This window comes from Euleptes europaea, chromosome 12 (genome assembly GCF_029931775.1).
Source record: "Euleptes europaea isolate rEulEur1 chromosome 12, rEulEur1.hap1, whole genome shotgun sequence".
Lineage (NCBI taxonomy): Eukaryota > Metazoa > Chordata > Lepidosauria > Squamata > Sphaerodactylidae > Euleptes > Euleptes europaea.
The window spans coordinates 20567793-20631816 of NC_079323.1; the positions used below are offsets into that span (position 1 = coordinate 20567793).

Consider the following 64024-nt stretch of genomic DNA (forward strand, 5'->3'; position numbering starts at 1 on the left):
GACGAATACAAGTTCCCTCTCAATTACATCTTCAAATGAGGTTTTAAACAACATGGAGCTCTAACATAATGAAATCCATCAGGTAGTATATACAGGTAGCATTTTGCAAAGCCACAAAACACAGAAGTATTGTTGTTATCTCAGTCCAGAGTAAAAAAAATCCTCTTAAAACATAATGTGGGAAGATTAAGTCATGAAGGAAAACCCAGAAGTCCTCCCCATGTTATGTAAATGCAATGAAGCAAGAAACCCTTACAGACACCATCTATATTTCTCAGTTCTATAGGCTACAGGGACATCAGCTTTTGCTTTTAGTGGCAGAGGTCCCTGGTTCATTCCCTAGTGTGTATTCTACAAAGATTACCTTTGGCAGCTGCCACACAGAGCAAGACTTCCAGACACAACAAGGCAGTGATTAACCAGCAAAGGTCCCACCAAGATTATCTGGTTCTTTACAGAAATCTTTCAAAACCTAGTGTTACAGTGGTTGCCAGTAAGAATCCCTTTGTTGCAGGGCAAGAAGGAGAAAGTTTGACTTAAGACACACACACACAATTTATAACCTGTGCCAATATTCATGCAGCTTGGTGATCATCAACGTACAGAAGAAAATCTGTTCATGGAATGGAATGTCTACATGTCCCCCAACCACAAAAGCCACTTGGGGTGAAGAAGTATGTGTATGAACACTTTCCTTATGCTGTCACAGAGTATCACTGGCAGCCAGTGCTTACTTCCTGCTGGGGAGGGGGCCTAAATACATGTGATACTAAGAGATCTGTGAATGGTACTCTTAGCATTTAATTTTCTTCAGAAATCATGTGCAGGGGCCCCAAATTCCAATCACGACTGCAAAGCCAGGGGAGGAGTGGATCTAACCTTTCCTCTGTTGTTTTCCCAATCAGAGCCCGGGGAGCTGCTGTTTGCCCACTGGAGCAACAACGGCCCAAACAGTGATTCCCCAGAGGCATTTCACATTGGGGAAATGGTACATGGGGAAAGCTTAGATCTTCCCTCATGGCCTTGATTGGAATAACTCCTCCCCCAAGTTATTTTTAAAGGAAAATAAATGTTGGGAGATACTGTTCACAGAATTCCCAGCATCACATGCAGTTGAGCCCTCAGTCGACACAAAGAGCTTCTATAAGACTGTGGAAAGCCCATTGCCGGACCTGACAGTCCCTTCACCTCTGAAGTAACTACAAGGGAAAGAGAGATGGAAAGAATTTGGCTCAGAAACAATGTGCTACTTTAAGCAAGTTGCCTCTGAGGCAGCTTCCCTCCCCTCAATGATTGTTTTGAGAATTAAAGTACCACTGACAGGAGGAATTAGACTCAGGCTTTTTCTGAGCCCATCCCGAACTACTACTAATGATTGATTCATTACTGGGAAAACAGAAGGGGAAGGAAAGGAATAAAAAAGAGCCCTTCTCCCAATCACCTGGGAGTTCCCACTTGTATGGACTATTTTTGACTTGTGTTAATTTTCTGGGGTATGCATTGCAAGATAAAGCAGCAGCAAAATCTTTGTAAACTTCAGCATATTTTTAGATTGTTGCTATTCATGTGGTGTTGACATCAGACTAAGCACCTCAAGATTTAATTCAGCCTTTTAAAAATCATGCTTTAATATTTATTTCTGATCCCATCCATGTTCATTCAGACATTAGTCCCACATCTTAATGAGACCTTACTTCCAAGTAAGCATGTTTAGGATTGCTGCCTAAGATACCACGGCAGCTATCAAATTAACTCCAGCCAAATTTAAGATTAAAGTTCCTTGCAGAATCGGGCAATTGTGACATTTGTAAGGTTTATGGCCAGTAAGACTACCCAATGTATGTTTTATTTTTATTTGTAATTTGCACTTTTAACCTGCTATATATTTGTTCTTGATTCCATAGTACGGAGTGTTTATATATATTTTATTCAGAATACTGATTATGTTGCTTGTGGCTTGTGGATGTCACAGCTGATACAAACTTTGTTATCAATGTCAGTATGGCAGTTGTAAATCATTGGTATTGCAAATGGGGTGATGTTCATGGAAGAAGACTTTCCTGCATCCCCCTTTCTGCTGTGCCCCTCTAGGACTCTCAAAATTCTGTACTGTAGGTACAGACCTTCTGACATCAGCTAAAGAGCTTTTTTTAAAATGTCAAAAACTCCTTTTAAAAGTAAGTTCTTGTCCTGGTTTTTAATCTTGTGTTAAATAACATTTAAATAACCATTTACTGTTCTAATGGTTCTTTCAATTTTTATTGCTATGTTTATATTTCATTACGCTGTAAAGAGCACTTTTCTTAAAGTGGCCAAAATAAAATAAAATCCCGTATGTATTAACCTGGTTTTTTAAAAAATTGTACATACAAACCAGAGCAATGCTAAGGAAGTCTACTCAGAATCCTACTCAGATTTATTCAATGGGCCTTACTCTCAGAAATTATTCTGAGGATTGCACCAATCCTTTATTCCTCTCTCCTTGTGAACACCCACAATCCAGCACAACAGTAAAGACTATGAAACTAAGCACACGTATTTGAAAGTAAGGTCCATTAATGTGCATTAAATATGCGTGTGTGCCGTCAAGCCACAGCTGATTTATGGCAGCCCCATAGGGCTTTCAAGGCAAGGGATGTTTGTTCAGAGGTGGTTTGCCATTGCCTGCCTACTCATGGGCTGAGAGAGTTCTGAGTGAACTGTGACTGGCCCAAGGTCATATTTGCTTTCAAATATATTTAGGATTATGATGACTATAGAAAAGGGTGTGTCGGTCTGCCCTGTCCACAGAATGATACATATAGACAAATTTAGCCCACAGGAACAACCAGTCATCTTTTTGTGCTTGAAAATAAAGGTCTGGGTTCAATTAATCAAAAAGCAAGATTATAAAAGGTATAGTGTTATCAGTACTCTATCAGTTCTAGACAAGTAGTTGTGGTAGTCTACTTCAGCCAAATAAAAGGATTTTCTGGCACCTTAAAAAAATAACAAATGTCTTTTGGCACAGGTTTTTGCGAGCTAGACTCCACTTTATCTGACGCATGAACGTATTAAATGCTGTTAACATTCAAGATAATGTAAATACCAAGAAGAAATCCAAGGGCTGGAAAATCTAAATCAGAACAGCTAGGGATACATAGTGGCTGCAGCACATTCTGTTTTCTAAAACACAGGATGTTACTTAAAATGCAAACCATTTTCGTTCCAGTGGTTCAAAGTATTTAAAGCTGCAATATAACCAGCTATATCCTTCATGTAGTTCTAATGAAATCTGTGCACCTGCCTTCAGGAAGTTTAAGGATGTACCTTTAAAACATTATTTAGAAACAAGTTTCTGATGATGTTCAGATGAAAATATATTAATTGTAATTAAACTACAACTGACTACAGCAGTACAGATCAACTGGCCTTTGGCAACTGCAATTTTCTTTTGTGTGTTGCATCACCCTTTCTTTCTGCACAATCCAGATATTTTGCCTGTGAAAAGGGTACACCCACTTGTATGCCATGCCTTATGGCAATTGCTCCTGTGGCTTAATGTTGATGTAAATCCTTCTCTTTTATTTCCTTTTTCAGCTTTGCCAAGAGTACCAGGCAGTTGTCTCGCCAGCGCCTTCTGGCATTCAAGTGCTCTGAATCAGCTGGAGTCTCTTCACACATTGCCTAAATCAATGGGGAGAAATTGTAAGTTGGAAAGCTATTATTAAAGGCATCCTGACAGCATATATCATTGAATCCCCTGTATCCGTCTGCTTTTGATGATGCTCTATTATATTCAGTGCAAGTACTGCAAAACAAATACTTGTTCACCAGGTTTGTCCCTAGGGGAACCTAAGGGTGTCACACATGAAGTTGCCTTATACTGAATCAGTATTCAGTATAAGGCATCAGTCCTTGGTCCATCAGTCAGTATTGTCTACTCAGACCGGCAGTGGCTCTCCGGGGTCTCAGGTTGAGGTCTTTCCCATCACCTACCTGCCTAGTCCTTTTAACTGGAGATGCCGGGGATTGAACCTGGGACCTTCTGCATGCCAAGCAGATGCTCTACCACTGAGCCACAGCCCCTCCCCTTTTCATCTATGTCTAAATTACTCTACTAGATTTAAAAAAACTGAAAGTTGGCTGCAGTTTGCATGCCATCATTGAAAATAAATGAATAGAAAACTCAAAATGTATACTTTATGTGCTGTGGAGGCTAAGGGCTTTTACAATCAGTTGACACAAAAGTATCCTTCCATTGGGGTTTATATTTATGGAGACGAAACATTGTCTCTTCATAGACATCACAAAGGTAAGAACAAGGAGACAGGCTGTTCTCAGGTTATACATGCAGGTAACAGAACAGTGACTGTCAAATGATCCTACAGTGGAAAGAATGAAGTGTTTTAAAATGACTGACTGAAGAGGGACAGCTTTTTTGGGGGGGGAGTCACACCAGATAAGTGTTTTTGCAATATACATGAGCAAATTTGCTCCATATGACAATCGAAACAGAAAAAAATCAAGCATTTCAACCACTTTGGATAATAAATATTGCCTGAATCTGAACACAGAATCAGGGTCTTTAAACATGTATCTTGGCACTTTCTGTATTTCCCTCTCTTCTAGACAAGCCATATTGCCTTGCCTTCAATGTGTGTATGCCAATATACTATAGCTGGTACATGGTGTAGTTGTTAAGAGCAGCGGATTCTAATCATGGAGAACTGGGTTCAATTCCCCACTCCTCCACACGAAGCCTGCTGGGTGACATTGGGCCTGTCACAGTTCTCTCTGAACTCTCTCAGCCCACAAGGAGCCTGGCAATGGCAAACCACCTCCGAACATCTCCTGCCTTGAAAACCCTATGTGGTCGCTGTAAGTCAGCTGTGACTTGTACTTTCCACCACCACCAGGACATATCCAGCAATAGTTCCGTATGTCACACAATGGACTTTCCACCCAATAGGAAGCAAAACACAAACAATATGGCTCCATAGGGCCATATAGTGTGCAGTGCAGCCAAAGTCAAGAATGCCTGAAGGGGCTCTGCTGCTCTCAATATTTATATTAAGATTTACTTATTGATCAGTAAAACTGCCAGTGAAGGACAAAGTTTGATGCGATAATTCTCATCCCAAGGACCACCTCCCTAAAACAACCAAGATGACGCTAAATGCAGCTAACAAGTATTGCCCACATGACTTCAATTTTCTCACACATACCACATTGATTTTCTCTTCTGTTGCTCCAGCAAAATCTGGTATTGGCCCAAAGCTTTTCAAGACACGTATTATACCTTCACGGTACCTCTCGCAATAATTGAGCATTCCTGAAACAGAACAGGAGAGGAAAAGATTTCTGAATAAGAGGATCTTGACAGATCCAGTCTTGACAGACTGTTTGTTAGTCTTCCTCAAGAACAAAACTTTACAAAAATGCTGCAAATACAACTGAAAAATATTTAATTTATTTATTCTCTTTAATACATTTTTATGGTGCCTTTCCAGCCAATCAGGGTCTCCAAAGCATCTGCCTTTCCCCACCCAATGCTGATGGCAGCACTGCCTACATGGTCTCAATTAATCTTGTGATAGACATAAAGAAGTTACCATTCTGTAAGAACTATTACAGATTACAAGTAATTTCATGGATGTCTTAAGGTTAATGTAATATCGGAGCTTTTACTTTTGGCAACATTTTACATCATCTGGAGTGAGGAAGCAGTTCTTATTCATGTCAGTAGTTTCAAAGGAGGCTACATCACTGGCTAAACATATGCTAATTAAAAGAAGCCATTAACAATATTTTCTGACAACACAGATTACCTATGATTGTTTGCAATTGCAATATGTTTAGTAATGAGGAATGCAATATTGTCAGTCTAATAGTACAAAAAAAAGAAAAGCCCTTTTAATTGCAATTTTTGTCCAGAGTTGTCAAATGGGATCTTAAAATCCCCCCAGGGCCTGACAGAGACATACAGGGGTGAGGAAGGCTATGATATCCTGAGCTGGCCAAGACATGGAGTCATCAGCATGCATGTTGCAATCACCTGGGACATCTAGCTGAAATCTGGATGTCTCCAGCACCAAAATGGGTCAGACAGCATACCCACTGAGGAACTAGGCATCCAGTAAATAATTAGAATGCCCAATCTATCTTTGGAATCTAACATAAGGAACAATCAATGCCAACTATAGTCTGCACAGCTTATGAAGATGACGGTCTCAATATAGTCAATCAAGACAAAGGAGGAGCAACTGAGGACTTCCGGTGGTGACGCTGGGGTGAGTGCCACGTTCCCCCAGAGCTCCTGGGGGGAATCCAAGTTTGCGTTAAATAGGGGTGATTTACTTCACCCCAACCCAACCCTTGCAAGTGGGTTGGGTAGCAGGAACTCCCTGCAGCCTCCTATGCGGTTCGACCTCCTAGATACTCTGAGGGAGCTTCTTTAAGTCCCCCGGAGATCTAGATGCCGGTCCCGTGGGCACCAAGGGAATACAATTGCCAAAACGCAACTTCGGCTGAAGACTCTACCCTCCACCATCTCACTCACAACATAAGGATAACATCAAGATAAGTACCTCACCTCCAGGCGCCCAAGTGAGTACATGAGAATTCTTCGTCTCCTTACTGGCATACCGAATAACAGAGGGGGTAGAAAAAATATTCCCAGTAGCCTTGGTCCTCCCCCAAGGTAACTAGATGAATTTGGATTAAAAGATCCACCAGCATAAACGGCAGGAACCTTATCAATCTGATCAGCTATAACCAAAACAACGAGCCGGATAGACTTGTGATGGAATGAACTCCTAACCAATAAGATGCATGTCTTTTAGAGGAAGGGGAGGGAGAATAACTTTTGGACTTCCTGGTTTAAAGAGTCCTCCAGCCATGTTGCAAAACGGGATATCCAAGACCGGAAGACGCTCTGTATTGTTTACTCCCTCTCTATCATCTGTGTAACATCAGAAACCAACCCGCAGGACCGGAAACACATCCCACTCGCGTCACATTGTTACATTTCCTGAAGGAAACAATCAGCGAGAAGAGGAGGTAGAAGGTCCGCGGAGTAAGGAACCTTCGGAGCACTTCCTGCTTTTGCCGACCTAGAGCGTCCGGAAACTCGTTGGTATTTTAAAATTTTAAAGGACTATTTCTACGTGGAAAACTGCTCTATTTGACCCGAAAATTTTTTAAATAAGCTGATCAGGGGCTTACCTTCTATTGACTGTTTGTTTGAATCCTGCCAAAGGCGATTTTTTTCCCCCAGCTTTAAACATATGTAAATGTCTGGCCGCCCTCGTTCTAGCTCATTACACAGTCCTGCCTTCACTAAACTTAAAGAAACCACTCAGAACACCATGGATAAGAAATTACAAGATATGTTAGCCAAACAATCAGAGGCTAATGCCAAGCAGTTTGAACAGATGTCCACCCAGATGACACAACTGACTTCTATGATGACTACGCTTAGTCAATCGACCCAAGCCATTAATCAGAAACTGGATGTTGTTACTGAAGATGTAAAAGATGTTAAGGCTCAAATGTCAACTATGAAGATGGATATGCAAGCTATGGATACATCAATTAAAAAGGTGATGGAAGAACATAAAGATACAAAGAAAAAAATAGAATTCCAAGAAAAACAGATTGAAGCAATGCAAGGCAATCAGGTTGTTGCAAAGGACCAAATTGCCATGATGGAGATGAAGGTCAGAGAAACCAACCTTCGTCTACGCAATCTACCAGAGGCGATGGGTGAGAATAAAGAGACTCTCCTTCCCAATTTGGCTTACTTATTTAATATGGAAGAAGAAGTATTAGGCCAAGCAATAAATAGAGCCTATAGAGTACCATTGCCGGCAAGAATGAAGAGATCTAAGCCAAGGGATCTTATGATAGTCTTCTATGACACCAGATTCATTCTATGACACCAGAATCTTCCATGAAGATTCATTATGACAATCCAGTGTCAGTAGGAGACACCTCTTTGATACTCCTTAAGGACATACCAAGACATTTGCTTTCTCAGAGGAGTAATTACAAAGAATTTGTATCTGTTTTGAAAGCTAATGGTATCAAATACCGATGGATAATGCCACAGGGCTTGGCCTTTACTTACAAAGTAATAAAGACAACAATCACATCGCCAACAGATGTTGGGAAATTTCTGAGAAAATATAAGAGAGAACTTAGGGGTTTAACTTCGGAACAAAAAGAAGAGGATGAAGAAGAGGAAGAGGATCTAAAGGGAGCAGAAGATGGTGCTGATCAATACATTTAACATTTTGTTTTGTATAATATTACAGTATGGCAAAAGTAATTTCATGGAATGTGAATGGACTGAATGAAAAAATTAAGAGGGCCAGAATTTTTAAACATTTACAGAAATATAAATACTCCCTAATTTGCCTACAAGAGACTCATATAGCAACAAGAAATAGAAAATATTTGGATAGACAAGTGCTTGGACAAGCATTTGTCATTTCAGCCAAAACAAAAACAAAGGGAGTAGTGATATATGCACATCCTAGTCTGAGCCCTGAACTATTGTACAAAGATGATGAAGGAAGAATTGTAATTATTAAAACAAAAATATTGGGGCAAAAGACAATTGTGGAAGGAATATATGCACCTAACGAAGGGAAAGCAAAGTTCTATGAACAATTACATGAAGTAATCTCTCAATATGCAAATGAACAGATTCTCTTGATGGGAGACTTTAATGGCGTTGTCTCACCGACTACGGATAAAAAATCGGAAGCAAAAGACAAAAATGAGGGATGTTTACCTAAAACCTTCTTCTCCATGGCTTCTGAAATGGAACTACAGGACATCTGGAGAACTATGAATACTACAGCCAAAGAATTTACTTTTTATTCAGCAAGACACGACTCACACTCCAGGATAGATATGATATGGACCAGCAAATCAATTTTTACGCAATTACGTAAAATTCAAATTGTGCCTAGAACTTTCTCTGATCATAATCCAGTTACATTTGAGTGGAACAGCAAGCAGGCATTTAGATGGCGATTGAATGATAAACTTTTAAAAGATGTAAAGATTCAAAAGCAACTACAGGATTTAATTACAGACTTTTTTGAACTAAATCTCAATGGAGAAACATCTTTAAATACAGTCTGGGATGCATTCAAGGCAGTATTAAGAGGATTTATGATACAGAAAAATGTGGCATGGAAGAAAACTCAATTACAACTTACCAACAATATTCTTTGGGATTTACAAAAATTGGAACAGAAACTCCTTATAGCAACACAAGATGATGAAAAGAAAGATATTTTAATGAAGATATCTGCATCAAAACCTCAAGGTAACTGTGATTCAAATTGAGAAGAACCATGTTGGCATAAAATCTCCTGAAATGTACTAGATTTATGCTGGTGAAGCTGTTTGAGTGTTTGAAGAAAATACCTAAAACAGTTTTGCCATGTTTTGGATAAGATTTTTTTTATTAGCTTAAAGCAATGCAGACAGCCTGAAGAGTATAATCTTACTTTTAAATTTCAAAAGATTAGCTGCACACATACAGGAGGTGCTTTGTACTAAGAATACAGTGATAATTAAATGAGAAAATGGGTTTAGAAGTACTATTTTTCTGGCTTTTTTAAACTAAAAAGATCTGATAGCATTTCTTTTTTAGTGGTGCTATGCCAAATTTTTAAATCTCCAGCTCTGGGATAAGAGCTGACTGGACCTGAAATCAATATTCACTATTACCATATTATGTCAATTAGATATCCTTATAGTACTTTCCTTGTTAAAAAATGCTGAGGGCTTCCTTTCTGTCTGTCAGCATTCAGTTCTCATGTTGCTCTCTCTTCTTTCTCGCTGACTTGCTGTTGGCATTTGTTCCATAATTGCAAGGGTTCTGGCACCATGCCATGTGTTCAGCTCTCTTCCTGTCTAAGAAGGGTTGAAATGGCAGTGCAGAGGCTCTTAAGCAGCATCCCTTGGCTAGCTCACATGTGTCAAGCGTGCGCATGGAATAAAAAACAACCCAGAGGCTCTTTATGGTGCTTGCACGTTTGCAAACATTTCTGCGTTGAATTAAATGAGGAGGGGGCACCTGCATTCATCCTCCAAACACTGAAGATAATGCAACTGCACATACACAGACAGTTTTAGGTCAGGAAATGTAAGGCCTTTGAAAGCCATTTAGCATCCCTGGCTGTTAAAAAATATTTCCTTTCTGATGCACTTCCACCAGAAACAAAAGTACACCTGCTTCATGAAGACACATTTAAGTAGTCTTCAAAAACACTAGGGTTCCTCCCATCCAGATTCATCCCAAAGGATACATACAATTCAGCAGAATGTTCACATGCAATATCACTACAGGGTTGAGAAACAACACCATGGCTGGCTCCAGCAGTTCCAGTGAACATGCAATAATTTTGTTTTCATAGCCAAGCCACTTGGGATGTTTTTCTTTAGCTTAAAAGCACCACTTGGGGTTGGGGTAGGGCACACACAAGGCTGTAGCCTCCAAGGCTGAAGTTAAGAGAAGAAGGAGTGCTTTGGAGACTGTCCATGAGAGTTGCCTCTTCTGCTCAGTCTATACTCCCTTCTCTGTGATCAGGCAGCCTCATAGAGCAGAGTATCTTGAACCACTGTTGGATGATTCAGAGATAATGCCAAACCAGGATTTGCCCAGAGTGATTTGCAATTTAGCTTCAAACTACTGTATGAGGTTATGGCTTGGTTCAGACATAATGTTAAAACATAGTTTATTTTAACCGTGATTAGCTTGTGAAAACCAGGATTCACTTGCAGATGATCTCTTAAACCTGTTTGTTTTCTTTTTGTTGTTGTTTTAATGTATGCCTACGTCTATGTATTGAAATAACAATTCTAAAACTTGCATCTAGAAGTGCTTTACCCTTTCTCCAGGCTCACCTACAGAGACCTGGCTGGCATCCCTTCCAGTTTTGTGGTGTCTGACTAAGGGATAAGCCTCAGCACTTCACCAACTCCCTTACTTTTGGCTGACATTACCTCTGAGGACCACATTTCTGTGGCCCCTTCCTCAGGCCCTCACTAAGGAGGCTGCTTGACTATTCAAGTTAACCCTTTCCTCACACCAAAACTAAGGAATCTAACCCTATTGCCAATTTAACTGCACCCCCAACCTATCTTAAACACTCAAGGTCCAACAGACAGCTTCCCTTGCTCCAGCATTTCATTACCAGCAATCTTGTTCCACCCAAACATGCTGCTTCTGCTCCTTACCAGAGTACATTCTTGCTGCAGACACTGCATACCTCAACCCCAACCACATCCTAGGTTTCTCATACTCCACAGTTGTTCTTTCTTTCTCCCTGCAAACACACAAATCTGGGAGTATTTTCACAAACAAAATCTCAACAGGTGACCAACACCAACTGTAAATAGGCTGTTTGTGTGAACAATTATGTTGTAGGAGCACACATGGTTCAACAAACAAATTCTTTGGCACCATTTTATGTTCCCTAAATGTAAAGAAGTGTGCCAGTGTTCTGGGGCCTTTAGGAAGGTTGGAGAATAGTCCAGGTAGCTACTAGGCAGACTAGCAACATAAGGCATGAACAGAGAGAATGCTAGTGAGAGGTGAGGAAAGGCAAGAGAGGTTTTGATTTTGAACAATTCTTGCCAGATGTCTCTGCTGTCCAGGCTGTAGTGCTGGGGAACAAGCCAGGATTAAACCTGGATCTTCATATTTGTTCATCATGTGAAACCATAGTTAAACTGTGGTTTAATAAACCAATGTCAGATCCTAGTTTGCAGTAGCCTAACTAACTAATTATTGAGACAGTTCATGTTCAGAAAATAAATTAACCATTATTAGTTAAATTAAACTATGGTATTCCATGGCGTCTGAACTGAGCCCAAGGGGCCTTAGGGTGTCTCCACGAGTAGGTTTGTGCATGACAAGCACTCTACATTGCAGCATTGACCAACCACAAACCATTAAAGGGTAAGATGAACTATTTTCCAGTCTGTTTCAGATGGAATGCCAGGATTAGCGTGCATAGGAACAAAACTGCTATTATGGCAAAGCAACCCAGGAAGATCTGAACTCTGTGCAGCAATACGTGCCTTTTTAATGAACCATTTCTTATTACCAGTTGCTCTCATTCAACAAAGGGATATGTAGAATAAAAATCCTCAGAAACAAACAAGTACTGAAGCTGTCAGTATAAAAAAAAAGTACAGTAGGTAGGTCTCATTCAATATTAATAGGCAAACCGTACTGTTAAGCTGATATTCCTTGAATAGGTATAATACTTATATTATAATTCCCTTGGAAATTCTAATATTTACATCTTACTGGTAAAGATTACATACCTTCTGCATTCAGATGCATAGTTTCCAGAGGTCCCATAAAAGCATATCGCATCCCCAAACCATCAGACATCACAAGATCTAGATCCCCAGGAGAGATTATTCCATCCTGCATGAAAAGGATATTGACTGTGACTTTTAAGAACTGCACATATTCTGTTTTCCTTTGTTGGATGCCACACAAAATTTCCAGATAGAAGGGAGTGATTTCCGCCGATTGCCCCCCTCTTGTCATGCATGTGGATCTTCCCCCCAAGCTGTTCCTGGGGGTCCTCATGCCCAAAGAGCAGCATTTTGGGCTGCAGTGAGAGGGGCAAGCAAGGAAGTCACTGAAAGGAAGTCCCATCCCCTTCCTTGCTCTATAATTCCTTTAGAGTCAGAATGTATTTTGGAAATACAGATATAAAAATCATGTTGTTACTACCTTTCTTTACTATTAACAAACCATGTATACTAATGATCTAACAATGCAATCCTACACAGAGTTAAACCCTTCTCATTTAAGTCAATGGTCTTAGAAGGGTATAACTCTGCTTTGTACTGCAGTGCTAGAGGGTTTTTTCTGCATGCCGAACTGCATCTTCATCAAATTGTATGCTTTTGATTATTAGAACAAATGACTATTTTACTCAACATCAGCAACCGTTATGAAAAGAACAATCATTCTTTTTTAAAAGGCTTAGCAATTAAAAATCATTGTGCAACTATTCTGAACATTAAATTTAATTGCTAGCTTTCTGCAAGTCCAATATTACCTTAGCAACATAGGCTACTATAATCACCCAGACATTTATTGGGCAAAGAAGATTACTGCAGTCTTTGATACAACCTAATAAAATATATGCTGAACAGTACAGCAGCAGCATTTGTGTGGGGGAATTTTTAGTGGTTTTGCTCCACTTTCACTTCTTGCAGAACAAATTATGGCTTTTATGTTGGCAGATTCCTTTGGATGATCTCATCATTTCTCATTTTTTAAATAAGTAGTGCATGTATTTCTGGGGTATGTTTGTACCTATCCAATTACCAGTTCCAGGGTATGTCTGGAACAAGATGGTTAAATACAACAACGCAGCTGGCATCCAGTGCGTTAAAAACTGATTGCATCATGTAAGCAATTTCCATGGTCTCAACATGCCTATGATCTCTAGTCCATTACTAGGCAACTCCCAAATCTGCCACGTGACAGCTTATAGTGTGCTGTTCAAAGCTCAGTTACACCCACAGGGTATGCTTCCAAGCAAACCAGCACACCTGAATACAGGTTGGGACAAGTGTATCACCTTGTATGCGTTACAGGATGTAAAGCTCTTCGTAACAGTATAAATGCAAAGCTCTTTTTCCCACTTATTTCATCAGGTCGGTTTCTGTAGTATGACAAAAAGGAGTCACAGAAAGAGGACAAATTCCTGGGAATTTCAGAAGTTGGAATTCTACATTCAGGATAAACCTGAATTAACAAGTGCAGTTACTAGATTGCAAATGGTTATAAACACTGCATGCCAGCCAGATGAGCTGTTTCTTCTGTGATCAACTAACCTAACAACACACATGAAAGTTGCCCCCCTACATTACCAGTCAAATTAGAAAATAATCCTGCATTTAGCTGACTGTGTAGAACTGCTCATCCACCAAAGATCTATAGCCACACTCTGGAGTCAATGAAGACACTGCCCATAGCTGAATTTACATGCAGCAATTAAAGTCCTTCCTCAAAAATTTATCCCAGGAAAAGAATTACACAGATTATCAATTTGACAGTAAATAAGTAATGAAGTCCCAATGATAGAAATATATGGATTAATGGGAACTAGAGGTTAATTCAACTGCAGTGCTACTTTGTTGTAAGTTTACAAGAATAAAATAAAATAAATGAAGTGCTAATAGACAAAATAGGGTAGAATGTCCCTTTCCTAATTCTATTGTTCATAGCTTTTATACCTTTTCTAAACAGTAGTTTTAACATGTTTTTGTTCCTGAAGGACCAGGCCAAAAATGCTCAGAAACCTCCAAATGGCCTTCTACCTAACTTTGGGACAGCTATCTTCACGTTCAAATTTCACATTCCTCTAGAAAGCCAGTTCTGATATTTCACCAACACACAAAGGAGAACTTTTCCCTTGTTGCCAGAAGGGTGTTCTTTACGGGCTAACCTTTGTTCCAAGTGCTTTTATCAGTTCTCTACAGATTTACAACATACAAATAAAAACCCTGTGATTTAGGGAATAATCCTGCTCTCATCTGAGACAGTGAAACAGCAGAAGGGAAAACAGCTGCTATCCAGAGGAGCCTTCCAAAGGTTTTTTTGAGGACAAACAAGAAAAGGAAGGAGGAAAAAGAAACGCCAGTAATGCCAGACCAGTTCACGTGTAACAAAGTAGTACTGAGTGCAGAATCATAAGTAACATGGGAAATGGGACTCATGGATATCCCTCACTGAAAGACAGCTCTTAGGGGGAGGGGTCACAGATCTCACCACATGAACTGAGCTGAAACTGCTTCTCTTGTTTGAATCTTGTGGCCAATATCAGTTCAGCACTTCCAAAAGCTAAAGTATGATTGGACTGCAAGACCAACTGCAGATTGGACCATCACTAATCCATAAACCAAACAGTTTATATCTTATTCAAAGCAATGTCGTCAGTTTGACCATAAAACCAAACAATTAGTAATACTTTATTTTGTGTGTGTGTGTGTGTGCCATCAAGTCCCAGCTGATTTATAATGACTCCCGTAGGGTTTTCAAGGCAAGAGATGTTCAGAGGTGGTTTGCCATTGCCTGCATGGGCTGAGAGAGTTCTGAGAGAACTGTGAATGGCCCAAGGTCACCCAACAGGCTTCATGTGGAGGAGTGGGGAATTGAACCCGGTTCTCCAGATTAGAATCCGCCGCTCTTAACCACCACACCATATTAGCTCTCATTACTTACTGCCTAGAATAAAATGTCAATTTCTTCCTTGAAATGGATTTCTCATCTATGATTCCACAACTTCTTCTCTGAGGCAATTCGAATGAACCCCATTAAAAGAAAAAGAAGCATGCTGCCGAGTCACAACTGCCTCATGGTGGTAATATCTGCACAATTTACTTCCATGTCACCAGAACAGAGAAACAATAGAGCAATAATGAGTCAGAGCCACAAGACAAAGACACTGTTCCTTGTTAATAATAAAAATGTGGAAATTGGGAGTAGAAAAGATGAAATCAGTGAGTTTGCAGTAAGATCATAAACACCTTCTTCCCAAATTAAGGGTACAAAGGTTAGCAGGCTCAGCCTCAACCAAGCCCATTGCTACACTGGGGCTGAAATCCTAGGAACACTGTACTGGTAGTAAGTCCCACTGAATAAAATGAGACTAACCCTCTGATTAGGATTACTGTGCATAATTCTAGTCCATCCGTTCTTGAAAATTCATGGTGCCTTACAATATATATAAACCAAAACTCTAACAATGTAATATACACAATCCAGATTAAAATGAAACAGCCACCTCGGAAACTCGTCAGTATTCACTCACATTTCCAAAAGGAGATACCCCACAAGCTAAATTGCTCATGTGAATTACCCTAACCCATAACAGGTTCCATGTGACCGTGATCTAAAAGCAGGCTATTACTGACAAAGCGAGATTCCAAAAGTGCAAATTAGTTTTCATATGCCTAATTCCCTATCAGAGATTTGCCACAGGTGGCCAACCTAACTTCTTTATGTTTAAGAACAAAATAAAACATGCATACTTGTTGTAAGGCACTGAGCAGTTGCTAATCCCAACTAATTTGTAAAGGTTCCCCCCCCTTATCTATGAAAAGTAGGGCACTTTTTTGATATTTGCATGTAGATTTCCTGATGTTGCTTATTTTTAAGTCAGGGAACTAGAAATTCACTTATTAAGATTAAAGATCAATAACATTTAACGACGTGTGTGTCAAGGCATGAGAGGTTTAGAGGTGGTTTGCCATTGCTTGCCTCTGCATGCCACTATTGCTGTAAAACCTGTGTAGTTTTGGAGTCATTTCAAAGACTGACCAAATTGACTTTATTTATTTAAAAGATGTTTATACCATTTTCAATAAAATATTTTACAAACTGATGGTGGAATACCAAAAAGTTAATAAATATTATTTGTTACAAAGGGTGGCGCTTGGAGAAGAGGTCTCATTTTATTCAGTGGGACTTACTACCAGTACAGTGTTCCTAGGATTTCAGCCCCAGTGTAGCAATGGGCTTGGTTGAGGCTGAGCCTGCTAACCTTTGTACCCTTAATTTGGGAAGGTGTTTATGAACTTACTGTGGGATGCTGCAGGGTACAATCCTCTCTCCCATGTTGTTTAACCTCTTGCCCAGCTTGTGAGGAGTTTCGGGCTGGGGTGTCATCAGTACGCTGATGACACCCAGCTTTATCTACTAATGGAGGGCCATTATTTACTAATGCACTTGCCGTCAGGAATCTGGATGTGATCCTGGATGCCTCTTTATCTATGGAGGCCCAGGTCACAGCTGTGGTCAAGGTGGCATTTTTCCATCTCCGCCGGGCCCAGCAGCTGGTGCCTTACCTCTCCCGCCCTGACCTAGCCACGGTGATCCATGTGATGGTCACTTCTAGGCTAGATTACTGTAACTCACTCTACATAGGGCTGCCCTTGAGACTGACCCAGCTGGGCTCCAGCTGGGGCAGAATGTGGCAGTGAGGTTCCTTACTGGGGCCTCCCACCAACAACAAATACGTCCAGTAGTTTATTAACTACACTGGCTCCAGCTGGAGTATCGGATCAGGTTCAAGGTGCTGGTTTTAACTTTTTAAGCATTACACAGTCTGGGACCCTCATATCTTCAGGACCGCCTCTTCTGGTATACCGCCTGAAGGACATTCAGATTGTCCGATGACAATCTACTGGTGCTCCCTGGCCCTAAGAATGTACATCTGTCCTCAACAGGAGCCAGGGCTTTCTTGGCCCTTGCTCCGGCCTGGTGGATCTGATAAAGTGAGCTACGGCTCATGAAAGCTCATACCCTGCCAGAAATTTTGTTAGTCTTTAAGGCGCTACTGGACTCTTGCTCTTTTCTATTGTTATTGACAGACTAACATGGCTACCTATCATGATCTATCTCCAGGAAAGCGTGTTAGTGTGTCGTCTTGACCAATAGATCAGGGAATGGCAAGTCTCCTGGTTTTTCTTGGCTACAGGATTGGTTCCCTTGGGAAAAAAGGGGGGGGGACAAAGCTGGAAGGAAGAAGGCCCTGCTGTGCACCAAAACTGGTCAAACCAACAACCGCCACCCTATTTACACTCCCCCCCCCTGCTTTCACCCTAAGGGTACTCTTTCATTGTCCCACCAAGCTATGGTACCAGCTTACTCTGTCTGGATGATGGTGGCATGGAGGGAAGCTCCCAGGGATGTAGGGCAATGCAGCAGGAATAGCAAGGCCCTGAACCATGTCCATCTGACCCAAGTCTAGGTGGAATGAGGGCCCCTTCACCTGGTCTCATTGCTTAGACTGGCCGGAGGATTAATGGGTGTCTCTGCTGCAGCCACCAATGCTTGGAGGAAGCGGCGGAGGAAGTTCCTTAAGCACAGAGCCCCCGTAACATCCCTCCCTGGGACAGAACCTTGGATTGGGGTGGTGCCTAAAAAGACAACCCAACCCCAGCTCCTGTAGCAACAGGAAGATAAAGCCCCTCAAGGAAGGCAGAGAGGGGGGTCGTTAGAAAAACAAAGAAGGCTGTGGAGTTAATGACCACCCATCTACATGCCAGACAGGGCCAAAACTGGGAGAATGAGGGAAAAGCATCTCCCACTAGGACTCAGAAAAGGATTAACAACCTTGACTGCCTCCAAGGAGGAGCTTCCTCCTGTTGGTTGTGACTGCCCCACCCTGGACCACTGGAGAACATTAACATTCAGGGAGAAACGGGGAAGACAATCAGTTGGGATGACAAATCGCTTTGGAGATAAAAAATTCAATTATTCTATCTTTTTGTGACTTGCAAATTTAATATGGAAGGGCAGAGAAGTAATGTTGATTTTCTCTTTCAATCTGCTTACAGCGAACTGGGAACTTTTTTTATGCTAGAAGGTCAAGGTCAGTGCCAGAGAACAGAAGATATGAGCTAAAAGTCCAAAAGTGGAGGAGGAGAAATTTGTCTTTAGACCTTTGTTTTAAATAATTCTCAAAGGCTGAGAGATGAGATTCTTGAAAGCTAAACTTACTCCTGTTCAAAGTATTAGTTTCACCATCGTTTCATTGAGCTCAAATGTTGTAAGCAGCAGTGTAGAATTGAGAGAGCAACAGGAAATGAAGAGAAGCAACATGAAAATCAGTATTTCACTTGTTGACCTTTTCACCTTGTTTCTCCGGTTAGAATGAAAATGTTATTGTTTTGGAGGGTTTCCTCATATTACCCGCTGCACAGTTCAGCTTCCACCTCTTTTCTTTTTCTAATAGTTACTACAGCATCAGCCACCTCTTCTAGTAAAGTTACATACCAATGGCATGTATCCAACCATTCAACAACTTTATGGAATGGGACTTACCTGCTTCCCCTCCTGCTGTAGCCAACTGACCCCCTCTCCCAATTTTGTTCCTAGGGGATAGGTGGGTCCTCAGGAACACCATAAGGGGAAAAATGGGAGTATGCAGTGTGGGTGGGTGGAAATTGCCACCCGCTCTTCTACAAACGAAAATGCCATTTTGTTGAAGGAAATGTGTGGTTGGATAACATGCCCAATTTTTAATGTAGTCACCAGGCCCTTTGCAAAATAGAACAATAACGGGTTATACTAAGTCACCTACTATTTGAAAATAAACATCAGAGAAGTGAAGAATAAAATCATACGTACACCGGCAAGCCTCCATGCTTCACTTATAATTGCATACTGGAGCCGGTTCAGAACAAAGCCATCAATCTCTTTGGTTAGTCTAACTGGGGACTGTCCAATCTTCTTCATCAAAGCATATGTTTTCTCCAACGTACAAGGGTCTGTTTCTGGATGGGGAACCAGTTCAACCAGAGGCACATAATATGGTGGGTTTACCTGGGCAAAAGAAAAAGAAAGAAAGAAAAAGCACGAAGAAACCAAATAAAACATAGTGTTATAGCCACAGAATTTACTGTAAAAGCACTGCTGTAGAACTGGGGCTAAGCCTTCCTAAGTAGGTAATAATTTCACAGGGCGAGGTTCTGCCCCCCTTTCCCAAACTCAGCTTGGGGTGTGTCTTGACTGAAACATTGTTGCCATTCCATCTCCCAGCCGATAAAACAAAACTCAATATATACCTCCCTAACACAAAGTAATAGAGTACATTGCAAGCATTCATTAACATGGTGCAAATCTCTCACATGACTACAAATTTCATGCTAGGCTTTGCTTTTTTAAAGTACCCCCACCCCAAAAATGAGTGTGTATGAGTCTCATGTGAGACACATAGAAGTCTTCCCATAAAAGGATCCTCCTGGACCTGGTGAATGATCTGAGAGTACCAGCATTTCTGAAACCAAGCCAAGTATGAACCCATTTAGAATCTAATGGAAGAGTAGGACAGAAATGTAATGCATAAACATTTTTTTAAAGGCAAGCAACCTCCCCACATCCAAATATGAAACCCGAGGTGATGCAAATTGGAAGGGAGAACTGTACTGCTTCAGCAACAGTACTCAATCAGCCTTAACAAAAAGAGGTCAAAGCTTTGGTGTTTTGTGAGTTTTTCACTTCTCTGGGGACTTTCTGAACATAGAGCACTGAGGTCTTATTTGCCAATCCAGATTCAGAATTTATTACTCCAGCCTCATTTCACTGATGCAGCAACCCCTATCTACACACAAAAGGAATTCCAGGATGTTTCCACCACATGCTCTTGCAGTGATATCATCACAGTCTACCATCGAAGATAAATAACTTTGCAATTGCTTACTATTGCTTACGTTGGGCAGGGCCTAAATAATGGGTTCAATTCGAAGTACCATGAGAACTGAACCCAACCCATACTGAATAAAGGAATGCACATAGAACAGATGCATATTAAAAGTTAAGTATCTGCTGTCGTCACATGTAGTTTGGGCCCGGGTATCAGTATTGAAACTTTACAGCATTCAGATACCTGTAGAGGAAAGTCCTGTAATTAAAATTCAGGCTTTAACACAGCAGACTATCCACAGATTTTGGAATACTCACAGGATGCGCCACTATACACTGTTTAACATGCTTCAGTCCAGTGAACAATTTTGTAGGTAAAAGGCAGGATGTCGAGCTACTTAGAATAACGTTGTCACTGACAATAAGATCTAACTGGCCAAAAATCTTCTTTTTCAGTTCTAAGTTCTCAGGTGTGCACTCCTGGAATAAAACACCAAATATTTAAAATTATGCTGGAGGTGTACAGAGGGTAGAAACTGCATTGCTTTGTACCTTTGTAATCCCACATTCTGCGTTGTTTGCATTACACTGACCTGGACAGTTTGCTGTTCACGTTGTCATTCAGTTTTGTAATCATAGTCCTGTTGTGTTGGTATTGCATTCAATGCTGTATTCCTAGTTCTATTGCACTGTTCATTTGCACAGTTTGTTGTGTATCTTATACATTGTTGCTCGCACTGTAATTCAGTTTTGTACCCTTTGTCCTATTGCATTATTCATTCAGTGTCCTATACTGCATGATTACATTTCCCCCCACTGTCTGTATCCTGTAATCCTCCTTGAGTATCAGTGAGAAAGGCGGGCAAAAATAAGCTAAATAAATAAATAAACATTGTACATAGAGTAACTACACATCACTGCATTAAAAAAGAAGCATATGCAGGAATACGGTTCCTTCTGATTTCTGGAGGGGAAAATATCTAGTTTGATTCCCAAGAAGCTAACTGAAAAGGACAGTGCTCTAACTATGATTTGATGCTGACAGTTAAGGGACCCTCCTGAACAAAATGTCATGCAGTATCTGGGGTTGCAGGAAGGAGGGGGGGAATCAGGCAAAATTGTCCCCCCACATATATGCTCTTGGGGTAGCCGAGCAAGCTTAGCTCCAAGACTTGTTCTGCTAGCACACAAACTGGGGATTTTGCCCAATCTCCTCCTCTTTATTCCCTCTGAGCTGCATTGCCGAAGTATGGGAGATCTCCAGATCCTTAGCTTCTGGGGGCATGCACACGGCTGCTGGGAGAAGAGCGGGAAGTTCTGCTTCTGAGAGCACCTTCTGCTCATTGAAGTTTAGAATCCAGCCCTGGTCATTTTTTTATCCCCCCTCCCAATCTTCCTCCAATGTATTCATTACAGCACATATGATATTTCAAGACTACCACCACCATTTTATCCTCGCAAAAAAGGTCAAAATTCTGCACTGTAATGTGATAAATTGTCCATTAGTCCAGACATGTGTCTGAAGAATGGTTGGGCATTTTATACGCAATCATCACAAAATAAAGGGGAGAGGGATGCCATTCCTAGTTTAGAACTGAGGTCATGAAATTCTACTGAGTTTTAAAGTCATAAAATGGCTACAATTCAGAGAGACAAATGGGACTGTTTTAGAACAGCAAAGCCAACTCCTACGCATTTCATCACTGATGGAAAACAATGTTTCACTCGTAATTCCGGGATCAATTGAGTTTGCAAGGTGGGCTACCTTTAAATAGTTTCATTTAACAGAATCACAAGGCAAGGAGATCTCTGTAGATACTTGTTTAAACTAATAAAAGAGAGGCACTGAATAGGTTTATTGTGAGATTCTCCACCTTGAAACCCAAGGCTTTCTTTCAGACCAGAAGATAATCACCGAGGGTGAAGCTCAACACTCTTGGAAACTTAAACCTGCAATGATTATGTAAGGCCTCTGAATAGACTATTTGCTGAGGGGGTTCTTTGATAGTGGCGCAATTGTATTCAGTTTGTTGGACTGGTGCATGTCCTTGTCGAGAATGGGTTTATTTTCTTAGTTGATTCCCTGAAGAACAGAGGAGAAATTAAGCTCTAAACCAGCTATTAATCAAGGCCTTCATCACTTTCTACCAACTACAAAGCCTGGAGGAACTCTGGAGCTATTCAGTTTTGCCCTTAGGGTGGGGGGGGAAATCAAACAAGAAATGGATAGGGAACAGTACTGAAAATCAGCTCACCACAGGTAAAGTCCACCTAAGTGCATTTTAATGGACACTGAATATTCCTGGGCTCATTTTTTGTAGTGGTAAAGATCACACTTCTCTTTTGCATCAAAACAGTAAGCCTTTTTTTCAAAGCTCCAACTCTTGAATAAGGCTATTGTAACCTGATTTTCAACTGAGCTGTATCTTGTTATAGTGTCTCTTGTAAAAGCCTGATTAGGACATGCCAATTTGTTGGATTTCAACAACAACTTACTGCTGAGAGCCTCCCCTTAAAGGGCTTTTGTTTGACTACTGAAGTTCTATTCTCTGTTAGTGCAGAGTATAAGCTTGGACAAGCCAAAGTCATGTCAGGAGCCATAAAGCACATTCTGTCCCATCAATGCATTGTGTGACAACTCCCAATAACCTCAGTGAATGCTTAATTACTCTGGAATACTCTTATATTCTACATACGCCTAGAGCAATTCTGAAGAGATTGTTTCAGCCTTTGCAAATATATTTCATACTGTACCTACCAAAGCCTTGTTATGTTATAGAAAGGTTTATGAACATGTGAGTTGGGGGTGGGCTTTTAAAATTAATTTAAAACATCTTCACAGCAAAAATGCTGTGGTCCAATAGAGAGAAGAGCCAGTTAACTTCATCAGAATTTGGTGTGGCAAGTCACAGGTACCTGATCTGTAATCAAGGCCTCTGAGAGAAAACAGATCCTAAGGCGGTCCTATGGTGTACATGAACCCTACAAGTTAACTGTATATACAAATAGGGCTCATTCCATGATTTAGACATCCCATGATGTTGAAGAGGCGCTATTTCCCCTGAATACTAGGAAAACACATCGCTATAGGTAGTTACAAGGCTAGAAATATCTATCAAACTGGGCTTGCAATCTACCAACATTTTGTGATTGGCCCCAGCACCCTACAACAGCCATTTTGTTACTATCCCCCATGGCAGCCAGTTTGTGGTGACATATACTCCTTCTCCTCAAAAACTCACCAAATGCCCACAAGATCAACAAGACTGGGGACCCCTGATTTAGGGTATGTAAAAGCCTTCCCCTATAATAAGACTTCCTGCACACACCCTCTGATTTGCTTCTAATTTGTAGGTTTTAAACTAATTTTACTCTGTTTAAACTGTTTTAATGAAAACAGTGAGATGGATCCAGTGTGGTATTTCTGTGGTTGCAAGGATTTCCGCATGTGAAACACAATTTTTTGGGTTCCCCCACTCCTACAGCAGCCTGAAAAGCTCCCTAACATCCTATTCTTGGGGATCCTGTTACCCCAGCAACCAGATTTCAGGAGGTATTTGGGGAAGCCATGGAAGGGGCAGAGAAAATCACAACATTATGTACACTTGTTTTCTAATTTAGTATTACAGCTTTATTGCATTGTTTATTGTATGATAATGTGCTTATTGCATTTTGCTGGTTTTATTACCCTGTCTCTTTGCATTCTGTTGTATGAATATTGTTATACTGTATTTTTACGTGATGTATATTATACTGTTGTTTTTACACTGCCTTCCAATTTTTGTCATTATGCTTTCAGGAATTGTTTATGGTACAGATCAATGACACTCAATAGCTTTGGAGCCACAAGTGGCTCTTCTGAGCACTGTTTCCCAATGCGGCACCTACTCCATGTCCCAGGAAAGTGGGCAAGGCCATTGTCTAGCATGGCTTGTAGTTGTCAGGTGGTTCCCACCTTAAAAGCTGCTGCTGGAGGGACTGGATGAGTCAGAAATGAACCTCCTTGACATGGGGACCCCATGCTAGGGATAGAGTAAAAGGCCCATCCCCTCCAACAACCCCCTCTTCTATGCAGCCTCTGTGCTCTCATCCCAGCACTTGGGCAACTCTAGGAGGGGGACAAACTGGCTGCATAGAAAAGATAATAAAAAGCACCCCTGTCACTGTGGCAGTTACCTGGCTCAGTGGCATGGTGGTGGACTTAAACCCCTTCCTCCATGACCAGTTTGCTCTCCTTTGGGCGCCTGGCCAATCTCACCCTCTCACCTGAGCTGTTGTGCCTCATGCTGAAGAGAGAGCAAGAAGGCACAGATGGAAGCCCTTCCCTTCACAAGGGCTAGCTAAGATTGAACAGTGATGAGGAAAGACATGCACAGATGCATTTTGGCAATTTACAAGATTATAGTTACATAGAATCATAGAGTTGGAAGGGACCACCAGGGTCATCTAGTCCAACCCCTACACAATGCAGGAAATTCCCAGCTACCTCCCACTCCACACCCCCAGTGACCCCTACATGCCCAGAAGATGGCCAAGATGCCCTCCTTCTCATGATCTGCCTAAGGTCATAGAGTTTCCATCTAGACATTAGGAAGAATTTTCTAACAGTTAGAGCGGTTCCTCAGTGGAACAGACTTCCTCAGGAGGTGGTAAACTCTCCTTCCCTGGAGGTTTTTAAGCAGAGGCTAGATGGCCATCTGTCAGCAATGCCCACCTGGACTATTTTATTGATGGTTTAGAAGTGAACTCTGGGTATTCCAAGATATCTCTAGATCACATATCTCAACAAGAAATGTGCTTCAAAGTAGGCTATTAATCTTACTGGCTCCTGTAGTAATCAACTGTCAGTAATGGTATCTAGTCTAGGCTCTGGTAAAGGAGACTTCTACTGAGATGCAGAATTACCTAAGGATTAAGAAATGCCATTAGCTATTCTTGGAGTTGGCAGCCAAGCTCTATGAACCTACATTGTAGTACAATGTTCAGAAGCCAACTTGTGCTACACTAATACTTCTGTTGTTTTTGCTAATTCATCATGGAAACTTTAGTAAAAAGATCCCCCCACTGCCTGATGAAAGACTAAGCAAATTCATTATCCTCCAGGGAATGCTGAGGGTAGTTGCCCTCAGTTTAAAAAAAAAACTAAGTGGAAAAGCAAATTGGCCTATTCAAGCTTCTGCCAGCTGACAGTATCCTAGTAGATAGAAGCTGAGGATTCTCCCTTCTCTAAACCCTCCTAAACAGCACAGCAAATGGGTGGTTAAAAAAAATCCTCTACCATGCTCTCAGCTTTGAGGCTAGATGTGCAGCTTCAGTACTATGGAGCAATTGTACAATAGTCGTTATCTGCTGAAGTTGAAGGCAAGGAGAGCAAGGAGCTATTAATTTAACCCTGGCGCACAGGTGTCTTGCAATATTTTGTTTGTTAAAAACAGTTACATCCCACATTTCCTCATGGTTCAAGACAGTTCAGTATCGCATTCTAGGGGGACGGCAACTCTATAATTTCAACCCCTTTGATCCCAATGCCTCCACCCCCGTATTTAATCTAACAGAAAACATGGCCTTATGCCTACTATTAGAGCAGCAAACTGGGGCTACCATAGAAAAGCTAAGGGCTTCTGAATACTTGCAAGTTTCCTCAGGAATGCAGTAAAACTGTACATTAAAAAATCCCCTTTATGAGTATGCTCAGAGCTCTCTATGAGCCAAAAAATGTTGAGTGCAGTTGAAGGCCAGTTAAAGAAAAAAGGAGGGGAGGAAGAAAATTGGTTTGCTCAAACCATTAAGCTTACAGTATCCTTAAGGGTATGATGCAGACATACACTCCTCCCTCCCAAACTCTCCCACACAGCATAGGGAAGGTGAAGTTAAAATATCCTTCTCTTGTACCCACTTCTGGCTTAAACATTCCTAAACTCAGCACTACAGTGTAATTCTACTACAGGTAGTAGGTTTAGGACTCAAGTGAATAGGAAGCTGTCTGTCTAGCCCTGGAAGTCAGCAGTATCATCCTACATGTGGGGAAGGTAGGAGTTCTCAATTGTTTAATTTTGCTACCACATCATTCCTTGTGCCCTTCCACATGCCAGTCTAATTTTAAAACTGCATATGAAGAAAGCAATGTGAAGTTAAAATTACCATCCTATTATCCTTTCATTATCTAACATTCCATTAATGCCAGCACTGCATAATGGTTAGATTCTTGTACTAAGACCTGGGCAGGTTTGAATCCCCCCCTCTGCCAAAGAAGCTTTCAGGGTGGCTTTGGGCGAGTCATGTGTTCACAGCCTAACCTATCTCACATGATTATTGAGCAGTTAAGATGGAGGAGGATTTGAGTTCCCCATTGAAAAGAAAAGCAAGGCATAAATATCTAAATAGATAAAACTTGCAAAGGATCAGTAAGGGCCATGGCTCAACTGTAGAGTATTTGCTCAGCATGCAGAAGGTCCCAGGTTCAATCCTCAGTATCTCCAGTTAAAAGGATCAGGTAGTAGGTGATGTGAAAGGCCTCTACTTAACATCCTGGAGACCGGCTGCCAGTCTTAGTAAATACTGACCTTGATGGACCAATGGTCTGATTCAGTGTAAGGCAGCTTCAAGTGATTATATGATGTCATCCCTTTAAAATAATTTTAAAGGCTTTCAATTTCTTACAGTTTTTCAGGAGGATTACAAAATATTTAGAAAAGAGATCTGAAGTGAAATCAATTAATTGCCTCTTTCTGGCTTCATGCTGCTGGAAATGTAAATTATAACCTCAAGGTATCTATAAACCAGCAGGGATTTCTCCAAATCCAAAACATTCCTTTCAGTTATTAGTTTGGAAATAATTACTTCAATCCTTAAACATATAGTGAGAGTGTCTTTGCTCCAGTTTTTTTTTAATCCAGTGTTTTTAAACTGCTTATTCTTGTTTCCACCTGCCCAATTCTTGAACAGTACTGAAAGTAGACCAAACAAGGATTCTGCTGCAAGGCATAATTAGGAGTTGCTGAAGCAACTACAAAAAGCACCAGACAATGCAGTTCTAAACAGGCCTTGCCTCTTTATGAAGTATTACCATCATGCGAAGGGGAACCCCAGTAAGCTTCCGTTGGAAACAGAATGCAAAACTAGATGAAGCTGGAAAACAGAAGTTCTCAGGAGGATCCATTAAAGTGTCTATCTAGTAGTGTCCTCTTTCTGGCCCAAGCACTTCTAGGAAATCCACAACCATGGCACGAAGGCTAGTCAGATACCTCTGGGAGTCTTACAAACTGGGCCCGGAACACAGAAAGCTGCCTTATATTGAGTCGGAGCATCGGTCTATGGGAGTTGGGAGCTGATAGAAATGGGAAGGGAGTTGATCAGTAGGTAGCATCATGGAGTTCAGCTTTCAAGAACAAACCTCAAAGCACGTTGCAGAAGGATTGCTTGGAAGGACTACAGCCCACCACCACTGAAGGTTTTCAAGAATGAAAGCAGAAAAGGACCCCTGGAGGGAGCACAGTTAAGAGAACACTTATCTTGTTCACTAAACCCTACCTAAGTGAAATACAGTTTTCTTACAATGAGACTGCATTTTCTGCAACAAGGCAGGCAAGTGCTGGCAGGTACAACAGAAAGGTGTGTGCAATTACGACATTATCAAGAACTTGCCTGTTTTCATTCAACCATCTTCTGGACTATGACAAGTGGAAATATGATTGGGCAGGTAAAGCACCTGCAGTTGAATGCAGGAAGGGAGAGAACAGAGTATGGATCTAAGCTACCATGGCACTGAATAGGAAAGGAAGGATTGCATCCACCCCTCTCACTGGTGGGATTAATTAAGGGGCATTTTTCTACTAACTAGGGCAGGATGCATAACTTCAGAGAAGAGGGAGTGTTTGCTTCCTTCTTCCTACACATGACAGTGCTTCATGCAGACTGATGCCCTGCTTATACAAGCTGGGGTGGGGAAAAACCAGAGCACCTCCTTACATTGTGTCAGATGTAACCTTCAGAAAGGGTCTGCACCAGGCCTGCTACCCCTACTAAGGCTGCTGTTTTGCAGGTATGGTTCTACAACACTCCAAAAGATCTTTTAAGATGATAAGATTCCAAATGGTCATGGCACTCCTTGTGAAGATGGGCATTGCTTATTCCATGACAGGCAGCTGCTAAACGGCAGCTTGATGGCTTGGTACTGCAGCATCAACTGGTCAGAAAAAATTGTGCTAATGCTTCCCCCCCCCCCCCAACTTAGAGGGCCCAGGCTGGCCTGATCTCGTCGAATCTTCGAAGCTAAGCAAAGTTGAGCCTGGTTAGTACTTGGATGGGAAACCAACAAGGAATACAGAGTTGCTGCACAGAGGCAGGCAATGGCAAACCACCTCTGTTCATCTCTTGCCCTGAAAACCCTACATGACTTGACAGCACTTTCCACCAATGCCTAACTTTTGGGCTGGTTAAAGAATGTTTTTAAAAGCCTGCTGATTAAAAGAAAGGAATTCAGTATAGAAAGCAGGGCATAGCAGTATGTTTCAATTAAGTGTCAGATAATACCAAAAAACATGTAAAAACACATGCATCTAGACATGAACACCTTGTCCACATTCATACATAAGTCTCTGTTCATATCACCCAGCGGGCATGAAAAGGGGGCCACGGCTACAGCACCTGCTTTTCACATAGAAGGTCCCAGGTTCAATTCTCTGGAGTCTCTGATTAAGGATCAGGCAGTAGCTGATTTGACAGAACTCTACTTGTCACCATGGGGAGCTGTTATGAGTCAGGGGAGACAACACTAATCTTTAAGCAGATCATGAGAGGGAAGGCATCTTGGCCATCTTCTGGGCATGGAGTAGGGGTCACTGGGGGTGTGGGGGGCAGGTAGTTGTGAATTTCCTGCATTGTGCAGGGGGTTGGACTAGATGACCCTGATGGTCCTTTCCAATTCTATGATTCTATTCTATGATTCTTAATAGACCAAGGGTTTGATTCAGTATAAGGCAGCTTCTTATATTTACAAGCAAAAAACATTCTTAGATTATTACCTCTCTGCAGGTCTAATGTCCATCTAGTAATATTCTACTTTAACATAAAGGCCCCTCCCACTCCAGAGCTAGCTTCTGAGTTGTTCCTTTAAAATCTTAGAGCTTGTGAATATATTTTTTTATTTACGGTACTCATAGTCCACCTTTCTCATGGAGACTCAAGGCAGATTACACAGTGTAAGTCAGTACTGTAGTGGGAGTGACACTGAGTAGCTGCAGGGATATGACGCAAGCAATTAAACAGAAATCAGGTCAGGAGGGGCAGATCCAACTCCCAGGCTTGTGGCTTTCTCACCTCTTAAACTGCAAGTGCAGGTAAACATGTTACAACAGAAGGAAAACATTTACACTTGCCTTAAGAGCGGCTTTACATTTTGTCTGCTCACGTTAGGAACTTTTGTCAGTGGAATGAAACATTCTCCTCCCCTTCTCCCAAGCAACCCACTGATCTCCCCAAAATGCTGCTCCTGGGAGACCGGGAGGAGGGCCGCAGAAACAGTCTAAGGGGCAAATTAGAGAGCGGCAGCCAGCAGGAAGAACAAATTGGTAGACATTACCCCACCTCTTCCATTAGTGGGAAATTTAGTCTGGTTCCAACCCTACATGTCTGAAAAACGTGGTGACAGTAGGAGGGAGTATCCATATTATGCTGGGAAATTAAAAGAAAGGGCATTTGCACGAAGGTGAAGGTAATAATATAATAGGCAGGATCCGGTGAAGGGTTAGCAGAGATCCAAATGAGGAATGAGGCTTTCCCACACACCTCACCCTGCAACTGCAGTCCCCCAGAATGGTTTATGGATTTATTTATTAGATGTGTATGCCGTCCATGCTGCAGCAGAAACATGCCCTGTGTGTATGAGCAGAAGTTGCTTTCCATCTGCACAACCAAAACTCTGGACCCACCTAAATATTTTACAGCTATAAAATAAGATCGGTTACTGTACCTTGTGATGGAAAAACAAACTTTAAAAGTTACGAACAACAAAGGATGCAAATCTTTGAGCGGGTTTCCAAATTTTAAATTGTTACTACACTGGAAAGTTTTAAACACTGCTGTTGAGATTCTTAAAATTCTCTGCTGATATTTTCAAACAGGGGGCAATTGGGAGGTCAGATTACATCTCCAACAATGCATTTAAATTACACCCTTTATTTTATGACTACCTCATGGTACGGCAGACAGCACATCGTCTTGGCAAGTACATACTTGGTCAAAGTTAAGCCTTGCTTTTTTATTTGTTGCATATTTTTCATGGGTGAACTACTGTGGCGATATAGATTGGCCATTACACTGAAATCAGAAGCACTAAACAAAAACATTAGGATACTTGCCAATGTGGATTACTAAGCATTCTCTACAACAGCAGCTCTAATTTAGACACTTCAGAGCTGCTAGGGAAAAATGCGTGGAATAACAGAATATTAAGCCCGTGCCTGGACTCACTGCCCACACAGAATGCTAGTAAGAAAAATAGTCTGCTGGGGGGCTGCTCAGCTTCAAAAAAAGTTAGCCATCTTGATGGCTCTTCATGAGGCTTTCCAACACACTGTTTCCCTCCACTGGCCATGCAAAATATTTCAGGAGATGCACACAGGGCAAAATTCACACAGCACAACAACATTTTCCAGGATATAAGCTTGCGTAAGTCAAAGCTCACTCTGTCAGATACACACACGCACACCCAGATACACATGCACACACAAACTTCTAAGTTTGGAAAGAAATACTGAAAATTTCTGTCTATTTAAAAATATTTAGTTAACATTATTATTTGGCACCTTACCCATCTGTATGGCTAGATGTTTTGCAGTCAGATTTTAGACAGATACTCTTGACCTTATTCAAGATGAACATATGCACCATCTAAGATCTGCCCAGAATGCGCGCGCACCCCCCCAGTTCTGCTTACCTCGCCTCTACAAGACATTGGGATTTTTTCCTTTGGGGTTACAGCCCTTTGGAAAGGCTGGCCTGGGGCTCCACAGCAAGTTCCAACATATCTTTACATTTCTTTTCAGGAGGGCCTGTAAGAGTTTCTTTGTTCAAAGGGTTCTCTGATGTCTAAGGTAATACAGTTGTTTAATGGAGCCGGTTTGTATATTATTGTAGAGAGTGGAAAGTACTGTGGAGATTTGGGTTTCTTCACAGCACAATTAATTAAATGTTTTTGCTAGCCACCCAGCATGGTGTAGTGGTTAGTGGTGGTTTGGAGCGGTGGACCCTAATCTAGAGAACCGGGTTTGATTTCCCACTCCTCCACATGAGCGGCAGTCTGAGTAGACAATACTGACTTTGATGGACTATGGGTCTGATTCAGTATATGGCAGCTTCATGTGTGTTCATGTGTTCAAGTTTTGAGGAGGGTTTAAAGGCAAAGCAGCTGGCTTGAGAGACATTTTGGCTACCTCCACATCTTTGTCCTGTCAATCAACAGAAAGAGTTCTCTTGAGTGGAAGAGGCTGTTCTGTGGTATCCTACAGGTTGCTGAAACAGCTCTGGCAATTCTACATCTGCAGCAATCTACATTCATATTTTTGGCCAGTAGTTGGTCAGCAAGTTTTCTATGGCTAACTCAAGTTAGGGTCACCATGAGTCGGAAACGACTTGATGGCACTTAACACGCACACACAACTCAAATGACATCACTTCAGCGGCTGTAGAACAAGATACTGCCTTGAATCCCAAATCAAATCTCCACGAGCAGAAGGCATTTCCGTCAGCGGAACAGGACTTCCCTCCCCCCCACCGCTGCAGCCTAAAATGCTCCTCAGAGGAGACAGCCCCTCCCTCCAGAACAGGGGGTCTGAGGTCTGCAGTTGGGGGAGGGATCACACACTCCCACCCTTCCATTAGCAGAAATTTCCCATGGGATCTAAGCCACTGTTTTGACCACAGACAATAAAGAGGCAGCAGGGGGAGATCTCATTTTCCAGTTTTGTTCCGTTGCGCATTAGTCAGTACATAAATATCATTGGAATGAAAATAACTATTGTGTCATAGTAAGAATGGGGTTTTGTTTGTGAAAAAGAGGCAAGAATTTCCGTTTTATTTGCTGCCAGACCTAAATGAAGTAAACATATGAAGCACACGTTTACAGCATTAATAAACTGTAGCTGCTTACCCCAACAGTCCACGCTGCAGGGGTCCTCGACTATTCGAAATGAACCAGCAAGTACTCACCTGAATGTGAATGGCGCCCTCTACTGCCGCTTTTAAATCTGTGCAGCCGCTAATAAGAGACAGTTGCTGCTCAGAGTTCAGTGTTCCTTTCAACATTCCCATCTCCTCAAGTTCTTTCATCTGTACACTATTTTTAAAAAACAGAAAAAAATAAAACAATTGAGTTATTAGTTTAATTCATTTCCACTACTTGTGCCATTCCTCAGGCACAGGTGAACATCTTAAAATATTTTGCAAGGTTAATTCAGGTAGCTTCTACTTCCCTGGCACACCAACGTCTGCAGACACTGTGTAAGGGGGACCTTCACGGAACACGGTTCAATGGAGTCTCTGCTACTGTATTTTGGACACAGGTTGCAAAAATTTGAAAACAGGATACTTCTAATTATACATACATACTCCATATAGTCTGAAGTCTGCTAGGTTAAAGAGCCCTTTAGCTCGGGGGGGGGGGACAAGTTTGCAGAGGAATATGCCGTTTTAGCAGCTCTGCCATGACCTTCTGCTGCTGTAGTCAGTGGCAGTTAGTGTCCTGTGGCGCAGAGTGGTAAGATATATTACTGCAGCCCAAGCTCTGTTCATGACCTGAGTTTGATCCCGAGAAAAGTCTGTTTCAGGTAGCCGGCTCAAGGTTGACTCAGCCTTCCATCCTTCTGAGGCTGGTTAATAAATACCCAGCTTGCTGGGGGTAAAGTGTAGATGACTGGGGAAGGCAACAGCAAACCACCCGGTAAATACTGGTAAACATCGTGATGTGACCTCACAACATGTGTCAGTACTGACCCAAAGCTTGCACCTTTACCTTTTAGTCAGTGGCAGTTTCAAGGACAGTGGGGTTGTTACCCTAATTACCCCAATTTTTAGTGTTGAGGCCAGCTCACCCCCACTGCCCCTCTGATGTGCTTTAAACTTGAATAAGGAGGATGCAAGGGAATTCTGGCCAGCAGACAGAAAGCACAGCTGAAAGAGAGAATGGGAGGCACCCCATGAAATCATGGGAGTGCTCCAGGACAGACTGAAGCAATGCCCCAACCAAGGATCTGCACTCTGGGATGATCAGACCACAATCTGGAAACCCCAGCAATTTTATCAGTGGGCATTCTGCCACAAGAGACCCTTCCTGCAATCATTAACATATCCTTTTGTCGCCATTTTGCTCCAATTTATATAATCATCATTAGCATGTCCATTGCTTGTTCAAGAAGAAGAAGAGTTGGTTTTTATATGCCGACTTTCTCTACCACTTAAGGGAGACTCAAACTGGCTTACAATCACCTTCCCTTCCCCTCCCCACAACAACATACACCCTGTGAGATAGGTGGGGCTGAGAGCTCTAACAGAGCTGTAACTTGCCCAAGGTCACCCAGCTGGCTTTGTGTGTCGGAGTGGGGAATCAAACCCAGTTCTCCAGATCAGAGTCCACCGCTCTTAACCACTACACCACACAACCAAATCCAAAAGCCCATTTCACAACCAAATCCAAAAGCCCATTCCCCCCTATCTGAATTAACCCCTGAGCCCAAGAACCACCCCCTCATTTGCACAGTTTGGGGGCATACACCTGGCCTCTGCCTCTAGGCTAAGAAAGAAAATATTCTTTTCTTAGCCTGGAGGCAGAAAATATTGTTTTCTTTCTGGGACTTGCCTACTTGCCCTGTAACTGGGGACAGAATCTTTCTCCAAGGTATAGTTTTGCCTGAGCCAAGACCATTTGTGTCCTGTGAACTGCTGAAAGCCTCTGCGCGGCACACAAATCGTAACCCTTTCCTTCTCCCATTGGATTATTAGCTGCCCATCCTCTTGAATCTACTTTATTGCTGTTGAACTTTCCACTGGCCCAGGGACGGGTAACTCTCTGTCCCATTCAATCCTTCTACATCACTCCTCCTTCTCCCCCATCCACGCGCTCCTTCTTTCCTTCCGAGTGGATATCTAGCCACTCTTGGTGCTTGAAAATCCTCTCTCATTTATATTGGCCAATTACCCTACCTTTAACAAACTTTATTTCTGATTCTTATTATATTTGGTCTCCTCTAAGTTAAACCCTCCAAACTTGCAGAAGTACATCACTACCCAGTCAACTATCATTACTGGTGGCGTGTGAATCACTGCTTCAACTGGGCTTTTAAGGTTGTTGGGTCTTGGGAAGCTGGAGTTGCATTTTCCATTACAGGCAGCTGCTGAACAGAAGTTCAGTTGTTTTGTATTACAGCATTAATTGTTCAAGAAAAAAATTGTGCCAACGCATTTTTGCCTTCTCAATGACAAGCTTCAGACTGGTTAAAGGATTTAAAAAAGAAACTCTGAGTGTTGTTTCTTGGGACAGTTGTTTCAGCTAGCATTAAAATCTGAGCTAGCCAGTATATGACCAGAAGCTTCATTTGAAGAGCAAGATCTGGAGCACACACATACCTCACCACACACAGTAATGGGGCTTAGTATGAAGAAAATTCTATTGGGGTTGTAAAATCCATACACTATGGGCACTGCCATACATCTGCAGAGGTATACCTAGGGCCGTGTTGGCGAACCTATGGCACGCGTGCCGACTCTGGCACGCGTAGCCCTCTCTGCTGGCACGCGCCCGGCCGCCTCCACTCAGCCCCCGGGGAAGCAGCCTTCCTTCCCCTTCCCTTCCCGGGCTGGAGGCGAGGGGCCGAGGCGCGGCTTTGCCTGGCCCCGCGCCACGGGCGGTCCGCAGCGACTACGGATTGGGGGCGGGGACAGCGGGCGAGCCGGCAGCAGTCGCCCTCAGGGCCCGCCCGCTGCAAAAGGCCCCTGAAGGCCGGGCCGCCACCTGCGGCGCCTCCCCCGCTTGGCCAAGAGGAGCCGCCGCCGCCGCCCCGGTTCTGCCCAGCCGAGCGGCCTGTGAAGCGGAGCCGGGGAGCGGGAGCGGCCCGTGCGGGGGGGGGGGGGCGTGCTGCGGTGGCGGCCGGCGGGATTTGCGCCCAAGCAGCCCCCGGAGCCTCTGGCCCAGCCTGGGCTCCGCTGCAGCTGCCAGAGAAACGCAGCGCAGCACGGCCCTCTCTGAAGCCGCAGCGTGCAGGAACGCTGCGGCCCCTTTAAACCCCCTCTCGCCATCGGCAAGAGGAGGCGGGAGGCGGGAGGGAGGAAGACGCTTCCCCCAAGCCGGGAAGGAGAAGCATCCCTGCACGCCGATCAGGTGGAGGACTTTTGTGGACTTGGGGGTGGGGGGGGGAGAGGTGGGAAGGCTGAAGCCCGGTCGCAGGGAGCCGGCTGTGTGTGAAGGCTTTTCTCTCTTTTCTTCCTTTTTCAGTCACTCTCCTATTCTTTCTCTCCTCTTTCCCCTTCTCTTTCCCTGTCTCTTTCTCCTTCTCTTTCTCTTTCTCCTTCTCTTTCTCTTTCCCCTTCTCTTTCTCTTTCCCCTTCTCTTTCTCCTTCCCCTTCTCTTTCTCTTTCCCCTTCTCTTTCTCTTTCCCCTTCTCTTTCTCTTTCTTTCCCCTTCTCTTTCTCTTTCCCCTTCTCTTTCTCTTTCCCCTTCTCTTTCTCTTTCTTTCCCCTTCTCTTTCTTTCCCCTTCTCTTTCTTTCCCCTTCTCTTTCTCTTTCCCCTTCTCTTTCTCTTTCCCCTTCTCTTTCTCTTTCTTTCCCCTTCCCCTTCTCTTTCTCTTTCCCCTTCTCTTTCTCTTTCCCCTTCTCTTTCTCCTTCCCCTTCTCTTTCTCTTTCCCCTTCTCTTTCTCTTTCCCCTTCTTTCTCTTTCTTTCCCCTTCTCTTTCTCTTTCTTTCCCCTTCTCTTTCTCTTTCTTTCCCCTTCTCTTTCTCTTTCCCCTTCTCTTTCTCCTTCCCCTTCCCCTTCTCTTTCTCTTTCCCCTTCTCTTTCTCTTTCCCCTTCCCCTTCTCTTTCTTTCCCCTTCTCTTTCTTTCCCCTTCTCTTTCTCTTTCCCCTTCCCCTTCTCTTTCCCCTTCCCCTTCTCTTTCTCCTTCCCCTTCTCTTTCTCCTTCCCCTTCCCCTTCCCTTTCTCCTTCCCCTTCCCTTTCTCCTTCCCCTTCCCTTTCTCCTTCCCCTTCTCTTTCTCTTTCCCCTTCTCTTTCTCTTTCCCCTTCTCTTTCTCTTTCCCCTTCCCCTTCTCTTTCTCTTTCCCCTTCTCTCTCTCTCTCTCTCTCTTTCCCCTTCTCTCTCTCTCTCTTTCCCTCTCTCTCTCTCTCTCTTTCCCTCTCTCTCTCTCTCTCTTTCCCTCTCTCTCTCTCTCTTTTTCCCTCTCTCTCTCTCTCTTTCCCCTTCTCTCTCTCTCTTTCCCCTTCTCTCCCTCTCTTTCCCCTTCTCTCTCTCTCTTTCCCCTTCTCTCTCTCTCTTTCCCTCTCTTTCCCTCTCTCTCCCTCCCTTTCCCTCCCCCTTCCCTCCCCCCTCTCCCTCCCTCCCCCCTCTCCCTCCCCCTCCCCCCCTCTCTCCTTTCCATGCTTCCTTTCTGCCTTCTTTCTGTCCTTCATTCTTTCCTTCCTTCCTTCCTTCTTTCTGTCCTTCATTCCTTCCTTCCTTCTATCTGTCCTCCTTTCTTCCCTTCCTTCTTCCTTTCCGTCCTTCTTTCCTTCCTTCTTTCTGTCCTTCATTCCTTCCTTCCTTCTTTCCTTACTTCTTTCTGTCCTTCCTTCTTTCCTTCTTTCTGTCCTTCCTTCTTTCCTTCTTTCTTTCCTTCCTTCCTTCTTTCCTTCCTTGCAGATCGACCGCAGGCTGCAAGCTGCGCCCCCCTGGCACCTTGGTTGCCTGGGCCCACCGCTGGCTGCCTTCCCACCTGGGAGGAGGGGGAAGACCTGGGGGAGCTGAGACACCCTCCAAGCCTTCTCTGCATACCCTCCCCTAAGGTTGCCAACCTCCAGGTGGTGGCTGGAGATCTCCTGCTATTACAACTGATCTCCAGCCAATAGAGATCAGTTCCCCTGGAGAAAATGGCCACTTTGGCCATTGGGCTCTATGGCTGTGCAGTCTTCCTCCCCAAACCCCGCCCTCCTCAGGCTTCACCCCCAAAACCTCCTGCCAGTGGTGAAGAGGACCTGTCAACCCTAGCTTCCCCCCCCACACACACACCAGGAGATCTACGCCCGGTATGGCCCCCGAACGATGTTATAAATATGCAAATGGCCCTTGGCAGAAAAAAGGTTCCCCACCCCTGTTCTAAACTAAAACCTCAGTATTCAGGTTAAATTGCCGCATTGGCACTTGGCGATAAATAAGTGGGTTTTGGGTTGCAGTTTGGGCACTCGGTCTCTAAAAGGTTCGCCATCACTGACCTAGGGCATAGCCAGAACACCATGAGGAAAATCAACATGCATTTCACAGCTATGAAGTGTTCCTGGTTCCAGGTCTTCTACCACCAGGGGGTGCAGTGTGGGCACATTTCTGGCCATTTGTACAAGGATCTCAATTGGTGTCCCCATCTTCAGCCAAGGAGGACAAATAGTATTTTTTTTAAAATGACAAGTTAGTTTACATCAGGGCTAGGGGAAAAAATACAAGTTGCAGAGTCCCAGGTTCCTAGAAATGAGAATGTGAAGCCTAGGGTTTGAAGTTTCTAATTTTTGCTCTGGGTCCATGCATTAAAACAAAATCTGATGCTAACTCCCCAAAAATTCCAGTCCCTGTCTGCGTTATAAAAGCACACACCCATTTGCAGCTATTAAATTGCTTTTAAGGCTCCATCCAGACATCATAGGATATTTTGCTAAAGCAGACATTTACAACGGGATTTTCCTGTGTATAAAACAATCCAGGATGTGAAGGATTGCTATAAATGTAATGATAGTGAACATCCAAATGATGCAGTTTAACAGCAGAGGGCTCCCTAATCCAACAATAACAAACTCAAATATGTTACTCCCAAGTTGCATGGGTGCTGAATCATGGTATTTTACAGTCTGATGATTAATCACCCCTTTATGAGAGGGAGGAAATGTGATACAGAAAAGATGAGAGGGGTGTCTCTCTTGTTCTCCATTTGTTGGATTTTTTAAAAACCAAGTTCTTCCTAATAATGTAGCCTAGGCTACACTCCCTTCTGCTCATCAGCAAAATTATACTGGAGACAGAGTGTGTGTTTTTTTAAGTAAGCACAATATTTGTGTTTAATTTTGTTAACACTGCCAAATACATGAGGGAGGTGAAATTCAAATTAGAATACAGAGTTTTAAGGCAAAGCATTAGTCTCCCTGATAAAGTACAATATATTGGAACTTCTCCACTAAAATGCCACTTTTGAACTGGTAAGTCCCAAATTTGAGACTCCCCCCCATTGAGGGTGAACTTCATAGATAGTTTACACCAATATTAAATATTCAAAAGGTGTGCACTCTTTTCCTCTTGGAAACTTGCAGTTTTTTTCCTTTCCAGGGGAAATATTTAGGGGTACTTTCTCCTCCCTTCAGCGAGGTTGCACCAAGCTTTTTTCCTCGATGATACAAAAGCCATTTGACAGTGTACTAATGGCTTAGACTTTCCTTGAGGGTAGTTTTATGCAATCTGTGATTGCACCTCATTCATTATATATGTATCCCGCCCTCCCCACCCAAAGCAATGCACGTTCTCATCCCCCTATAGTATCTACAGCCTACTGTTTTTCAAATAGTACATACCCCAACATTCTAAGGTCAAATCCTTACTTGCAGGGCTCCATACCTATTTGGGAAAATCTGAACTCTCTGAAGATTAGGGTGTTTGTTCATTTTTGAACAATGAGAAATAAGGCACTGTCAACTGCCACAGGCCCCAATGTTTAATATTGGGAGGCCTCCTTTGACTGAACAAATCCATATTTATCCATAGTCTCTCAATTCCTGTTGCATTCTAAATACAGAGTTTCATCTAGATTCAAATATCCAGTGGAAATATAGTAATTGGAACCACTATCCCCACCACTGACCTCTGATCTGATCTTATGCAAAAAACGATCAGATGAAAATGTAGATCAGGGGTGTCGAACTCATTTGTTACAAGGGCCGGATAAGCAGGCTTGCTAGGCCAGATCAAGAATGGGGAAGTGGCTGTGTCAGCTGGCTCGCGGGCTGGATAAGCTCTCAAAGGTCCGGATCCAGCCTGCATGTTTGACACCCTAATGTAGATTCTCACTGTCCCCAGGCATTCACTAGTCATATTCACAGAAAACAACAATGCTTTATTAGATACAGCTCCTGCAAGTCATATTTTCCTGCAAATGTACAAGACCTACAAATTCCTCCATAGGTGCACTGACAAGTTATCTTTGCATGTTTGCCCCCTTTAAAAATGGCTAGTGAGCCTTCATTTTTTTTCCAGATTTACTTGGGCAGTGCGCTAGGATTTTCAGTAGTAAAACGTAAGTAATTTGTACCTGAAAGTGATAAGATAACATTAAGTGATAAGATAACATTAAATGCAGTTGCTAAAAAGGCTTTCTTCCAACTCCGCCTAGTCCAAAAGATGGCTCCTTAACTTGATCCTTGCCACAGTAACATCGAGACTAAACTACTGCAATGCACTGACATTGGTCTCCCCTCAAAATCAATTCAGAAACTCCAGCTGCTGCAGAATGCCGCAGCTCAGCTATTATCAGGAACTAGATGGAACATGCATATTACTCCCATCCTGCAGGCACTTCACTGGCTGTCCATCAGCTACTGGGCTCAATTTAAGATATTAGCTATCACATAGAAAATCCTATGTGGCCTTGAACCCTCATATCTGCAAGACCGCCTCTCCCCCTATGCTCTGCCACAACAGTGTCGCTCATCAGAGTAGGGTCTTCTGCAGGTGGCAACCTGAAAATGGGCAAAATCATCAACTGACCATAGACATGCTTTCTCCGTTGTAGCCCCCACCTTGTGGAAGGGCCTGCCTGAAGAGGGCTCCCACTCTCATGGTTTCTGCAAATTATGCAAAACTGAATTATTCAAGAGGGCATTTCTAAGCAGGAAATAAACATGACTTTACTAAATTTTTCTAAGTAACTTTGTGAATCATTGTTAGGGACTGTGGTCTATACTACTGTGTATAGCTTGTTGAAACTAGGATCCTACTATGGAATTTTGCATTATTTAATGTGTCATGTTAATGCTTATGCTTTCCAAGGTGTCTATTTTGGGGAGAGGAAGGGAAGGAGATTGTAAGCTGGTTTGATTCTCCTTAAAAGGTAATGAAAATCAGCATATAAAAACCAACTCTTCTCTTGAAAAAAAATTACAGCAGAACCTTAAAGATAGGCTTCTGGCCTCACAGAACATAGCCAGAAGCCCTGGCTTACGTTTCTTGGTTCTATTAACTAACATTTACATGTTCTTAAAGGTTCTTTGGAAACCAAAAGACAGCAGTATCACCCACAGGCAACGAAAACACTTCCTTATATTACAGACAGGGAAATCAAAGTGAGCAAAGTAAACAAAGTAATCAAAGTAAACTCAATCTGTTTAAGTTGTTAAAGTGAAATGCTTGTTCAACAATAGATTTTGTCTTGTACCTCAGAGTAAGCCAGAGAGATTAACAACAAGGAAAAAACAAACACACATTCTTGTTGGGGGTGGGGGGAAGCATCCACTATGCCAAGGACATAGAAACTTGAGACTGCTTTGCTTGGTCTCTTTCCACAACTATGCTGTGGTTCCTCCCCATTCCATATGGGCAAAGCCATTCTGGCTGTGCAAGAACATCACACTGCCTTATGCCACACCTGAAACTCTTTCTGGTGATTAGCAAATTTCAAGAAGACAACTGAAAATTTTACTAGAAGAAAGTGAAAATGAAAGAGTGTTAGAGGAAGCGTCACTTCACAAGCTAGGACTTATGCAGTTGTTTGATCCTAGAGGCTAACTTTAGGAGTTTCCTAGTCATATCACTATGCGAGCCCAAAGCTCATTACTGTGATGCACAGAGACCACAAATTAGTAAGAAACATTTCCTAAAACATTCCAAGGATGCTGTCTCCTTTGAGACAAAACAGGCTGACACACCCTGGAGCCAACAGATAACGTGCACAGACTTACTGGTTATTATTTATTGGTCGATTTGAATGGATTTAGATTTGTAAGGAGGATACTAATTCATACAGAGATGCAAGTCAACATTTATACAATTCAGTAGACTGTCACACAATATTTAATCTCCAGAGACGCTGATTATCATTCTAACATCTCTCATAAAGAGCTGCATCAAGCTGAAGGAAGCAGTTTCATGCAAGAAATGTTCATAGGTGTAATTTATTCATGCTTTCTGTCAAGGCAATTCAGACAATGAGCTGTTTAACTTATCATAAATGCTACGGTGCTGCAACTGGAGAGCACCAGCAATGCATTCCTAAGCAGAGTTTACACCCTTCTAAATGCTAAGATGCTCAAACTCTAGACCATCAGCAATGCACTCCTAAGCAGTTTATAGTCTTCTGTTCAAGTCAGCAGGCTTAGAGGTGAGTAGCCCCACTTAGGACTGCACCTCAAGGCATCCATTCTAGTTTGTTTGTTTTTTAAATCAGTGCTGAATGCACCAGGAACTGCAGCTGTAATTTTGAGGAAGGAACAAGTTTCTAGCATACCTAGGTGAGAGAAAATAAGATGTGTATGGGTTTTGCCAGTACTTATGGCAACCCCAGAAAGGGGCTTTCAAGGTAAGTGAGAAGCAGAGGTTATTTGCCATTGCCTTCCTCTGCAGAGTCTTCCTTAGTGGTCCCCCTTACAAGGACAGATCCTGCTTAGCTTCCAAGATCTGTTGAAATTGGGCTTCACCATGCTCCCTTTCTTCCCCTAGTCTAATTACACATTCATAAATGTCACATGATAAATGCTTTCCTACAACTACATAATACCTCAAAACAAAGCTAGGGAATGAATACATTTTAACATCAATATGTGAAACTGTTGTATACCAAAATATTGTCGAAGGCTTTCACGGTCAGAGTTCATTGGTTCTTGTAGGTTATCCGGGCTGTGTAACCGTGGTCTTGAAATTTTCTTTCCTGACGTTTCACCAGCAGCTGTGGCAGGCATCTTCAGAGTAGTAACACTGAAGGACAGTGTCTCTCAGTGTCAAGTGTGTAGGAAGAGTCAGAGAGGGGTTGGGTTTGAGCTGAGTACTGTCTTGCAGACATAATGTGCTAATCATTGTCCTGTAAGATAATGTACTAATCAAGATAATGTACTAATGAGAGTGTGGTATGTTAATATGGAAGCATTGTATCCTGAAATGATCTGGTAATGTGTGAAATCCAAAGCTAATCTGCATGGCTATTGTTGACTGTAGCCTTTGTTAGTCTGGAGGTTTTTCAGGGCAGGAAGCCAAGCCTTATTCATTCTTAAACTCTCTTCTTTTCTGTTAAAGTTGTGTTGATGTTTATGGCTTCTCTGTGCAATCTGACAAAATAGTTGGTAGAATTGTCCAGTCTTTCAGTGTCTTGGAATAAGACCCTGTGTCCTGTTTGTGTCAGTCCATGTTCAGCCACTGCTGATTTCTCAGGTTGGCCAAGTCTGCAGTATCTTTCATGTTCTTTTATCCTTGTTTGTATGCTGCGTTTTGTGGTCCCGATGTAAACTTCTCCACAGCTGCAAGGTATATGATATACTCCTGCAGAGGTGAGGGGGTCTCTTTTGTCTTTTGCTGATCGTAGCATTTGTTGTATTTTCTTGGTGGGTTTAAACACTGTTTGTAGGTTATGTTGTATACCAAGTCTGTTCACTGGTTGTCAGCCCTTGGCCCACAGAACCAGAAATCACCACAAAGTCATATAGAGTCCAAACAGATGGCTTTTACTGATCAAATAGGCATACAGTGCAAACGAATAAAATGACAGCTATGAGAGGCTCACTAGCTGGGAGATATTATAAGGCAGGAAAGGCGGGAGATTACACGCATGAATACAGTTTCCCAGGAGCTGAGTTCCCAGGCCTAGGTATGCGACCTTGGGGGGCAGACAATACAGCACAGAGACAGAGGCAATAACGAAACCGAGATAGCAGCCTGACATTCTGCTCCCCTCAAGGCCCCCTCCCAGTTCGCAAGGGGGCTGGCCTGTCCGGGTAAGCAATGTGAAAGGCGTCGACGAGGTCGGGGGCGGAGACATCCCGTGCGCGCACCCATTCGTCATAGGCAGGGGGGAAATGTTTCCAACGAACTAGATATTGCAGATTGCCATGGTGAATACGGGAGTCAAGGATCTTGGAGACTTCGAAGTGTTCTTCCCCCCCCCACCATGATGGGTTGCGCAGGCGGTGGGTCCGGATGCCACCGTGGAGAAGCAACATGGGGTTTGAGGAGGCTTATGTGGAAAACAGGATGCACACGCCTCAAGGATTTGGGGAGAGCCAGTTCCACTGTGACAGGGTTTATGACCCGAGTAATGGGGAAAGGGCCAATGAATTTGGCGCTGAGCTTATGGCACGGTTGGGTGGAACGGAGATTTTTGGTGGAAAGGTAAACCAAAGCACCCACTTGCAGATCACCCCCGGGGGAGCGATGTTTGTCAGCTTGCGCTTTGTATTTACGTTTGGCCCGGTCGAGGTTGCTAACGAGCCAGGGCCAAGTGGTACGGAGGGCGTGTGCCCAGGAGGCAATGTCGGGGTTCCCCTCCCCCTCTACATCATCTGTAGGAGCGATGGGACTGAAATCTTGTCCATACACAGCAAAAAACGGGCTAAAACCTGTGGATTGATGCATGGCATTATTGTAGGCATATTCTGCTAAAGGTAACAGTTCCACCCAGTTATCCTGGTGGTAGTTAACATAACAACGCAAATAACATTCAAGTACAGCATTGACACGTTCAGTTTGACCATCAGTTTGAGGATGGTATGCACTAGACAATCCCTGTTCCACCCCCACCAACTTGAGGAAAGCTTTCCAAAACTTAGAAACGAAACCACTTCCGCGGTCACAAATTATTTTACGCGGAAACGAATGTAAACGAAAGATATGCGTCACGAAGAGGCGGGCCAGTTTCTGAGCAGAGGGGATCCCTGCGCATGGAATCAAATGTATTTGCTTAGAAAACAAATCAGTAACAACCCACAACACAGTTTTACCCCCACTGAGAGGGAGATCAGTCATGAAGTCCATAGCAATCACTTCCCAAGGTCTGCTGGGCGTTTCAAGAGGTTGTAGCAGTCCCGGGGGTTTGCCCTGCGATCGTTTCGCAGCGGCACAAACGGGACAGCTACGGATGAAGGAGTCAATGTCGGAACGCATTCCCCCCCACCAGAACTGTCTGCGCAATAAGTGAAGGGTCTTCAGAAACCCAAAGTGCCCAGCTGTTTTGGCTCCATGAGCTAAATGTAAAACGTCCTTCCGGAGAGCTTTGGGTACATACAATTTTGAGTCTTTGTACCAGGACCCCCCTTGTTCCAAAACACCAGGAGGTAGGGTATGAGCGGAACGTTCTAAAAGGCACTGGTCCCGAAGGACAGTTAAAAAGGATTCGGAGATGGGGATTTTGGAGGGAGCCCCCCCGTCGGTCATGGAGATCTGAGAAACAGTTATAGGGCTAGTGCTTACGTGCGGCGGCGCGCAGACTGCAGGCGGCTGAGCGGTCGGAGGGGTAGGAGGGGCGGGAACTCCGGTCTGTTGCGGTGGCGGCTGGGCAGCCGGTTGGGCTGGCGGAGCTTGCGAGTTAGGGAAGGTGTGCTGATGCTGGGATCGGGTTTGCACAGCCAGCATAGGTAGGGCCCCACGTTGCATAGGGGTGAACAGAGAGTTGGTGGGTCTTTCGAGTTTTACCGGATATTGTGGTAAACGGGAGAGGGCATCCGCGAGAACGTTCTGCTTCCCAGGGACGTGCTTCAGGGTGAAACGGAACTGAGCAAAGAACTCCGCCCACCGTTGTTGTTTCGCCGATAGCTTATGGGACCCCGTGAGGGCAGCTAGATTTTTGTGATCGGTCCAAACTTCAAAGGGTACTTTAGACCCTTCTAAGAATTGCCGCCATAAAGTCAGTGCATGATGAACTGCAGAGGCCTCTTTCTCCCAGATGGGCCAGTTTAATTGAGCGTGCGCAAATTTTTTTGAAAAGTAAGCGCAAGGGTGAAGAAGACCGTCCGGTCCTTGCTGGAGGAGAGCCCCTCCCATGGCTACATCGGAAGCATCGACTTGTACAATGAACATTTGATTTGGGTCTGGGTGCCGTAGCACCGGCTCCGAAGTGAAGAGGCGTTTGAGGGCCAGAAAGGCGGCTTGGCATTGCTCAGTCCATAGGATTTTTGCGGAGGGCAAGGCAGCCGAGCTTACTTTTCCCTTAGTTTTCAGCAGGTCCGTAATGGGTAGAGCCACTTGGGCGAAGTTAGGGATGAATCCCCGATAGAAGTTTGCAAATCCCAGAAATTGCTGTACTTGCTTACGGTTGGTGGGGGAGTCCAATCGAGGACGGCTTGGACTTTGGCGGGGTCCATGCGAAGACCTTGGTGGGAGATGATGTATCCCAAAAACGTGAGTTTGCTTTGGTGAAATTCACACTTAGCTAGTTTAGCGAACAGTTGATGGTTACGCAGGCGTTGTAGAACTTCCCTGACCAGAGTCACATGCTCGTCCACAGTTTTCGAATAAATGAGAATGTCATCTAAGTAGACCACCACCCCACGATATAGAAGGTCATGTAGGATTTCATTGATGAGTTGCATGAAGACCCCCGGGGCCCCTTTTAATCCGAATGGCATTACAAGGAATTCATACATTCCGAAACAGCTAGAGAAGGCAGTGAGGTGTTCATCTCCTTCGCGGATACGGACTCGGTAGTAGGCTTCCACCAAGTCTAATTTAGAGAACACACGGCCTTCCTGTAATTGTCCCAAAATATCCGATATTAATGGGATAGGATAGGCGTTGGTCTGGGTAACCGCATTGAGCTTTCTGAAGTCAATGCACAGGCGAAGGTCGCCCTCTTTTTTCCGGACGAAAAACGCGGGGGCCGAGTTTGGGGCATTCGAAGGGCGAATGAACCCTCTGGCGAGGTTTTTGTCCAAAAAGTCCCGGAGGACAGTGCGCTCGGAAGCGCTCATAGGGTAAATCTTACTTTTGGTTAATGTGCAGTCCTTTACTACTTCAATCGCACAGTCTGAGGCCCGGTGGGGGGGTAAGGCATCACATTCCCTAAGGTCGAAGACATCTTCAAAGTCCCGGTATACAGCGGGTAGAGCCGGTGGTACTGGGGCAGTAGAGGTTAATGCTGGAACGGGCGGAAATGGCAGAGCAAAGTTTTGCCGATGCTGGTCGCAGGTGGGACTAGCGAAAGAGATAGTGTTTGTTTCCCAATCAATACTGGGACTATGTCCTTTAATCCAGTTAATTCCCAAGACCACTTCAAATCGGATAGGGGCTATAGTGAAGTCTATTTGTTCCCAGTGGGAACCAATTCCCATTGCCACCCCTATGGTGCGGTGATCAACTGGACCCCCCTGGAATTGGCTCCCGTCCATTTGAGCAAATTGGACGGGGGCGGGTAAAGCCTCTGAGTCGGCTCTGAGTGCAGCAAACGTGGCTTCGCTTATGAGAGTGCGACAGCAACCGGAGTCAATTAGTGCTTTGACGGGGATTTGTGGACCTCCGTTAAGTTGTTGTAAAACTGCATCCACGTAGACGGTGGAGTCCACTTCTTTGATTTTGGTAGGAGCATTCGGTTTGATAGGAAGATCCTGAGAGGTCTGTGGAGATGCTCCATTCACCACAGACCGGAGCCGTTTTTTGACAAGTCGAGGGGAGATTCCAGGTTTAAGGCTGGAGAAATCCAAGGGTTTTCCTCATCCGAAGAGGGAAAGCTGTCCCCCAATGGGGCACTTGTAATCCGAGACCGGCGGGGTCGTTGGAAGCAGGCAGGGAGGCTGGGTCCCCGGCATGGAGTGCAGAGGGTGTGGGCCTTCCCGGAGCTGCGCTGCGGGTGGCCGCGGTGCCTCTGCGTGGTGGACGACCTCGGGCGCGGGTTGTCGTGCTGGGACGAAATAATTCCTGGCGGCGTGGGCAAACGGCTGCAAAGTGGCCCATTTCTCCGCATGTAAGACAGGCACCCCTCTGAAATCGGGCTTCACGTTCCTGGAGCGGATGTGGGGGATTTCGTGGGACGAGCAGTGGTGCCTTGGGTTGAGGCTTTTGGGTGCCCTTCTCCTTGTGCTTTTGACGGACGAGAGAAATAAAGCGGCGGCGGCTTTCCACTTCCTCGGCTAATAGGATCCAGCCTTCGAGGGTATCGGGATCGCCCCGCATGTAAGACCAGTTCAGAATGTCAGGATGCAAGGCTTCCCTGAAATGATGGATTAGGGTGGTCTCGGGCCAACCTACAATTTTACTTGCCAGTCGCTGAAATTCATCGGCAAATTCCCGAACTGTAGCAGAGCCTTGTTTTAATTGTAAGAGTTCCGTTTTGGCTCTTTCCCCCAGGAAGGGGTCCTCAAACCTCCTTCTCAGGGCAGTCATGAAGTTGTTGAGGGAACGAATCGCACGAGAGCGGGTGTCAAACTGGAGGACCATCCAGTCAGCCGCTTTGCCTGTCAGGAGGGAAGCTACGTACCGCACCCGGCTATCTTCCGTGGGGAAAAGTTGACCTTGTTCTCGCATATAACTGTCCACTTGATGCAAGAAACAAGGCAAAGTCTCAAGAGATCCGTCATACGTAGTCCTCAATTTGAGTTGCTTCCAAGGGCCGGGCGCGGGTTGACCCGGTTGCACGGGTGGTCCGGGCGGAGGAGCAACAGGAGCTCCAGGAGGCAAGGGTGGAGCAGGCACATTAGCAGGTGGTTGCACGGGTGGTCCGGGCGGAGGAGCAACAGGAGCTCCAGGAGGTAAGGGTGGAGCAGGCACATTAGCGGGTGGTTGTACGGGTACCCCCTGACCCGGTATCGGAACGGGCTGTCTCTGAGCTATCATGGTTTGTTGTAATTGCCTGTTCTCTTGAAGCATAAGTTCCATTACTTCCTGGAGTTGATCAACACGGTCGGAGAGCTCCCGATTCTGGGCTCGTAAAAGATGAACCTCCTCACTTGGGCCACCAGTAAGATGAGGCTTACTGGTTCGGAAGCTCGTGGCCCATTGAGAGCTATCCCCATATAAATCCTCGTCTTCAGACTCATCTGAGTCTCGACGTCGGTCAGCCAAACGGCGTGCGCGTTGGGTCGCACGCGACGGGACAAACGCCGGGGAAAAAGTTAGACCTGATAGTCCCAGTACATAGTCCTTGGGGCGCGTGTCCACGTTCGCCTGATTCCTAATCCTTGCTGCAGCCGCCCTGGCTGCTTCCGCCGCCTCTCTCTCTCTTGCGACCCTAGCCGCTTCGGCGGCTTGCTGATCCGCAAGAACTTTGGCGTTCTCAAGTCTTAGGGCAGTCTCTGCCGTAATGCGCGGCAAAAGTTCTGTCTCGAGGAGCAAGAGTATGGGGTCAGGTTCCCCGCCCAGCAGAGGTTGTACTCGAACCGCCAGTGCGGATGCCTCGGCTCCAAACGTCGGGGTCAAAACTTGAGCCAAGGTGGCTACCGGGGTGTCCTTTGTACATTCCACAAGGAGAAGAGCGGTGCTAATAGCGACTCGCTTGGCCTCAGCCTGGCAGCTGGCCGCATCCGGGATCAGGGAAAATCCCTCCGGCGGGGCTCCCGCCATGGTAGAAGGAGTTTGTCGAGAAATAAGATTATCCAAAAGTCCAGTTAATATTTGTAAATCCTCAGTCGCCAATCGGGCATCGTCCAGTAATTGATCCAAGTCCTGAAGATCTAAACGAGCATCAGTATCCTCCGATGTTAACATCCAGAGACGTCCTGTAAGAGATTGCCACTGCGCCTGTACCAGTCCCCTCAAGCGGCAAACCTCTCGGGTCGTCCGGAAAAGTTCAGCGATTAAGTCTTGTAACAGAGTAGGGTCCTCTGAGAAGGGCTCCAGGGTAGTAGATCACCTGGAGAGCTGCACAGCTCCCATCCAAGCGGCAGGCGAACCCCCCTGGGCTCCAGCCTGGCTAGGAGAACGGTGAAGATGAGTGATAGCTGTCATAATGTCAGCCCTTGGCCCACAGAACCAGAAATCACCACAAAGTCATATAGAGTCCAAACAGATGGCTTTTACTGATCAAATAGGCATACAGTGCAAACGAATAAAATGACAGCTATGAGAGGCTCACTAGCTGGGAGATATTATAAGGCAGGAAAGGCGGGAGATTACACGCATGAATACAGTTTCCCAGGAGCTGAGTTCCCAGGCCTAGGTATGCGACCTTGGGGGGCAGACAATACAGCACAGAGACAGAGGCAATAACGAAACCGAGATAGCAGCCTGACACTGGTCCATCTAGGCCAGTTTTGTTTATTATGGATGGAATATCTTTTAGCTGGAGATGGCAGGAACATGGGTGGTCTGCCATGCTGGTTTTGAAAAGTGACGGATAACTATGCCATTTTAGGTTTAAAAATGGAACAGCCAGTTACTTTGGATGTTAACCAGACATACGATATGTAGTAAGATGATTAATGGAAGTATTCTTAATAACAGAATCCATTACAGCATAGTCAGTGTAATGTAGCGGTTAAGAGTGCTGGACTAGGATCTGGGAGACCCAGGTTCGAATCCCCACCCTGCCATGGAAGCTCACTGAGTGACCTTGGGCCAGTCACCCTCTCAGCCTATTTCACATGGTGGTTATAACAGTAACATGATGAAGGGAGAACTATGTACTCTGAGCTCCTTGGAGCAAGGGTAGGATAAAAGTGTATTAGATAGATGTAACAAACACATGTACTTCAGGAATATATTTTATGGATTCCGTTAGGTCAAACACACTTTCTCCATTCCATTACCCATATCCTTCTTCTAGGCTCACAATTTGTCCCCCAAGTATCCAAGCATCAACATGACCTCCCGTAAAAAAGCCACCATGTACATCCAAACCTGCATCAGATGTTCAAATCAATGAGATTTTATACTGGCATCAAATTTCACTATGAAAACAGCAGTTACCTTGATCAACCATATGTTATCAACAACAATCTCCTTTATTGGCATAAAATCGAAACATGGGGTGTCTGCATAGTAACATAGAATTATTGCAGTTGAGCATTTCTGACAAGGATAAAGAATAAATAAAAGGATAGCGGAATAGCAATATGTTATCATGTCTCAGTTGGAAACCATTTGAATTTTTTAAAGATTATATATTGAATTATTTCAAGAGATATTTCTTCTATCAAGACCTATAATCTTCACAGTTATTGGAAATTTCTGTATGAGTGTACATCTAGCTTTATTGAAAACACGAGATTGCTTTTCAGAATTTGAAATATATGACACTCTAATCCTATGGTCCGGATTTTTTTGCTCCGTCTCCTGTTTGTGAGAGTGCTGTTTTTCTACAGTGTTCCTGTCTCCAGCTTTAACTTCAGACAAAACAGCGAACTTTAAGGGATAGTGGTGCCATTCCTACAGCAAGTGCAGTCTCATTCCAAGTCCCTGCTCACGCACGCTACTCAGAGCTGGAGTTTACAAGATTTTCTGTATTCTGGGCCCAATTTCTACACGTGCATTTTGAAGCGAAGCAAGGCTTAATATATATTAAACATATTTCAGATTTGACATGCAGAATATCTACTACGTAGTCAGTTAAGGACACAGCAGTTGTAACCAGCTTGCAGCCTAACCTCACTCATAAATGCCCCAACTGTTCCAGTAAACTTGAGGATGCTGCATCCAATTCCTCCCACCACTCAACACTGCCCTATTTCCAACTGGGCACAATCTCATGCGTTTTAGAACAGTGCCTGCTGCAGAATTCTCTACAATGCTAGAGTTGATTTTTTTTAAAAAGCCCCTCCACCTGAGTCAGGGGAAAAAATGGCCACCAGGGTCACAGGGTTAAAGAAAATGGTTGCCTAATCCTCATTTTTTCCCCACACAGCAGCTGCTAGGGTCACAGGGTTAAAGAAAATGGTTCCCTAATCCTCATTTTCCCACCCACACAGGCTTACTGTGATCTTTCACAACCCTTTGGAGCAAACCAGGTTTGCAAAAGATTGGACAAAAGCCAGTAAGGCCCCAGGAGGTGCATGCACGAGCAAGGAAGGAACCAGTGTCCCAACAGCATTGAACTCCAGGTAGATAACCCATGTAGAAATGGCCCTAGATTAAAAATACCCTTCACACATTCTTTGAACCCACTCTAAAATCCTTGTTGTTTCCTTATTTATGATTTCACCCTGTTGGGAATTTGAAATCAAACCCAATGATCGGTCAGTAAATAAGTTAATACTGATCAACCTAAGCTAAAGAAAGTCAGATGACTCACCTGATATTTTTCAGGGCTCTTGTTACTTGTTCTTGCACAATATCATAAAGTTTTACTTGGAAACCACCAGAAGCAAATACCATGGCCCAGCTGCATCCAATGAGTCCACTAATGAGAAAAATAAAAAACAGAAGAATGTTAGTTTATACATCCATCTTGCTGATAAAAAAAATCTTGTTTACTGGTATGTAAGCAAAAAAAACTGATCAAAATAGTAAGCAAAGGAGGTCCAAGGCCTGTTTTGAAGGGGCAATGGATGACCGGGCAGACAATAAGTAAGCTGATTACAAATAAAACAGGCATGTGCTCAAATGTTCCTCAAGCATGCAAGATAATTAGACAGAGTCTTATGTTAGGGAGCAACTGTCTCTTCAGAACACTTTGTGGTTATACTATATTGCATGCCCAGAGACCAATTTATACCACTGCTGGTCAGAAATTCTGTACATGTGATGGAATCACAGCATCTCCTATGCACTTCTCAAGCATGACACAATATACAACATGACACATACAAGTAGTGCCTAATAGAACGTAAGAGCACATGAGTGTATATCAAGCTGAATGTAAGTCAGGCCATTGGTCTATGTAGCTCAGACTTGTCTTCTTGACTGGCAGTGGTTTTGTAGGATCTCAGCCACCTTGTCTAGTCCTGCTACAAGAGATCTTTATTAATAAGAGATACTGGGATTGAACCAAGAACATTATACATACATAATATGTCAGTATTGAGTTTAGTTTATTTTAATTATTATTGGAATGTCAATATTTATAACATCACATAGATTGATTTAAAAAAATAAGTATGATACATTTATAAGCAACTACATTGTTGATATAACTCAGAGGTCCTGATGTGGTGCCCATGGGCACAATGGTGCCTGCCAATACCTTTCCTGGAGCCTGCCAGGTGTTTTTAGAAAGTGAGTGGGGCCAGCAGAGGTTCTGACGTCACTGGCGATCTGACAGATATTGCCAGGTGAGTGTTTCTTAGTGAGTGCAATATGTATACCTGTACGTATACAAGAAAATATTTTCATTTTAAAAAGCATCCTGTTAAACAGAACTTCTGTCCGAGAGGCTGAACAGTTACTATCAGAATTATGCCTAACATCACTCTCTGACATTTTGTGGTTGTCTCTGCCTCCTCAGAAAGTAATTTTGTGGCCGTGCCCACCACTCGATCTGATTTCCATACGGGCCCACTGGCTCAAAAAAGTTGGGTATGCCTTGTTACAACTGTAATGATAAATATTAAATTTTAAAAATCATTATGCACTGAGAACTCAGATTTGGTGTTCAAAGAAGTTTATGCAAACCTTATTGAAGAACATCTGCATAAAATTTATCAACTGTCAATTTCTTCCTCTAATCCCAAATATTGTGGTTTGGACATAATTTAAGATTGTACTGTGTGCTGAAATATAGGATGGCAGAACAGCAACAATTGGAGGTCATTAAGAAATTCTTATCACCCTGCTCTTCTGGAGTATTTTGATGGTACTTTCTGCCTGCTTCCAAGCATATCCCTAAAACTATACAGGGTTAGAAATATGCTTTTGAAAACCAAGACAGAAGAAGAGAGTTTTCCAGTAACCTGATCCAGGCATCAAGTTCTATACTAGATACTTGTAAAGGTCAGGATTTTAAATGCCATGCGTTATGTTGTTAGACCAGTATGGTCTCTACTCCAACTTTCATCTGACAGACAAGCACTAAATGGCTTCTGAAAGCAATAATTCTGGATGAGGCTTGAGGTCAACGGGGGTGGGGGGGAATGACACATGACCCAGTAACTTTTATTAACTTCCTTGGATGGAATAGAGTTATTCAGTGAAGAGGCTTGAAACTATGTACAAGTAAAACATACAACCATTTGCTGGGCTCACAAAGTTATAATGTCTCAGTTAACCAGGCAGGAGTACAGAGAGTAGTTTTCAGTCAAGGTTTGATTCCTGAGGTAAATCTCTGGCCTTTCCCCAACCTTATGAATCTCTCAATATAATATATAAAAGTAATCACCACATTTGCAGTCACAGAGAATTACTTCATTTTTCCAAGTCACACTAGTGATTCTTTAGTTTGTTCGTCTTCTTATACGTGTAATGTGGCTTACTCTTCCGAAGCATTTGTACTTTTGCTCCTGGAGCAGACACTTCAAGCATGGGGACCCACTAGCTTTACTCCATAAGTTTGAGGCAAGTTAATATGCAAGGGCAGGGGATGAACTGATACAAATGCAATGTAAAATAGCATATCAGCTCACAGGCTTCAATAACTAAGGGAACAATCCTAAAAATACCTACTCAGAAGTATGCCCTTTGTTATTCAATGGGCCCAACTCCCAGGAAAGTGTACTTAGGATTGCAGCCTAAGTCGTTTTACTGATTTGATGCCATGGATGAGAAAGAATGTGGATTTTTTGCTTTGTTTTAAAGAAAAAATGTCTGAATTAAGAATTACAGCTGGCAACCAAACATTGCAGTGGGGGGGGGGGGGGGAAGAAGTAGGCAAGTCAACTTTGTACACTGATAACTTTGACCTTGTCTCAAAGATCAGCTTGACTGCATGCAGTCAAAAGCAGTACAGTGCTACTGAATCTCTTCTTATACACAGACTCTTGCTAAATGCAAAGTTTTAAAATCTAGTATGAGTTCCTGGGCCCATCTTTTCTGCCCTAACTTGGTAAATTGTTATGTGTGAGGCACCAGCCCCAACACATACACTTCTTTAAGGGGTAAGTTCAATATAATATAGTCTAGGCTTATAATATAGTCTAGGTGTCATGATTTTTCCTTTTCCTCTTACAAATTATCACTGGATCCCCTTCCATATGTTACTTGTGTGCTTTTGTTCTACTGGGTTTTGCACTCTGTCTGTACCATATCTATTTTAGACAAAATTATTTTAATGTTGAATTCATGTTCATTGGAAAAAGGAAGACTAACTTGTCTGTAGCCTAGGTTAGTAGCTACAGAAGAAGGTGTGCTAGACATGGCCTATCAGAATTTAAAAACAACAACAAAGAAACAGAAAACATACCAGTACAACATTGCAAAATTGTATCTATATTTACTTCCCAGATACCATGTAAAGTGGCTTTTCCTTCAGAGAAAAAAGGCACCCTGTTTGAAAACAAGACTTTCTATCAAATCAGAAATAGGGCCATATGTTCTATCTGTGGGTACAGTGCAACTGTGACTACAATCTTTGGCTTTGACATACAAAGATCAAAACCAGGCAACTTTGATCTCTCTCCCTCTACCTGCTGCTGCGTAACTACAACACAGTTCAGCTACTGGCACGAGACTGAAGTAAATTTTTAAAAATGCAGATGTAAGGTGAGATGCAAATTTTAAACAATTGAACTAGACTTATGCATAACAAGCCACTAGCCATATCTCAGAGGCAAGTTAAAAGGCACTCTGCTTTTGCATAAAATCTAATATTATGGCATATGTGTGAAGTAACCAGAGACCTGGCATAGGACATACAAGCTTAGGACAGAAGTTCCTGCCAAATCTGGGCAGGGACAAATACCAAATACTTCCACTATCAGTGTCATTATGAAGGTTATTGAAGGGTGTGTTTGTTATCATGTCATATGAAAAGGCACCAATTATCAGGTATCAGAATATTCCTTCATTATTCTACTCTGCAGCCAGAGAGTCTGTGCAAACATCTCTCCTGAAATGAAATGCAAGAAGTTATCATTAAGTGAAACGGTATCTTGGTGAGAACATTTTTTATTATTCTGGTTTTAAAGTGGAGAACGTAAGACTTTTTCGAAAGTAAGTACGCACATATTATGTACATTTCCTTTAACAGATAGTATGAGACAAAGCAAAACAATAATGCAATTCATCATGTGTTTAAAAAGGCACATATAGGTATACGTTCTCACTCCGAAACAGCATGTTTTAAAAAGAAAGCACGTCCCTGCCAAAAATCAAATTTAAGTTCCATCGTTACCAATGGAAATGTTAAGCACAAGTCCTATATTTCTTCATCGAAAACTCTGAAATACTACACAATTACAAGTTCAAGCAACTTCAAGTTAAAACTACCAGTCCCCTATCCCAATTTCTATCTCACCTGCCCACACACACACAGATGCAGGAATTTGTGGCAAATCTAAAAGTCTTTTTTTAAAAACTTGAAGGAATATAATTCACTGAGTTTACAAAATCTCGCTTCCTTGGCTGCCTGGAGATTTACTCATCATGGACAAGAAGCTATTTAGAAGCTTTAGTTCAAGCGTTTACAACCTGTAGTTAAACAATGAGTCTAAGGCAAGATCCAGAGAGATACTTTACGCATGCCTGAGGCTTGTCCAGTGGAACTTCTGACTACTTCCTTTAAATGGCAGATTTCTATGCCATGTTGCAAATGGTTTATTAAACTCCCATCTTTTTCAAGGCACGTTTGCTCTACCAAATGAGGAACTTCTGTTTGAGCAATACAATTTCAAATCTCTCTGGAGTGCACAGAAACAGTTGTCCAGTTCTTTGGATTCAGGCCTTTGCTCAAATTTCCAAGCACCCACTACTTCAGGGATGGGGAACCTTTTTCCTGCCAAGGGCCATTTGCATATTTATAACATCATTCGGGGGCCATAACCAGGTGTAGATCTCTCGGCGGGGGGGAGGCTAGGGTTGCCAGGTCTCCAGCCACCACCTGGAGGTTGGCAACCCAGGGGAGGCCACGCAGAGAAGGCCTGGAGGGCACCCCTGCTCCCCCCATCTTCCCCCCCAGGCGGGAGGGCAGCCAGCGGTGGGCCCGAGCAAACGAGGCTCCAGGGGGGCGCAGCCTGCAGCCGATCCACAGGGAAGGAAGGGAGGAAGGAAAGAAAGAAAACAGAGAAAGATGAAAAGGGAGGGAGGGGAAAAGAGAAAGGGAGAAAGAAATGGAGGGAGGGGGAGAAAGAAAGAAAAGGACGGAGGGAGACAGACAAAGACACAGAAAAAGAGGGAGAGAGGGAGAGAAAGGAGAGTGACAAAAAAAGAGGAAGAAAGAAAAGCCTTCCCCCCCCCCCACACACACACCCGCGAACGCCGGCCGCACACGACCAGGCCCCAGCCTCCACGCCTCCCACACACACACATACACACACACACCCCCCCGGCCCCGGAGCTCCCGAGGGCCACGGAAAATGTCCTCGGGGGCCACATATGGCCCCCGGGCCTGAGGTTCCCCATCCCTGCACTACTTGCACATACTGAGCTTCAGAATGATCAAACAAGTTAGGGAAGCATTTCTTTCTTTTTTGTAATTGAAATGTGATGCAATTAGACTTGTCATGCATTCAATAATTTTCTATATATTCCAATGCACAGATTTCCTAAAGTGAAATAATGCTGTGTGACCAACATCACACACAGGAAACATGACAAAGAAAGCCAAAAAAAGGGGGGAGGGTGCATGAGGAAAGCTGACAGGAAAACAGAAAGCAGTTACTGAGATAACAGGATCAAAAATATAGAAGAAAGCCCAAAGCAAAGATTCTTGTTTTGAAGCAGCCTGAAACTGCAATTCTGTGCAGTCTACTAAACCCACTGAGATTATCAAACTGCCCTGCAAAACACCCAGATAGAATTGAGATGCCAGCAATCATGAATCGTATAAGTGCAGGACAAATTATAGTTTGACTCCAGTTTCTGTTGAATGAAGCTTATAATTCAGTTCAATATCCACACTAAGTTCTTATGCTATATAAAGGTTTAGGAAAGGCTTTGGTAGCACTTTGTATCATACTTTCCTCCAGAAGAACAAATAGAGAGTTTTTCCACCATAAACTTATAAGAAACTGAAGCACTTCATATAAGTTCTTCAGTTTAGAGATGACTTAATTCTATTGGTTCTTGTAGGTTATCCAGGCTGTGTAACCGTGTAACCACGGTTACACAGCCCGGATAACCTACAAGAACCAATGAACTCTGACCGTGAAAGCCTTCGACAATATTTTGACCTAATTCTAGTTTGGCATTTTGCCAAGTTTTTTTTTTTTTAGGAAGCATGATGTGCTTAATACAGTTCCTTTATGATTATTCAGTTAACAGTTTAACAATATATTACAAATTATTAATTGATCAGAGGCCATTCTAGATTCTAGTGATAATACAGAGATAGCCCTACCATGTGTTTAATATTCAGAATATCACTTTAATCAATTTAAGATTCCATTAGTCTGTAGCCCCATATTTCTAACCATATATACGGAATTCACAACCCCACAGTGTGGCCGATCAACACACTTCTGGCACAGGAGGAATTGGCCTTTGCTCTGAGTTAACTGAAGTATTCCCATTTGTGCTGCATCAACTCTTTTGCCAGTTGGTCCTACCATTTAGGCAAGGCTAAACCTTACCCTCTGCATACCTTTGGTGAATGATGCATAACTGAGGGCAGCCCCCAGCTCCTACTCTGGCCACGTGGCAGCCATTGCACATGCTCCAAACACAAGTCACACCTCTAAGCTGTACAGCATGGGTGGCCATTGTGGAGAAAGAGCTTGTATCTATTTGTTTGAAGAATTAGGTTGGCTCATTGAAGGAGATGAAGGAGCCAATAATAGAACGATAATAGCAGAGCGCTCTGGGCTCCTCTAATGGAAAGACAAAAGCATATACAAGATACATTTAGAAACAATTTTTTGCCAGCACAGTTGGATACGCAGCAGCGCTAACTTCGGTAACAATGGTTTATTGCTCACTTTCTACAGAGTGAACAGCTGCAGTTAACTTACTGAAATACACCAACATATTTAAGAACACATATATTGTGACCGAACACAATTTCATACCTCGTATAGCAATATGAAGAATTCTTATTTCCAGCAAGTTGCTACAAAGAAATAATGTTAACTTGATTGCAGACCTGTCCAAATCGCTTCATTATATCTTAGTTTTAACAAAACTAAATTTTTAAGTGCACATGGTTGTTGTTGTTTTCCTGCACCAGCGTTTTATTAGAAAGCCTACTTTTTTGTTCCACTGTGGTCCGGGGTGACTTAAAACAGGTAAGTGTTCTGTTTACACACAGAGACGTTACTCATTTACCACCAGAAGCATCAAGTGCTAATGCAAGGCTATGTATATAGGTGGTTTTTGTTAGCCCATAGGCATCAACAGAAGTACAGGAGCCCCCTCCACACACGCTTGTGGCTTTTCACCACCAGCAGAGCTCCTTACTACATTAAGTGTTACCTCATAATCGCCTCTGACCAGGCACTGAACGCAAGAAGTACCCAAAAGAGGTTTAGGAATTTACCTGCCAACAATCACAACCCGTCCCTCTTGCATAGTAGTCATCTTACTAGATCAAGCCAGTGCAACGCCAGGATCACTGGAACGGGGAGCCCAAGAGCCTTCTGGGCAAGTGGGGCCACCTCCTCCTTAATAGGAACGTTTCCTCCCCACCCCCCCGCTTCAGAGGATGTCACAACCTCTCCCATTGGCTCCCAGCAAAAAGAACTATTCCCATTGGCTCGCCGCGTGCCCTCGCCGCCTTGCTCCAGCACGCGCCTCCGCCCGAGTCACCGGGTTCAAAAAATATAAACAAATCAACGACAGAAATGGGCGGGCGCGACAAACGGTTTACGCATATCCTTCGGTCAACGTGTGAAAAATGAATTCATTTCCTTCCTGTCTTACTGGGATGCGACCGTGGGGGAGGGGAGGATGCCTGGGAGGGGGAGATCCCAGAAGCGCTATTTATAGGGTTCCCTATCACCGTTTTTTACTGTTTTTACCCACAAACCCTTCCCCACAATCTTTGTCACTTCCACACTGTTCTTCCCCATTACGCCTATACCTCCCTCCGTCGTACAGGTCCTCTGCTTCACCCAGACTTTTTAAACGTCTGCAACATTATTCTTTCCGCCCTTCCGCTTCAGCACTCTGACCTGGCCTCGAGTTGCCAACTCCGGGTTCGAAAATACCTAGATTCTAGGCTGGAGCCTGGGAGGGTGGGGTTTGGGGTGTGTGTGTGGACCTCGGTAGGGTATAATGCCATACTGTCATCTTCCATGCCAGCCATTTTCTCCAGAAGTGGAACAAATGTTTCCATTTAAATAATAAGTAATCTATGCAGTTTGGAGATCAGCTGTAGTTCTGGGAGATCTTCAGCCCCCTGGAGGTTGGCAAACCTAGTCAGGGTTGGGGGCAAGGGGGGGGGAGTGTAAGGATGTTCTATTTTCTTCAGAAATAAAACACATATGTTGTTACCCTCAGCAATGTCCCTGTGAACTTCCTTCCCTTGAAATTAAATTTTTTGATGGTACGTTTCCTCCATTTCTGTAACAATGAAATATTTTCTGCACCCTCCCTTTTCTTCTTGAAGAATAACAGCATAATCTCCAGATTTGTATTTACTGACATTGCATATACCTTTCAAATGTTGGTCCGATTCCTTTAAAAACCAAACAATTCCCATATCAACATATTAAATAGAATCGCACACTTCTAAACCCATTGACTTCAATGGATTCGGGTGCAACTCTGTAGGATTGTACTGTTTATGTAAACTCTAAACGTTTCCTCCAAATTTACAACCATTGTTCCAGTGTTAAGTGCTGTGAAAACCTACTGAAGAACAATAGCCTGAAAAGGAAGGGAATGGGCTTGAAGAGAATTCGTTGCCTTCCAACAGTCCAGAGTTTTCTTTCTTTTTTCGCATTACTACTTATGGACAAATTATATATGCTAAATTTTGTCTTCTAGCTTGCCTGGGAGCTGATAATAATGGAAACATTTTTATCATTAAGCTTTCCTACCACCAAGATGCACTGTTGTGAAAAGTTCCAGCTGTTCCACAGAATAATTAACCTAGTAAACCGGCATGCATGGGGTGAAGAGCCCGTGCTTTTATGACAGAAGACATTTTATGACAGAAGACATTCTTTGATCTACAAGGTACCAGGTTCTGCTTCTCACCTCTCCAGCGACAGTATTTCAGTTAGAGCACATGGGAAAGACACATGCCTGTAACCTTGGAGAGTGATTAGACAGTACTAAATGTTTCACAAAGTTAATTGGATAAATTATTAGGGACTGTGGCCTATAATACTGTGTGTAGTTTGCTGAAACTAGATTCCTACTATGTAATTTTTTGCATCATTTAATGTGTCATGTTAATACATAGGCTTTGCTTTAATTCTGCTTTTAGACTACCGAATGGTTCTACAACTCTAATTCCTATTGCATTGTTCATTGAATGTCCCATCCTGCCAACTGTATTGGATCACACTCTTGTAATCTGCTTTGAGCCCAAGTAAGAAGGGTGGACTAGAAATAACATAAATAAATACTAGCCTTTGGCTGGAGTGATATGGTAACCTTGTTGATGCTAAGAAGATATGAATATGGGAACCCTCTGTGTGCTACGATGCTCCTTGGAAGAGAGGCACAACATCAATAATAATAGATAAATCTATGGATTCCCGTACTTAGGACAAGGTTGCTCCTTAATTTTCACTTGTAATAGTAATAGCAATCAGGGTCACCAACAGTCACAGTACAAGGTTTCCAAAGTGTGTCTTATGACCTTCACGGACATGCAAATCCAAGCATTATTCAGGTCTAATTATGACCTTCACGGACATGCAAATCCAAGTATGATTCAGGTCTAATTAAAAAAGAGGTGCTGCAAATAAAAGTGGGATGCGGGGAGTGTACTAGAGGTGACATCATGATATACCTAACCTAAGAAGGGTTTTAGGCTGCAAGTACGGAGTGTGGAAGATATAATTAGGAATTAGTGTAATTTTCCTTAAAGTATGAGACACACCAAATACTAAATACCAAACCAAAGACAGGACTTTAAGCACTTAACAGTGGGATCCTAAGTAGAGAAAGTGACACCTAAAGGTATAATTTGCTGCTAATCAGTCAGTGTTTACCCTGATAGGCCAGAGATAGGCACTTAGCAGCAACATTCTATGAATCACTGCCACATGCCATAAAATGCAAGTAATTTTCCTTTCCTTCTATGTCATTTTTCATGAGGCTTCTTCAAAGTCTCAGCATTTTTTCACTGCATGTCTTCCATTAAGTTCAACAGCAGTTATGAATATATTTTCCTAGCTTACTCAATAGGTAATATTGAGAACTGCAAATATTTTCCTTCATTTGCCTCAGGTTTTCTGTATAACATATTCTCTTTACCATATGCCAATAACTCCCAGTTGTGTGTTGCAAAGTAATTATCAGCATGTTGTAAAAATGAATTAAACATCAAGAGGTGTCTGTGAGCTCACAGTACTCACCCACAGAGATGAATGCCCACTGCACTGGCTTAAATCTCCATCTGCTAGGGGTGAGATACTCTGTCTATTTCTACATCACAAAAAACTGGAGCACTCCAGAATTCCTACCATGTATCTGTTATCAGAGAAGCTGCCTGTTATATCTCTGCATGATTTACTAGTCTGGGCTTGCATCTTTCATTCACTGTTCTGAGTTTGCCTACTGTCAATCAAGAACACACCTGGGTAAAATAAAACCTTTTTTAAAAAATCAAAGGCATAATAAGATGTGGAAGACATGGCTTGGTAGTAACACATGTGAAAAGGATCTAGTTATGTTACACTGTAACCCTATGCAGAGTTACTCCAGTCTAGCCCCCATTAAAATCCACTGGCTTAGACTGAAATAACCCTACATAGGATTATACTGTTAGTTAATCACAAACTGAACATGAACTAGCAGTGCAATATGGTAGCTAAAACAAAAATGCAGTCTTGGGTTGCATTAACAGAAAGATAGTGTCCAGATAACAGGAAGTAATGGTTTTATTCTATTCTCCACTGGTCAGATCTCATCTAGAATAATGTTTTGGGTATAGGGTTTCCAGCGGCCAAGAATGAACTTAACGGCTGGAAATTACAAAGAAGTAGATTTCAGCTAAATATTAGGAGAGACTTCCAAATGGTAAAAGCTCTTCAGCACCTCAGGAAGTGATGGGCACTCCTTCACTGGAAGTCTTCAAGCAAAGGTTGAATGGAGATGCTGTAGTTGCATGTGCCTACAATGAGCAGGGGTTTGGGCAAGATGACCTCCTAAGTCCCTTCAAACTCTAACACTCTAAAAGCAACACACAGAACCACAGGGGACAAACTCCTCTGAGGAAGGCTACTAGTCCAAAACATTTCCAAGCTTACGAGTGAAGTGTACTTTCAGTTTTAATTTCGAAGAGGAAAAAGTCCTCCCTCAGCAACTGGAAATATTTACTCTACACATAAAGTCTCAAATGCGTCTATTGCTACTGATAATGGGCGAAATTTTAACTGTGAGAGGAGCTAGAACCCAGTCGAAGGACAGACATGGGGCGACAACAAGCTGTTGCTGTGAATAAAAAGAAGAAACAAACCAGAATGTGACATTTTTGAGTCATAGAGAACCTAAGTTTTAAAAGTTTGTATTACTAAAACTTTAACAGCAGCAACAATGAAGCCATAGTTCACCTCTGTTAACCATTAGATTAATGTGTTACTTTGTGATCACATCTCCAGCCTGTAAGTTATAGTGGCCACTCATATCCCATTCATTACTCAAGTCTTTGGCTGCATGAGTATGTTACAACCAAATCTCAGTCTATCTGTGATGAGAACAAGTCAAAGTCATCCTGCCCCTGTGTACTTAATACATTACTAGCAGGCCAAACCAGGAAGTCTTCAATAAACTCCAATTTGTTGTGATGTCTGATGGCAGGTTAACAAACCATAGCTTGACTCTTGATTATAAGGCAAGATTCCAAAACCATGGAAAACAGAAGTGGAAGAGTGGAAGAGAAACTGGCCTGCTCAATTAATGTGTTCTGGAATCAGTTGGTCATGTAAAAACAGAACCACCTGTCAAGGGTGGCTCTGCCTTGGTGCGGTAATGTAACCAAATGTAGGCCCATGTTGGTTCAAGTCACTCCCCAGTAACTCACACAAAATGAAGCAAAAACCCCCAACTTTATTAAAGAAATTCAAGGAGGGAAAAGGCATATAGCTCAGTAGAGTCTTAATGCACATAAAACAAAACTAGCTGGCTGTCTACCTACTTATTCCTAATAGCAGCAATACTGGTTCTTACAATTACATGATGTTCCAAAGTTTACAAAGAGTATCTTTAAGCAGCAAGAGTTGGTAGGAGGAGTGAAGGAGATATGAAGGGGATGTTCTCTCTACCATAGTCTATATCCTACAGAAGCTGTCAGGCATAACCTGCTGACCTTCCCAACCAATTGCAGGGCTGTCTCCATGGTACCTTCTGGGTAGGAGCGACCTTCCCCTCCCATACTAGATTCACAGATGAATTGTGTGAACTAATTAACAGGCTTCCCAGATGACCTTGACGAGTAACCACCAGTCAAAAGTAGGTTTGGCTGACCCCTGCAGAGCAGTCAAGAGTGCGATAAGAGGGATTTTTCTCTAAGATGGCTAC

The 64024-nt window shown here is 43.2% G+C and overlaps 1 protein-coding gene across 1 annotated transcript; it reads right to left on the reverse strand.

Annotated features, from left to right (window-relative positions):
• Positions 1–3534: 3534 nt before the first annotated feature.
• CRYL1 (crystallin lambda 1) lies at positions 3535–58930 on the reverse strand. The gene is made up of 8 exons (XM_056858504.1): positions 58866–58930; positions 51597–51704; positions 32396–32522; positions 20507–20668; positions 19175–19369; positions 12337–12442; positions 5208–5314; positions 3535–3666 (listed from the first exon to the last, which is right to left on the reverse strand). Exons 1-8 carry the CDS (start codon positions 58904–58906, stop codon positions 3538–3540), a joined length of 975 nt encoding a protein of 324 aa, XP_056714482.1. The 5' UTR covers positions 58907–58930; the 3' UTR covers positions 3535–3537.
• Positions 58931–64024: the final 5094 nt, after the last annotated feature.

What these genes read in the sequence shown, in the direction of transcription:
- CRYL1 (XM_056858504.1), bottom strand. Translation starts at nt 58,906, where the DNA reads ATGACTACTATGCAAGAGGGACGGGTTGTGATTGTTGGCAG. An exon ending in AGAGCCCTGAAAAATATCAG is followed by an intron (nt 32,523 to 51,596) that starts GTGAGTCATCTG and finishes TTTTAAAAATAG; the next exon opens with TGTACAGATGAAAGAACTTG. An exon ending in AAGCATGGAGGCTTGCCGGT is followed by an intron (nt 12,443 to 19,174) that starts GTACGTATGATT and finishes CTTTTCATGCAG; the next exon opens with GATGGAATAATCTCTCCTGG.